Raw genomic sequence first — 63,562 nt, forward strand, 5'->3', positions numbered from 1 at the left:
AGGAGTAAAATTACTGGGATTCCATCACTCTCTACATCTCAGTGTGCATTGGTGGTAGTGGATGGTTTGTAGTTCCGGTGCTTATATCCAAAGCATCTTCCTCCAACTCTCATTCATTTTTAAGAGTGTTGATTAGGATGAATGATGCCTACATTTCAGTCACTTTCTTAAGACAGACATGGCTAAGCTATTGTCCTCTAGATGTTGCTGAACTTCAATTCCCATTTGACGCAGGCCATGGTGGCCAACGGTCAGAGATGTTGGGAGTTGCAGTTCGGCAGCATCTGAAGGATGCTAGCCAGCTCTGCACAGTTTAGATTTGTGGATAGATTTTGAAACCTATTCATGTATATATTTATGGATATTGCAATAATAATAGCAGCAACCACTGCCAAACTTGGGGAGGAGAATGAGCCATGTGCTGACAGCGGAAAACCCAGCAAAGAAACCCACAGCTTGGCGCAAGCAACAGGATTCGTCGCACAAATCCTGGGGTTCTCTCCATAAAAAAAGGTCGACAACTCTGGGCAACATAGGGGCAGGGGTGCCGGATGGATCTTTGCACCCTGGCACCGCATATGCTTAAGACGGCCCTGGCAGAGTGCAAGGAGTATTGGTTTTAAATGAAAATCACCCAATGCTTGCCCCTTTCTAAAATTTCTTCATTGGGGTGTGTTTTTTCTTTTTATAAATCTACCAAAGAATGAAATGAAATGAAATCAGGATGGAGGGGTTTTCTCAGGACAGTGGAGAGGGTGTGTGCTCTGTCCCATTGGTGTGGTGGTGGTGTCACTTGCTTCTCCTGATAGAAAATACTCTGGGGGGGGGGGAGAAATGGGAGGGTCAAGGAGGGTTAGTTGGGGGAGTGAGATATGTCCCCATTTTCATCTGAGGAATGTTGGAGGGTATGCACCTTTATTCGAATGTGTGAAAGACCACACAGCTCCCTCACCTGAAGATCTTGTTCACAAGGCAATACACATCTCCCTTTCAGACCTCTCTCCAAATCACTATGACTTAGATTACCTGCCCATCAAAGATCCATTTTCTAAGACATGTAAATTCCTCCAATCAATTTTGTCGCCCCACCCTGTGAGAGCAGATCAGTGTAACAGGCATTACTAGAATAATATTAGCAGAAGAGACGTACAGATCCATAAATGAAAGTGGATATCACTGCAGATGTGAAGCAGGGTGAATGTGTATGTGTGGATTCAAAATAGATTAGGGTAAAATTCAGAGATGCACATATTCTGAAGCAGAGATGCTCTGACACAGCATGAAAATCTGATTGCAGATATATGACTCAGACCTACCAGCACATCCTGTCCTTCATATTTGCTGTAAATGAGATCAATGAAAATCTCTGGATCTTATCCAACCTCACCCTGGGCTTCCACATCTATAACAGCCATTTCACTGCAAGAGAGACCTATCTGGCCTCAATGGAACTTCTCTCCACAAGGGGCAGATTCATCCCAAACTACAAGTGTGATGTGCATGATAATGCAGTAGCTTTCATTGTGGGTCCTAATTCAAATGTGTGTCTCTTCGTGGCAATGACTCTATATATCTACAAGATTTCGCAGGTAATGTGTATCCATGGAACATAGGATTGAAACAAACCAGTTATACTACCCTTTCTTTCTCCTCTGATAAAATTTTGCTCTTCATATTTTATATTTATGAATGAAAAGGATGGCATCAGACTTTCCATGTCTAGGAAATGTCATTATAGAGGGTGAAGAGTAAACAGGATTTTGGAAATAACTCTTAACATTTCATATCTCTGGATTTTATTTTATTTTTCATATAGTTTGGATATGGCTCTGCTCCAATAATAAATGACCAAACCCAAGAAGCATTCTTCCAGAGGATGTTTCCTGCCGAAGAGCATCAGGCTGCAGGAATCCTCCAGCTGCTGCTGTTTTTCAGGTGGACATGGATTGGGGTGGTTTTTATCAATGGCGACAATGGAGAGAGGTTTGTACAGACTGTGCTTCCTGAATTTTCCAAGGGAGGTATTTGCTTCGACTTTATCCAAAATTTGCCAACACTGTATTTTACCACTGGCACGAACGATATGGTGACTGAGTGGGTCAATACATACAAGGTTATTGTTCGAGGCACTGCCAACGTCGTGGTATTACATGGCGAAATAAATACTGTGATATTTCTGAGAATGTTTCCCCGGCTTTCAGAACTGGAGGACATAACAATGAATGCAAAAGTTTGGATCATGACGGCACAGATGGAATTTACATCCGTTTCCTTTCAAAGAGATTGGGAAATAGACATTATACACGGTGCTCTATCCATCGCAGTTCACTCAAAGGAGATTGTGGGGTTCCAGAAATTTATTCAGGGGAGAAATCCTACCTCAGAGAAAGAAGATGCTTTTCTTAGGGTCTTTTGGGAAACAGCTTTTGACTGTTCTCTCCCTAAAACTGATACAGAAAGAGACGATAGAGACATCTGCAGTGGGGAAGAACAGCTGGAAGCACTTCCTGCATCTGTCTTTGAAATGAGCCTGACTGGCCACAGCTACAGTGTGTACAACGCAGTCTTTGCTGTAGCACATGCACTGCAGGCCATGAATCCGTCTAGATACAAAGGCAGAGTGACAGTGGATGGAGGAGTAAAACTTCAGAATCAAGAGTTATGGAAGGTAATGTCCTGAATAAACTAAGAACAAAGGAAGGACCCTGCTGGCTCAGTCCAAGGCCTTCCTATAGCAGACAACCAGACAGCTGGGGGAAGCCTTCAAACAGGACCTTCTGGCAATAGTCTTCTCCCCCTGTTCTTCCCCATGATGCATTTCTTTCTGGAGAATGTCTTTATCTGCCTTGAATGTTAGCAATAGCTTTTCTGTTTCCCCCATGAATTTGCACATGCTTTGCAACCCATGCACTCATTCATATTCAAACACGGAACTATGGTGCTAGGAAGTGGTCAGCAGTTTCTAAATCAAGAGCCATGGCAGGTAAATGCCCAGATCCTGCAGCCCCAGAGAGAGGCCACAAAGGGCTGGGGCTCAAATAACTTCCTTCATTAAAAACAAACAAACAAAAAATTTAATTGCTTTCACTTTAAAAACCATTTTAGACCCCACCCCTAAGAAGAATCATGCTGGGCCTTCTAGGGGTTACCCTATATTTGTCTTATTTGGAACGAGGTCCTTGGAGGCATGTTGGCATTTTCTAATGTTTGCATTTATTTGATTGATTGTTGTTTAGTCGTTTAGTCGTGTCCGACTCTTCGTGACCCCATGGACCAGAGCACGCCAGGCACTCCTGTCTTCCACCGCCTCCCGCAGTTTGGTCAGGCTCATGTTTGTAGCTTCGAGAACACTATCCAACCATCTCATCCTCTGTCGTCCCCTTCTCCTTGTGCCCTCCATCTTTCCCAACATCAGGGTCTTTTCCAGAGAGTCTTCTCTTCTCATGAGGTGGCCAAAGTATTGGAGCCTCAACTTCACGATCTGTCCTTCCAGTGAGCACTCAGGTCTGATTTCCTTAAGAATGGATGCGTTTGATCTTCTTGCAGTCCATGGGACTCTCAAGAGTCTCCTCCAGCACCATAATTCAAAAGCATCAATTCTTTGGCGATCAGCCTTCTTTATGGTCCAGCTCTCACTTCCATACATCACTACTGGGAAAACCATGGCTTTAACTATACGGACCTTTGTTGGTAAGGTGATGTCTCTACTTTTTAAGATGTTGTCTAGATTTGCCATCGCCTTTCTCCCAAGGAGCATGCGTCTTTTAATTTCGCGACTGCTGTCACCATCTGCAGTGATCATGGAGCCCAAGAAAATAAAATCTCTCACTGCCTCCATTTCTTCCCCTTCTATTTGCCAGGAGGTGATGGGACCAGTGGCCATGATCTTCGTTTTTTTGATGTTGAGCTTCAGACCATATTTTGCGCTCTCCTCTTTCACCCTCATTAAAAGGTTCTTTAATTCCCCCTCACTTTCTGCCATCAAGGTTGTGTCATCTGCATATCTGAGGTTGTTGATATTTCTTCCGGCAATCTTAATTCCGGCTTGGGATTCATCCAGCCCAGCCTTTCGCATGATGTATTCTGCATATAAGTTAAATAAGCAGGGGGACAATATACAGCCTTGTCGTACTCCTTTCCCAATTTTGAACCAATCAGTTGTTCCATATCCAGTTCTAACTGTAGCTTCTTGTCCCACATAGAGATTTCTCAGGAGACAGATGAGGTGATCAGGCACTCCCATTTCTTTAAGAACTTGCCATAGTTTGCTGTGGTCGACACAGTCAAAGGCTTTTGCATAGTCAATGAAGCAGAAGTAGATGTCTTTCTGGAACTCTCTAGCTTTCTCCATAATCCAGCGCATGTTTGCAATTTGGTCTCTGGTTCCTCTGCCTCTTCTAAATCCAGCTTGCACTTCTGGGAGTTCTCGGTCCACATACTGCTTAAGCCTGCCTTGTAGAATTTTAAGCATAACCTTGCTAGCGTGTGAAATGAGTGCAATTGTGCGGTAGTTGGAGCATTCTTTGGCACTTCCCTTCTTTGGGATTGGGATGTAGACTGATCTTCTCCAATCTTCTGGCCACTGCTGAGTTTTCCAAATTTGCTGGCATATTGAGTGTAGCACCTTAACAGCATCATCTTTTAAAATTTTAAATAATTCAGCTGGAATATCATCACTTCCACTGGCCTTGTTATTAGCAATGCTTTCTAAGGCCCATTTGACTTCACTTTCCAGGATATCTGGCTCAAGGTCAGCAACCACACTACCTGGGGTATATGAGACATCAATTTCTTTCTGGTATAGTTCCTCTGTGTATTCTTGCCACCTCTTCTTGATGTCTTCTGCTTCTGTTAGGTCCTTTCCACTTTTGTCTTTTATTATGGAAATCTTTGTACAAAATGTTCCTTTCATATCTCCAATTTTCTTGAACAGATCTCTGGTTTTTCCCATTCTATTGTTTTCCTCTATTTCTTTGCATTGCTCGTTTAAGAAGGCCTTCTTGTCTCTCCTTGCTATTTTTTGGAAATCTGCATTCAATTTCCTGTATCTTTCACTATCTCCCTCGCATTTTGCTTGCCTTCTCTCCCCCGCTATTTGTAAGGCCTCGTTGGACAGCCACTTTGCTTTCTTGCATTTCCTTTTCATTGGGATGGTTTTAGTTGCTGCCTCTTGTATAATGTTACGAGCCTCCATCCATAGTTCTTCAGGCACTCTGTCCACCAAATCTAAATCCTTAAACCTGTTCCTCACTTCCACTGTGTATTCATAAGGAATTTGACTTAGATTGTATCTTACCGGCCCAGTGGTTTTTCCTACTTTCTTCAGTTTAAGCTTGAATTTTGCTATAAGAAGCTGATGATCTGAGCCACAGTCAGCTCCAGGTCTTGTTTTTGCTGACTGTATAGAGCTTCTCCATCTTTGGCTGCAGAGAATATAATCAATCTGATTTCGATGCTGCCCATCTGGTGATGTCCATGTGTAGAGTCGTCTCTTGTGTTGTTGGAAAAGTGTGTTTGTGATGACCAGCTTGTTCTCTTGACAGAACTCTATTAGCCTTTGCCCTGCTTCGTTTTGAACTCCAAGGCCAAACTTGCCAGTTGTTCCTTTTATCTCTTGACTCCCTACTTTAGCATTCCAATCCCCTATAATGAGAAGAACATCCTTCTTTGGTGTCACTTCTATAAGGTCTTGTAAGTCTTCATAGAATTGGTCAATTTCAGTTTCTTCAGCACCAGTAGTTGGTGCATAAACTTGGATTACTGTGATGTTAAAAGGTCTGCCTTGGATTCGTATCGAGATCATTCTATCATTTTTGAGATTGCATCCCAGTACAGCTTTTGCCACTCTTTTGTTGACTATGAGGGCCACTCCATTTCTTTTACGGGTTTCTTGTCCACAGTAGTAGATATGATAGTCATCCGAACTGAATTCGCCCATTCCCGTCCATTTTAGTTCACTGATGCCCAAGATGTCAATATTTATTCTTGCCATCTCATTTTTGACCACATCCAACTTACCCAGGTTCATGGTTCTTACATTCCAGGTTCCTATGCAATATTTTTCTTTACAGCATTGGACTTTCCTTTCGCTTCCATGCATATCCGCAACTGAGCGTCCTTTCGGCTTTGGCCCAGCCACTTCATCAGCTCTGGATCTACTTGTACTTGTCCTCCGCTCTTCCCCAGTAGCATGTTGGACACCTTCCGACCTGAGGGGCTCATCTTCCAGCGTCATAACTTTTATATGCCTGTTGTCTTTGTCCATGGAGTTTTCTTGGCAGGGATACTGGAGTGGCTTGCCAGTTCCTGCTCCAGGTGGATCACGTTTCGTCAAAACTCTCCACTATGACCTGTCCATCTTGGGTGGCCCTGCACGGCATAGCTCATAGCTTCTCTGAGTTATTCAAGCCCCTTCGCCACGGCAAGGCAGTGATCCATGAAGGAGTGCATTTATTTACAATCCCGCAAACAACCTTGTGTTGCCCTTGCCTCTTGGATCTCTTTCTCCTTGGACTCAGCTCTACAGCTGCAAATAAAACATTGTAAGTGTGTATTAAGTGCAATATGCAATGTGACACTAGATGGCCATGGTGAGCCTTAGGGAAAATTCAATGTATTTTTTTTAAAAAACGCTTTTTTAAAAAGCATTTTCAGAACAGTTTTTATATGTGTGTCAAATACCACCCTTGTGTTTATCTCACTTGTGTATGTTATTGATGGCAATAGATTGGTTGCAAAAGTTATGAGGGCATAGGAAATTTGCAACACTGTGAGAAGTATGCACATTGCAGGTATAGGATGGTATATAAATAAATAAAATAAAATAATGGGGCACCAAAAGTTGCTTGTGGAAAATGAAAACCTTTTAGTCTATTTGAAGCATCTTATATATCCATATTATTTGCCTTTTGTTGTTTCAATTTAGCTTCAGCACTACCTTAGAAGAGTCTCATTTAACAACAGTGCTGGAGAAAAGGTTTCCTTTAATCATAATGGGGATATCACTGCTGGATTTGATATTATCAATTGGGTGACATTTCCAAACCGCTCCTTTCTTCGAGCCAAAGTTGGAAGGATAGATCCCTTAGCTCCTGAAGACAAAATCCTGAGCATTTCTGTGGAAGACATTGTATGGCCAACTGCATTTAAACAGGTGTTGTAATTACCTGTACATTGTTATTAGATCATTTATGCTTCTGTATAGTGTTTAATGTTTAATTGTTTTTATGACCTCCCCCAAGCCGGTTTTTAGTTGTTCGCATTTCATCTGTAAGCAGCCCTTAGTCCATGTCAGGGGGAAAGGCAGGGTATAAATAAATATATAAGAATAATGATAAAATAATAATTGTCCATCCATCGTTTTGGTAGCACAAATCCTTTTGATAGGAGAACTGGAGAAATATAACTTGTGATGCATGGAACGTGAGCATCCAGACAATGGGTTGAGTGTCACCCAATCAGGAGAGACAGTAGGGAATTTGAAGTTAGAACTTGACAGTTAAATGGTCAAATAGGGCCTGTCTGGCAGTTAGTGGAGATAGGATTGCTTTAGGGCTTGGAAAGTACCTAGAAAGGGCTTGGATGGAGCCTGGTTAGATCCTAGATAGGTTAAAACTGTCAGATAGTAGGTCTGAATTAGGAGTTAGCTAGACATGGCAATCCAGTTTGTTTTCCCTGAGGGGAAAATGAAGATCCTAGATGGGGCTGGAAGTGTTTTACTCAAAGTGTAAGACCAATGGCCATTCTAGAAGAAATCAGTCTATTCTGAGGCATGTTTAAAGTTAGAATTGTATGAACCTTTCAGCTATCTCTGTACGGTGTGCTTATTTCATAGAAAGTATTGTGCCTTATCAGAGTAGATATCAAGCTACAGCCCTCATCAAATGTACATAAATAAAATTCTAATTTTGATCCCAAAAGTGCCTCATCCTTACTTTGACCCACTGGGCAGGGGATAAGTAGCCACAGGTTCTCCTTTCACATAAGTGCAATACTTTACTGCTGGTTATAAACAATTACTTTGCTTCTATCTTTATTGCAGGAGATCGTCATGCAACTCCCTTCTCCTCCCCAAAATTTGAATGCATAATAATAATAATAATAATAATAATAATAATAATAATAATAATTTATTTATACTCCACCCATCTGGCTGGGTTTCCCACTCTGGGCGGCTACCAGCAAAATATTGGAATACCATAATTCATCAAATATTAAAAGCTTACCTTTAAAGAGGGCTGCCTTCAGATGTCTTCTAAAAGGCAGATATTTGTTTATTTCTTTGACATCTGGTGGGAGGGCATTCCACAGGGCGGGTGCCACTACTGAGAAGGCCCTTTGCTTGGTTTCCTGTTACTTCGCTTCTCACAGTGAGGGAACCGCCAGAAGGCCCTTGGAGCTGGATCTCAGTGTTTAAACACCCACTAATTTCATTTATGCACAGGTACAGCCGCTTTCAGTGTGCAATGACGCTTGCCATCCAGGTTACAGCAAGAGCAAGAAGGAAGAAAAACCTTTCTGCTGCTATGATTGTCTTCCATGTCCAGAAGGGAGGATTTCTAAATTTAGAGGTAAATATATTTTATTCATAGCATTTCCCTCAGGTTATTAACTGCTATCAATCACTTATTCAACACAGTTTATAGACAAGAATTTCCTTCATATTTAAATGTTCCAAATTTAGTGCTGGTGGTGATACCCACAGCATTCCTTTGTTGTTTAGCATAGTGTTCAGCTTATCAGAAGAAAGGAAAAGAAACGAAAATTTAGAAGTAAACAGGATTTGAGCATACCAGGACAAGAAGAATATGTAGTTCGCAATAACTCTTGCTTTGTGATGTTCCAGGAATTAAAATACCATCAGTGAGGGGATCTGCTATGCGCTTAGTCATGCAAAAGTAACTGAGATTGTGTACACTGGTTTTGAGCTAGGTGTCACCATACACGGTTTTGTAAATATGCCTGAGCTAAAAGAATTTTCTAACAAATCTTTGAGAGGTCAATGAGTTTTTACTTCACTTTTGGATCCAGTTTTAAGAGTAATGTTCTTTTAAATCATTTTATTCATGAAAGAAGAAATGGACAAGGCCTCCACTACTTCCAACTCTTCATCCAACAATAAAAGCTAAAAATAGAATTTTATTTAGTATTCAGTGAGTCAAAATTTCTGACTTATTTTTTTCCATTCATGGAAAGAAAGACTGTTGGATAATGAAATAACTGTTGGATAGTGAAATAATTGTACTTCACTAAAGAATATACAACAAAATCTACTCTGCTCCTTTTCCCTACCCTGAAATAGCAGAGAAAAATTCACTCATTTATTGAATTCAGTAATGTACTGTACGTATTAGTACATCCATGTATAAAACAAAATCTGTTTCCTTTTTTAGATGCAGAATACTGCATTCAATGTCCAGAAGATCATTATGCAAACAAAGAACAAGATTTGTGTGTTCCAAAGAAGATCAGCTTCTTGTCATACAAAGAGCCGTTGGGGGTAATCTTAGCTAATTTCTCTCTTTCCTTTTGTTTTATCACAGCTTTGGTGCATGGGATATTCATTAAGCACAAGGACACTCCCATAGTCAAAGCCAACAACCGGAACATCACCTACACTCTCCTCATCTCCCTCTTGCTCTCCTTTGTTTCTGCTTTGTTGTTTATTGGCCAGCCGCATAAAGTTATGTGTCTCTTTCAACAAGCTGCTTTTATCATGATATTCTCAGTGGCAGTTTCTTGTATTTTGGCCAAAACGACTACAGTCATTTTAGCTTTCATGGCCACCAAGCCAAGGTCCAGTATGAGGAGATGGATGGGGAAAAGACTGGATATTTCTGTTGTTGTTTCCTGCTCCCTAGTTCAAGCTATTCTTTGTACTCTATGGCTGGCAATCTCTCCCCCTTTCCCTGATTTAGATGCACATACAATGGCTGTAGAGATTGTTCTGGAATGTAATGAAGGATCAGTCATCATGTTTTACTCTGTCCTGGGCTATATGGGTTTCCTGGCCAGTATCAGCTTCACTGTGGCCTTCTTAGCCAGAAAGTTGCCTGACAGTTTCAACGAAGCCAAGTTCATCACCTTCAGCATGGTGGTGTTTTGCAGTGTGTGGCTGGCCTTTGTCCCAACCTACCTGAGCACAAAAGGGAAATACATGGTGGCTGTGGAGATCTTCTCCATCTTGGCCTCTGGCGCTGGGTTACTGGGCTGCATCTTTGCCCCTAAATGCTATATCATTTTGATTAAGCCTGAGTTGAACAGCAGGGGGCAGCTAATGAGAGGAAAGAACAAATCACAAATTGGAAAGTCCCAATCTAGTTAAAGTTGGATTGGATGAGTGCCAACAAACTCAAGCTCATTCCAGATGAGACTGAGGGACCTTTGGTGGGCAGTTCCCTAGACTGCATGGATGAGAGGTTGCCTGCTCTTGATGTGGTTACACACCCTCTGAAGGAGTGGGTAAATAGGTGGGGGCTACTTCGTGAGCCTTTGCTCTTGCTTGAGGCACAGGTGGCCTCCGTGGCACGGAGTGCCTTTTATCAGCTTCAGCTGGTGGCCCAGCGCTGCCACTATCTGAACAGGGGAAACCTAATATTCTGTTGTCTATGCTTTGGTTAGATTACAGCAACACGTTATACGTGGAGTTGTTTCTGAAGATCCTTTGGAAATTTCAGCTGGTGCGGAATTTGGCAGCCAGATTGCTCATTTTTTATAATGTTTTATGAATTTTTTTAATTGTAAATCGTATTCTGCATTTTTGTTTCTTATTAAATGTAGCTTATAAATTTGTAAACAAATATAATAAAAAGACCATTAAGAAGCTTCGTTTATTCAGCTACATGAATAAAGCAACCTTCTTTTATTCATACATAGAGGCATACATAAGATTTGCATTGAAACTGTATAAAGTGCCAAGGTGCAGTGTGTTCCTTCTCTCCTGGGCCAGTTGTTGTTCAATGTCTCTATAAGCAACTTGGATAAAGGAATTGAGAGGATGCTCATCAAATCTGCAGATGACACCAAACTGGGAGTGGTAGCTAATGCTGCAGAAGACAGAATCGGGATTCAAAATGATCTTAACAGATGGGAGAACTGGGTGCAAGCTAGCTAACAACATGAATTTCAGTAGGGAGAAATGTAAGGTTCTGCACTTAGCCAAGGAGAACCAGATGCACAAAGTCTAGTCTCCTGATCAAGTGAAGTCACAGTACTATTCTATTCAGCCTTGGTCAGACCACACCTGTTATACTGTGTCCACTTCTGGGCACCCCAGTTTAAGAAGAATATTGACAAGCTGCAATGTGTGCAGAAGAGGGCGACCAAGAGATCATGGGTTTGGAAACCAAACCATATGAGGAGCGGTTGAGGGAGTTGAATATATTTAGCCTGGAAAAAGAGGAGACTGAGAGGAGATCATAGTAGCCAACTCCTAGGGCCAAGGGGTCTTTGGCCTCCCAATTAAATATTTGAGGGGGCCGGGCCCCCAAAAATCGATGGGCATTGCCATTCAAATGGTGTCCATGCACCCCATCATGGGATTGACTGTGCAGAGCAGGGCTTATTCTCCCTCCAATATTTTATTCAAGTTGGCACCTCTGGAGGAGATGTGATATCTAAAAGGGTGTCACATGGAAGATAGAAAAAAACTTGCTTTTTCCTGCTCTTGAAGTTAGGGCCTGAACCAATGGCTTCAAGTTACAAGGAAGAAGATTCCTTCAGACTCCTTCAGGAGATTGTGGACTCCCCTTCATGCAGAAATGAGTTTAGATTCTAGGAGAGGATATATTGTTTATAATAATAATCATTTATTAATTGTAACCAGCCCATCTTGACTGGGTTGCACTGACCACACTGGGCAGCTTCCAATAGAATATTTTAAAAAACAGTGAAACATCAAACATTAAAAACATCCTGAAACAGCATGCCTTCGCATGTTTACAGAAAATTGTATAATCGTTTATCTCTTTGACATCTGATGGGAAGGCATTCCAGAGGGCGGGTGTCACTACCGAGAAAGCTCTCAGAACTGGACCTCAGTGTCTGAGCTGAATGATGGGGGTGGAGATGCTCCTTCAGGTATACAGGGTTTTAAAGGTCAACACCAACACTTTGCATTGTGTTTGGAATTGCACTGGGAACCAATGAAGATATGTCACTGGCAGTCTGTTTTGGAGACACAATGCAGTGGCTCCTGAGAGCTGCCTCTTTTAACATGCATCTTGTCATTTCCACAGTGGACTTAAACTTTCTTCAACTGAATTTTCATGTGAGAAGACACTCCAGAATCAATTAACCATTTGTATGACTTGGTGTCATAATTGTTAACAGATAGCTTCTTTTCTTGCAAAAAAAAATTACTTTTCTTTGTATCCTTTATTTTGGTTTGGTTGCCTAAATGCAGGGGAATTCCCCAATTTTGGGGCTTTGCAAAGTGTGGCTACATGTCCTTCTTTGTTGCAATTGAAGTAAACAACTTGTCTAGGTGTAGCCTTGATTCTCATTTGGGAGCAGAACAAGTAGTTTGATTCCTTGCCTTAGGCATTTTTGCCTGGCGACATTGTTTTTGTTAAGCATGTACTCTCCCACTGAGCTAGACTCCTCCCACTAAATATCTTACTATTACACATAATCTGCTTTCACTTCAGATGATCAGAGAAAAGGATTGATGAAAGTGCAATCAACCTGTTTTCTTTTGCAATGTTGTAGAGAACCTCTAATTCTGAATAAGTGACTATCTCCCTTGTAAGTATCAAAATTGTCCATGATTACTACTTCTCCAGATCCCAAGGGAGCTTCAGTAACCACTAAGAAAACCATGACTTGAGAAAAACAGATTCTATTAAGGTCACCTGTAAATTCAGATCAGGGTTTAAAGACAGGCAGGGTTAAACAGCCCTCCAATACTTTACATAATACTGGGTTTGAATAAGTCCGTTGAGCGGCCTTTCAATTCAGGCTCTGCTACACGGGGGCATTTGAATGACAATGAGGAAACAGGTGAAATGGTTCCGAGAAGAAATATGTTCATGCATGGTGATATTATTCATGCTCCTGGTATTATTACTACTGCTTCAAGATGTGTGCGCTGTTCCCATTACTCGATGTAATATAAGTGGTGCTCTTCCAGAAAATCAGAAGTATTATCATTCAGGAGACCTCAACATTGCTGCCATTATTTCCCAGAGCTACAGATTGTCTAGCTCTGTGGACTTCAACAGGCACCCGCTTCATGAACTTATTGATGACCCCATGTAAGGAACTGGATACTTATTTATGTCATTTTCCAGAGGGGTAGCATCAATTATAAGGAGTCTTGTGGCAGCTTAATGACTGATTGATTATGGTAAAAGCTTTGCATTTTCTGAAGTGGACTCTAGTCCACAAATGTTTATGCCAGAGGTACACAACATGATGACCTCCAGGTATTGTGGGGCATTAAGGTAAAGGTAAAGGACCCCTGGACAGTTAAGTCCAGTCAAAGGTGACTATGGGGTTGCAGCGCTCATCTCACTTTCACGCTGAGGGAGCCGATGTTTGTCCACTGACAGCTTTCCAGGTCATGTGGCCAGCATGACTTCTGGTGCAATGGAACACCATGAAGGAAACCAGAGCACACGGAAATACCGTTTACCTTCCTGCCACAGCAGTACCTATTTATCTTGTTGCACTGGCGTGCTTTCGAACTGCTAGGGTGGCAGGAGCTGGGACAGAGCAACGGGAGCTCACTCCGTTGCGGGGATCCAAACCGCCGACCTTCTGATCAGCAAGCCCAAGAGGCTCAGTGGTTTAGATCACAGCACCACCCATGTCCCTGTGGGACACTAACTGTCATCAGCCCCAGCAAGCATAGCCAGTGGTCAGGAAGGAAGAGAGTGTAGTCTAACACATGGAGGACACCATATTGACCACCTCAGCTTATGTGCCATAATAAATGGTTAGTGTTTAAGATGTTCTTGGGTCACATTCAGGGGGCCTTTTCCTTGAGCATTCTGTCTGAGTTCATAGAATTATATAATTGTAGCATTGGAAGGGACCCCAACAATCATCTAGTCCAACCCCCTGCAATGCAGGAATCTCTATGAAAGGATGCATGTAAGATGGCCACCTAACCTCTGCTTAAAAATTTCCAAGGAAGGAAAAGCTACCACCTTCTGACAGAGTCTGTTCAACTGTCAGACAGCTCTTGCATCAGGGAGTTCTTCCTGATGTTTAGTCAGAATTTCTTTTTCTTTTGTTTTTCTTTTGTTTTTGTTTTGTTTTTGTTTTGTTTTGTTTTTCTTTTCTTTTTCTTTTCATTTTGTAATTTTAAGCCATTAGTTTGGATCCTACCATCCAGAGCAGGAGAAAACAAGCTCACTCCATCTTCCATGTGACAGTTCTTTAGATATTTGAAAAAGACTATCATTCTTCTCGGTCTTCTCTTTTTCCAGACTAAACATATTCAACTCCCTCAACCTTTCCTTCCTCATAAGGCTTGGTTCTCAGACCCTTGATTATCTTGGTTGTCCTCTTCTGCACACATTCCAGTTTGTCAATATCCTTCTTAAATTGTGTTCTCCAGGGTGGTCTAACCATGGCAGAATAGAACAGTACTATGACTTCCCTTGATTGGGGCACTAGACTTCTGTTGATGCAGCCTAGAATCACATTAGCTCCCCCCTTTTTTTTTCTTATGCTGCTGCATCACACTGTTGACTCATGTTAAGCTTGTGCTGTACTAGACACATAGATCCTTTTCACATGTCCTACAGACAAGCCAGGTGTCCCTATCTTATATTTGTGCAGCTGGTTGCGTCAGTCAACTAGCTACAAATGCATCTAACAGTGACTTCATCCCATGGGAGACTTTGTCGAAAGCTTTGCTGAAATCAAGATGCACTATGTCCACAGCACTCCCCTGATACACTAAGTTTGTAACTCTATCATAAAAAGAAATGAGATTTGTCCCGCATGACTTAGAATCATAGAATCATAGAGTTGGAATAGACCACAAGGGCCATCGAGTCCAACCCCCTGCCAAGCAGGAAACACCATCAGAGCACTCCTGACATATGGTTGTCAAGCCTCTGCTTAAAGACCTCCAAAGAAGGAGACTCCACCACACTCCTTGGCAGCAAATCCCACTGTCGAACAGCTCTTACTGTCAGGAAGTTCTTCCTAATGTTTAGGTGGAATCTTCTTTCTTGTAGTTTGGATCCATTGCTCCGTGTCCGCTTCTCTGGAGCAGCAGAAAACAACCTTTCTCCCTCCTCTATATGACATCCTTTTATATATTTGAACATGGCTATCATATCACCCCTTAACCTCCTCTTCTCCAGGCTAAACATGCCCAGCTCCCTTAGCCGTTCCTCATAAGGCATCGTTTCCAGACCTTTGACCATTTTGGTTGCCCTCCTCTGGACACGTTCCAGTTTGTCAGTGTCCTTCTTGAATTGTGGTGCCCAGAACTGGACACAGTACTCCAGGTGAGGTCTGACCAGAGCAGAATACAGTGGCACTATTACTTCCCTTGATCTAGATGCTATACTCCTATTGTTTTTGAGATGCTATACTCCTATTGTTTTTGAGAAACCTATGCTGGGTCTTAGTAATCACAGCATCCTTTTCTAAGTGCTCACGGACTGACCATTTAATTATCTGTAAGGAGAAAGGGGAACTGCTTTAGTGATAGTAGAATGTTCACCCTCACCCAAACATAAAATAAAAACCCTGCAGGTTGAAAGGAGGAGAAGGAGGAAGGAGGTCTAAGTGAGCCTTTCCAATTGGATAGATGGAGCCATAATCTTTTGGGAGAAATCTATTGGGCACCACACATGGTGTCTGCTGACAAAAGTAGGTGGAACTGCCCCACACCACCACTCTGATTTCCCACCTCTCCCCATTTTCCTCTCATTCTCACCTCTCAAATTACCTCATCTCTCCACTGGAAACAATTGTTGGGGGAGGGAAATCACAAAATGTGGGAAACAGAAGGTTAACCCTTCTCTCCTCAGCCGCACCCCATGCCATCTGTCTCAGGAGACAATGGAGGAGTGTGCCTTTGCAGGTGTGGTCAAATGCTTGGAAGGTTACAGTGCCTGTTGTGGCTGTACAGAAAGATACAGAAGAGACATGTTTGGTTGCAGATGCTGCAAATAGACATAAAAAAGCTTCCATTGGCACCATGAAGAGCTGGTTGTTTAAAGCCCCAATTGCTATATGGGGAGTGATGGCGGGGGGATGTTAAAGACCTCTTCTCGTGTTGCCGTCCTCCAAATGTCTCAGGGAGGCACACAAAGAAAGTCCTCTGAAGCCGGAATCAATAATATGCTAAACGTTTAAAGTTGGGTTTTTAACGTTGCATAGAAGTGTCTGTGCATACTTTCCAAATAAGTGACATTCACATGACAAATGTCCTGGTCAAAGTGCCAGTGTTCCATCAAACTTCCTGGAACTGAGGGCAATAAAATATATTTTAGTTCACTATATGAGTGAAACATCTATTGCTGCTGGCATATTCTGCAGCAAAAATATTCTGAGAGTTTATTTAAATACCTTGCAGATTTATGACACAGATATACCAGCACATCGTGGCCCTCACATTTGCTGTAACGGAGATCAACGAAAGTGGCCAGATCTTATCCAACCTCACCCTGGGTTTCCACATTATTAACAGTCAATTCTTGGCAAGTAGGATGTATCTGGCCTCTATGGAGCTTCTCTCTACATGGAGCAGATTCATCCCAAACTACAGCTGTGATCTCCAGGGTAATGCAGTAGCTGTCATTGGGGGTCCTAACTCAGACGTGTGTTTCTTCATGGCAGACATTCTCTCCATCTACAAGATTCCACAGGTACGTTTTGCGCATGGAGCATAAGACTTTAACAAACCAGCTGTGCTTCCCTTGCCTTTTAGCCAGGCTTTGGAGACAGAAAGTAGCAAACTAGAGGCAGTTCTGACCTGCCACTTATAAGAGGCTGCTGCAGAAGAAGTACTACGAGCCACATTATGGAAGGGGTGCTTCTAGGACAAAGGTGAATTTGTGAAGCTCCCTTGTTCTGGATACTGCCTGGTGTTTAACAAATCTTGTTGTCTTTAATGCGTTGAAATGTAAGGGGGGAGGAGTTGTTTGTTACCATATTTCTGTTTTGGTATGTTATGTTGTATTATGACATAGTTTCTGTAATGTTTGTTTGAAATGCATCCCTGTTTCCTTTTTTATGCCACTTTGAGCATGATGTGAGTGTGTGGAAAAGCAGAATACAAATAAAATTTTAGAACACTGTCTATGATGAATTTTAAAAAATGTTAAGACAAACATTCAGGGGAAAACCCTGAAGCCTTTCTGTTGGGCATTCTGACAATCAGTATCCGCAGCGATAAGGAAAAGGTGTTCTGGTATGCCACAACTGCCGCTAGAATGTTGATCGCTAGGAATTGGAAAGGGGATAAGATACCAACAAAGGAAGAATGGCAAAACAAGCTGTGTGAGTATATGGAATTGGCAAAAAATGACAGCGGCAATTAGACAACAACCAAACCAAAAACTTTTAAAAAGAGTGGGAAAAGTGCAAAAGAATACAGTGGTACCTCAGGTTACATACGCTTCAGGTTACATACACTTCAGGTTACAGACTCCACTAACCCAGAAATAGTGCTTCAGGTTAAGAACTTTGCTTCAGGATGAGAACAGAAATCATGCTCTGGCGGCGCAGCAGCAGTAGGAGGCCCCATTAGCTAAAGTGGTGCTTCAGGTTAAGAACAGTTTCAGGTTAAGTAGGGACCTCCGGAACGAATTAAGTACTTAACCTGAGGTACCACTGTATTTGGAAAAACATTGTTCGCAAATCAAACCCTTGATATGCTTCGAATAAATTTCACAAAGTCAAAATTCACACAGATAAGTTTTATATTATGTAATAAAAAGATAATAAAGATAAACAACACAATTGAATAGAAAAATAAGAGAGAAGAAGCTGTTATGAGGTGGTGGGAAGTCACTGGTGAAGAATTATGGATATTGTTTGGTTTAACTATGTATACAGTATATGTAAAAATAAAGATAAGGATTGGAATATGTAAATGATTAAGAAATGAAAAATCAAATAAAAGCATTAAACAAAAAACAAAAAAAATGAATGAACTTTGGAAATAGATTGTTGCTATTTTCTCTGGTTATTTCCCATGTAGCTTGGATATGGCTCTGCTTCAGTGACGAATGATCAAAAACAAGGAGCGTTCTTCCTGCAATTGTTCCCTGATTGGTACCACCAGTATTTCGGGATTCTCCAGTTGCTGCTGTTTTTCAAATGGACCTGGATTGGGATAGTTACTTTACATGCTGACAGTGGAGAAAGGGTTGTCCAGGCCATTCTTCCCAAGTTTTCCCAGAGCGGCATCTGCTTTGCATTTATTGAATTTTATCACAAACTGGCACATTTTGCAACTGACTTTGGAGAAATTCTGGAGAATACGATGGAAACATACGTGGTTATTTTGAGGAGCACTGCCACTGTTGTCCTTGTACATGGTGAAATTCAAACCATGATATTTCTGAGAATGTTTCCTGTTATTTCAGGCATTGCGGACACCAATGAAGACAGCAGCTAAAATCTGGATTATGATAGGTCGCATGGAGTTCGTTTCACTTTCCTATCAAAGAGGTTTTGACATAGACATAATCCACGGTGCTATGTCCTTGGCAATTCACTCAAAGGAGGTGTCAGGATTCCAGACATTCCTTCAGTTGAAAAATCCCAATTTGGAAAAAGGAGATGGTTTTCTCAAGATCTTTTGGCAGAAGGCATTCAACTGTGAGCTCCCCACCTCTGATGGAGATCATGCTAGTGGGGAGGTCTGCACCGGGGATGAGAAACTGGAAGCACTTCCTGGATCTGTTTTTGACATGAGCATGACTGGCCACAGTTACAGCATGTACAATGCAGTCTATGCTGTGGCACATGCTTTGCAATCCATGCGGTCCTCCAAATTAAAAAACAGAGTGACAGTGGAAAGAAGGAGATGGAAGCTTCCGAATCAACAACCATGGCAGGTAATGTCTGCAGCAAAAAATATAGGAGTGCTCATTCTCTTGCTTTGCTTCATTCTGTACATTGTAGAACATGATATAAAAAGCATTGGTCAAAGCAGCTGCAGTAATAAGTTTAAGTTCCACTGAGTGCTTATGGACCCCAACGTTTTCTTGAAAAATTAAGATGGTGTTGACTACTTCATCGGTGTCTTAACAGTGCTGTTCTACTTCCCATTTAACATGCACAGCAAATCTGCTAACCTTGTGGGACACCAACCAGGATGATGCTGCAGATACCCTAGGTCATGCTGCTCAGAGCCCTTTCAAAGCTATCTGTGTGAGGAACAACAGCCATGCAGACACTGTGTGTGTGTTTGTGTTGAGAGAGAGAGAAAAAATATGGGGGGGGGAGTGTATAAGATTTTTTGTGTGTATGACCTTCATTTCTTTTAAATTCCCTCCTTACATTATGAATTCATAGATAAATGGGGAGAAACCAACAGGTTGTAGTTGTGAAGAAAAGGTGAATTCTATTTTAGGCATCTAGATGGAAAATAAACATTCGCAATGTCGTGCACAGTTACAGTCATCCCACCTCAAAAAGCATATTGCTCAACTGGAGAAGGCTTAGAAAAGGACGGCCAAAATGGTCAAGGGACTGGAGCAACATCCCTATGAGTAAAGATTACAAGCAGGGTGTTTCTTCAGGGGGAACTCACAGGAACTCAGTTCTGGTACCTCTCAGGTGGGCGTCATTGCCATTCTAAGAGAATGATGGAGGTGTTCATGGTGAGTTCTGGCACCTCTTTTTCTAGAAAAATAGCACTGGTTACAGGATCTGGTGCTGGTCAGGTGAGGCAAGCAAAGTGGGGACATGGTATGTGTGCGTAAAATTATGTTTGGTGTTGGCAGGGGCAGCCCTCCAATAAGGCTCTCTGAAGGCACCTCCCTGTTTCCTACATACTTGCCCGTGGCAGTGAAGCCTAGTGGAATGCTCCCCCATCAGAAAGCCATGGTGCAAAGGCAAGAGAGAGATCACCCATTGGCTGTGATGATGACAACACAAATTAGGATAAATTAAAGATTGTACAACAAAATGGCAGAGGGAAGTTAAAATATATATTTTTGAAAGGCAGAACCCCCCACAACTCTGGGCAAAATGGTTCTTGGCTAAGCAGTGTCTGTGTTGGCTGCAGGAGTAGCAACACCATGACTTTTAAAGAGACTTTTGTGGGGGGGGGGATGGTATTCTCTTTATTCTTTTGATTCAGCTTCAGCACTATCTGAAAGGAGTCTCATTTAACAACAGTGCCGGGGATGAAGTTTCCTTTGACCAAAATGGATACTTGGCCACTGGATTTGATATTATCAGCTGGGTCACATTTCCAAACCTGTCCTTCTTGAGAGTCAAGGTTGCAGAGATAGACCCCATTGCTTCCAAAGAGAAAGAATTGAACGTTTCTGTGAATAGCATCAGATGGCCCAGTGCTTTTAATCAGGTACAGATGATTCATGGTTTGGGACCACATGCTGGTGGGTGGTTCTAAACATGGGTGGGGTCCGTGCTCGTTCACACACAGTCATTTGTTTGCGCATATTCATGCACACTTTTGAAGAGGACAAGAACATGGAGGTGAGCACTAGGCTAACTACTAGTTCGCCGCTTCCTCCTCCTTCATATTCTATTACAATTATATAATCCTCCTCCACATGCACTCAAGGTGATGTACAAGGAAACTGTTGTGGTTTTTTTTAAGAGTTTAAAACAGCACACAGAAATAACAGAAATAATAAAAGGTAAAGGTACCCCTGCCCATACGGGCCAGTCTTGACAGACTCTAGGGTTGGGCACCCATCTCACTCAAGAGGCCGGGAGCCAGCGCTGTCCGCAGACACTTCCGGGTCACGTGGCCAGCATGACAAAGCTGCATCTGGCAAGCCAGCGCAGCACACGGAAACGCCGTTTACCTTCCCACCAGTAAGAGGTCCCTATTTATCTACTTGCATCCCAGGGTGCTTTCGAACTGCTAGGTTGGCAGGCGCTGGGACCGAGCAATGGGAGCGCACCCCGCCACGGGGATTCGAACCGCCAACCTTTCAATCGGCAAGCCCTAGGCGCTGAGGCTTTTACCCACAGCGCCACCCGCGTCCCAACAGAAATAATAGCTACATTTAAAAACAGTACAAAGTGGACACCCCTGGCAGAACTATTCATCCAGCTTGGAAAGTTTGGAAAGCTTGTTGGAACATAAATATCTTCAATTGTTTCCAGAAAATGCAGGTAGTTGGTGCTAGTCATGTCTTGACAGAAAGGCTGTTCTACAGAACATGGGAAGCCACACTAAAAGGCATGTTCTGAGTTTCTGACTGGTGGGCTCTGCTATTTTTGGAACTTCTTTCTTTCCATTTGCCATCTCCCCCATCACAAACCGTGAGGAACACTGTTTCTGTGAGGTGCAAGATATCTGCAATGAATCTCACTATGTGTTTCCTCAGCACACCCCCTTTGGGGGAGGGAGCAAAGTTTGACAACATGCTGGGAGGAATGAAGTAGGAGACAGCCTTGGTGTGTGCCCATATATATGTCACACTGAAGACCTCCAAGGGTCATGTGAAGTCTGTAGGCCCAGGGTGACACACATGTTCTGTAATTTTATGCAGAGGTGAGTAGGAGGATGCCCTATTGAATATTGCACACTTTACTTCCAAGAAAGCATGTGTAAAAATGGGGAAACCAACAACATGGTAAAGAATAAGCAACATATAATGAAGCAAACATGAGGGATTTTTTCAAGCTGTCAGAAATTAGTCAAGTGAGGTTTAAAGTGTTCTGATGGAAAGACACTGGCCAAATCACAGAGGGAGTGGAAATATTTCCTTGAGAACTATTTTCATATACAGGCTGAGACCATTTCATTAGGCCCCCTTGTGCTTCAGTGGAGCGCATATAAGTGTGCCCTGCCCCATTACGTCCCCAGTTCTGCCCCAGTCCTGCCTTCTTCTGGGTCCAAAAGGATCTGTGCATCATCAATCACACATCAATTAGACGTGGCTAAAATGATTGCCATTTGTACTAAAGACTGTGATTACAGTGGTACCTCGGTTAAGAACTTAATTGGTTCTGGAGGTCTGTTCTTAACCTGAAACTGTTCTTAACCTGAGGTACCACTTTAGCTAATGGGGCCTCCTGCTGCTGCTGCGCCACCGCAGCACGATTTCTGTTCTCACCCTGAAGCAAAGTTCTTAACCCAAGGTACTATTTTTGGGTTAGCAGAGTCTGTAACCTGAAGTGTCTGTAACCCGAGGTACCACCGTATAGGCATTCTAGGGTTGTCATGTTTTGAAGAGCAAAAAAGGGGACACATTTGCCGACTTCTGCTTGTAACTATGGATCACTATGACGACTCTTATCATGAAAAAGAGGACATGTCCTGGGGAAAGAGGGCATATGGAAACTCTAGACAGCACCATCTTGATATGTGGACATGATTTAATGAAAGCTTTGTCAGGAGGCAAAGTATTACCAGTTTGCCATGCCAGTACCAAACAAATCGTGAAGTTGAGGCTCCAATACTTTGGCCATCTCATGAGAAGAGAAGACTCCCTGGAAAAGTCCCTGATGTTGGGAAAGATGGAGGGCGCAAGGAAAAGGGGACGACAGAGGATGAGATGGTTGGACAGTGTTCTCGAAGCTACAAACATGAGCCTAACCAAACTGCGGGAGGCGGTGGAAGACAGGAGTGCCTGGCGTGCTCTGGTCCATGGGGTCACGAAGAGTCGGACACGACTAAACGACTAAACAACAACAACAACAACACCAAACAAATACATGGCCTAAATGCTGAGACATTAACCAATTTCACTTCTATACAGGTACAACCCATTTCATGGTGTAATGATGTCTGTCAACCAGGTTATAGCAAGAGAAAGAAGGAAGGGAAGCCATTTTGCTGCTATGATTGCCTTCTATGTCCAGAAGGGAAGATTTCAAACCAGACAGGTAAGAGAAGTCATGCCCATATTATTTTTCCCTCTAGGACATAGTTTTACATTCATGTTTACAGACCCCCATTTCCTTCATATTTAAAAGGAATAGTTCACATGAGTGGATAGAGTATAATATGGCAAGTGAATATGGCAAGTGTGCTCTCATGCACAGCACCCAATTTCACCAGGACAAAATGAAATCAAATGAAAATAATTGCAAAAAATCCAAACATCAGAATGGAGGTTATGCTAATTCTTTTTGTAATGTTTAATAAAAGTTTGGTGAAAAACTAGATTTTTTTTTAAAAAAAATTAACCAAAATCCAGACATCTACTGAGCTTCAGGTTACCTTTCCTGTCTTCATACCCCTAAATTCTGGATTCTTCTTAAATCATTGCTTTGTGTAGATATTTAAAAAAAGAAAAAGTAACATTGCTTGAAAATTATGTGAACTGATTTTGAGCTAGCAGTTCTCTTTCAGTTTTAAAGAGATATTTCTGTAGTGCACTGAATGCAAACTTCACTGCAATGAAAAAAATGTTTCTTTCTTTAGACATGGAGTACTGTTTGATGTGTTCAGATGGTCAATATCCAAACAAAGGCCAAGATTTATGCATTCAAAAGAATATCAGCTTCTTGTCCTTTGAAGAACCTTTGGGGATCGCTTTAGCTGCTTTTACTCTTTCCCTTTCTTCCATCACAGCTTTGGTGCTGGCAATCTTCATTCAGCACAAAGACACTCCCATAGTCAAAGCCAACAACCGGAGCCTCACCTACACTCTCCTCATCTCCCTCCTGTTCTCCTTCCTCTGTGCTCTGCTATTCATTGGCCGACCTGAGAAAGTGATATGTCTGCTTCGACAAACCACTTTTGGCATAGTCTTCTCCGTTGCAATTTCATGTCTTTTGGCCAAAACCATTATTGTGGTTCTAGCTTTCATGGCCACCAAGCCAGGGTCCACTATGAGGAAATGGATAGGGAAAAGACTGGCTGCTTCTGTTGTTCTTTCCTGCTCCCTCATTCAAGCCACTCTTTGCACTGTGTGGCTAACAACCTCTCCTCCATTCCTAGATGTAGATATGCACACAATGGCTGAAGAGATTGTTTTGGAATGTAATGAAGGATCTGCCATCTTGTTTTACTCTGTCCTAGGCTACATGGGTTTCTTGGCCACTGTCAGTTTCACAATAGCTTTCTTAGCCAGGAAGTTACCTGACAGTTTTAATGAAGCCAAGTTTATCACCTTCAGCATGTTGGTCTTTTGCAGTGTTTGGGTGACCTTTGTCCCAACTTACCTTAGCACAAAAGGGAAATACATGGTGGCTGTGGAGATCTTCTCCATCTTGGCCTCTGGCGCTGGGTTACTGGGCTGCATTTTTGCCCCTAAATGCTATATCATTTTGGTTAAACCTGAGTTGAACAACAGGGAGCTACTGGTAAGAAGAAATAATTCAGGCATTAGAAACTAATAACCCCTAATTGTGATATTAGTTATTCCTGGGCTTGAAATGCCTCCTGAACTTTGTAGCCCTATTCTGTTGATGTTAAAGGTTTTGAAGGAGAACCACTTCTTCTTTTCATCATGTACACAGTAAAGATAAAGATAGATTGTGTTAGCTGTGCTTTATTGAATCTACATGCAATGTTTAAATCTTGGTAATGCACCCCATTTTTTTCCAATCCAATTCAAATCATTGTTTCACATTATCATTTATAGCTGCCAATTAGTCCTTTAAATTTTTTTGATTTGTATTAGATTTTACAAAAATGAGTTTATAACAATACCAAATACATATCCATATAAAGAGATTTCTCTGAGTCTCTGAGTCCCCATCTCTTCCATGGGTCCTAATGTGAACATTTTCAACTACATATTATTACATAATTGATATTTTATATCCATCCATATTGTCCATATTACCAGCTTCAAATTAGTCCTGATCTGCTGATAGGCACTGACTTCAAGCTTGCTGGTATTGGCTGAACTGCTGAGTTTTTGTTGGGGAGTTTTTGTTGGGGAGTTCCACATTGCGGTCGACCCCTGCTGGAAGCAAAACTAACACTGAGAAATGGAGCAAGTGTCCCCATATATTTTAATGTAGAGAGAGAGATCCTCTTGTCTCATCATGCCTTGGGTGCATGATTACCACTTTCAAGGTGCCTAGCACCACTCGCTATGATGAGTAGGAAGCACAGCCTGATTTCATTCAGCCAGTCTCCTGTGGTTTATTTTACGAAAGGATCAAGAGGGACAAACTTCCTCCAAGCACCTTATCCTTGTTCTCACACTACAGAAGCTGAAATCAATTTCTCTAGCAGTGTAGATTTTCCAGGGAATATTTACTCATACTTCCCCTGTTTACCACTGGAGCTACTGGTGGGCACATTTGTACTAACAGGCACCACACTTGGAGGTTCCTTTTGTCACTCTCAGCCCTGGGTGAGAAGTTGGGTGCTTCTAAGGATGTGTAGGTGCTACTGGACACATGGACATGCATTACAGATGGGGTTTTTTTAAAAAAGCAAGACATGGTTTAGCATGACATCTTCATGAAGACCCTGTTTTGCCTTTCCCCGTAAAAGTACTATGGTGTGGAGTTTGCCAAGATAGTTGGCTAGCCACCAGGAAGGATACCAACTTACAACTTTATTCCACAAAGCTGAAGAAAAGCACGCCACCTTTTTCAGTTGGCAATACAAGATGGGGGAAATGTTGACTACTCTATGGAACTGGAAGCTTCTGTCTGCTTTTTGAACCTCCTTCTTTTGTCAACAGCCTGATGTAGAAATTCTGCCCAGTTTCATGCCATGTATAGAGGTAGAAACTATGCAAAACTTTTCTTCTTTTATGCCAGTGTCTTCCTTACTTTAAGGCCTCCTTGACTTGATGGCTTCTTCTTGATGGCCATTAAATAAGAGGCTGCCCTATACCAAGCCAGAACATTGGTTCATCAGACTCTGTACCGTCTACACTAACTGGTAATGGCTCTCCATTGTTTCAGATGGGGATCCTTCATAGCCCAGCTTTGAGATAAAGGTGTTGGGACCAATGACATTGTGCACCCCTCCCTCTAAGTCTCTTGTTATTACAAATAATTTGCTATAAAAAAACTTTTTATGCAATATTATAAAACTTTTTTTCTTATTCCACCAAGTCTGATCATTTATCTATCTGTCATCTGCACAAGGTTTCCCAAACCTGGTATTCTCCAGATGTTTTGGACTTAAACAGCCATCATTCCTAATCATCAGCCATTCTGGCTGAGGCTGATGGGAGTTGGATTCCAAAACACCATTGGGGAAGGCTCTCTACACGATACTGGCAGTAGCAATCCATGGTTCCAGCCAAGAACCCAGCTGTAACTGGAAATACCAGCGACTGAACCTGCGACCTTGTGTATGCAAAACATGAACTACTATCTTTCCCTTCTTTGCCCAACAGACCACTAATTGGATTTCAAGGCTGAACAGAGAATTGATATGACATGTGAATGCCAGACGTAAAAATCAATCCCTCTCAGCCCTTGGATAACATCCAAGCCAACATGCAGGATGGCAACATTCATCCTTTCTTCTTCCAAGACACTCTTTGTAGCAATTTGGCCACTGCCCCATGGACATCCTTGTTCCTCAAGGTATAAATGATAGGGTTGAGAAGTGGGGTGACCACAATGTAGAAAAAAGCAATTTTCTTGTCACTGTCTGGAGTTGTCCCCGACCTGGGTCTCATATACATAGAAATAACAGTGCCGTAGAACAAGGTGACCACTGCCAGGTGGGAAGCACATGTAGAGAAAGCTTTGCTCCGACCTGCAGCTGACTTCATTTGTAACACAGAAGACAGAATGAGTCCGTAAGAGGTCAGGATAACAGAAAGGGGCACTAGAAGGATAATCACAGCTGCTCCAAAAACGACAGCCTCCGTAACACGGGTGTCAGCACATGCAAGTTTCAACACTACTGGCATCTCGCAAAAGAAGTGGTTAATGAGGTTGGGGCCACAGAAGGGGAAGCGAAGAGTGCAGGCCACATTCATCAGGGAGAGCAGGAAGCCGCCTGCCCAGGAGCCTGAGGAAAGCTGCAACTGGTGCCACTTATCCATGGCAACAGCGTAGACCAAGGGCTGGCAGATGGCCACATAGCGGTCATAAGCCATGGCACCAAGCAGAAGAGCTTCGGTGCTCCCCAGGGACAGCCCAAGGTACATCTGGGTCACACAACGGGCAAAGGAGATAGCTCCATTCCCAGACAAGAGATGAGCCAACATCTGGGGCACAGTGCAGGTGACATAACATATCTCCAGGCCAGAGAGTTGAGTCAGGAAGAAGTACATAGGTGTATGGAGGCGGGGGTCGGCCAGCACCAGCATGATGATAACCAGGTTCCCCAAAAAGGTAAATGAGTAGAATATGAGGATGACCACAAAGAGGAGAATCTGTGTCTTGCGGTGGTTGGAGAGCCCCACCAAGATGAACTCTGTGACGGAGGTGATGTTCTCAAATTCCATTCTAGCCTCCTCCCTGTAGAGAAAGGACAAATGTAAGAGACCGGGCACAATGGGACAACCATAAACTATCATCTCTCCCACAAAGCAGAAGGAAGGTTCTAATATGTTTTTAAACAATATGTTTTATCATTGATGATCTGTAATGTGTTTTTAATGTTGTACACTGCCTTGGGATCCTTGGGATAAAGGGTGGTATATAATTTGAAACTGAAATAACAACATAGCAGGTGAATGCTCTTAGTTGTGAGGACCACCCCCTATTTGACTCTCAAATATTCTTAGGTATTATTCTTTTGCATGATGATTTAGATAGTTTAAGCTCTGTGCACCAAGGTACCATGTAATACAATTTGGACCATGATGCTGATTATGTGAAGAGAAAGATTTAGACTGCAATCCCAACCCCACTTACCTTGGAGTAATTCCCACTTTATTCTATAGAGCTTGCATCTGAGTAGGCATGGCTAGCATTGCTCCTTTTATTACATTTCAGGTAAACAAAAATACATAATGACAAACAAGACACCTATAAGAAAACTTGACTGTACACTTAGTTCCAGCACTGCTTCTAAATGCACATGAAGAATGGGGAAAATATTGAAGATAAAGAAACAGCAATATGGAAAGGTCAACAAAGATAATGTATAGATTTTAAGTTACAGACCAAAAATGTTTAGATACAATACCAGTCCATAATGGACAGTGGAGATCTGGAGGAAGGACTGCTAACCTGTTTTCGCAGGAACCCCCCCCCCCCCTGAAAAATGGAAACTAAGCAACTGGGAATTGTTTTAGATTTAACCCCTCTCAGCTGCCTGTTATGTTCAATGGCACAGAGTGCATTTATCAGCTTCAGCTGGTGGCCCAGCTGTGTCCCTATCTGGGATAGGCGATAGCCTAACTTCTACCATCTATGCTCTGGTAACCTCTAGTTTAGATTACTGCAACAGGTTATATGTGGGGCTGCCTCTGAATATGGGTTAGAAACCTCAGATGGTGCAGAATTCAGCAGCCAGTGCTCACATGGGCAAGACTTATTCAGCATATAATGCTAATGCAAACATGTGTCCTTTTGGGGGTGGTGTATTTCCCCTCTTTTTTTCCACTGTGAGGTATGAGCAGCCACTTAACAGTTTCTGTTTGGGGGGCCCTCCAGATTTGGGTAATCCAATTCCTGTTTTCATCTGTCCCTGGTTTCTTCCGTTCTAAAGCTGAAATCGTATACACAGGGAATAAATCTGACTGAACTCTGTGGTGCTTATCTTAGAGTCGATCTTGCTCTTCATAGCCTACTCATTCATATATATGTATATGATGTGTGTGTGTGTGTGTGTGTGCGCGCGCACACACACACACACACACACTGATTCAGTGACTTGGAAGAAAAAGGGTGATGGGTGTTATCACCACTCTCATAATGTGCTGCCTGAGCACACTTTCCCTAGTGGTGGGGCTTCGAGTACTAAAGTACTGGGACAAACATTTGCACATATACAGTACATCTCTGTGGGTTTTATTTAATTGCATGGCTACATTGTCCCCTTTATAGTTCTCAGATTCTGAAGACCCTTTACTCCCATACCTGGGTCTATCTGGAGGGCCACAGGTTCCCCAACCCCGATTGAAAGGGTAGAAAGATTTCATTTGTTTCATATAAGCCTACTGCCCCAAGAACATCGAATGGTAGATCACAGAATTGGCAGGGACCGCAAGATGTGGGGTGGGGGTGGGAATCGGTGAAATGTCCAGGATTTTGAGGTTGCTTGCCTATGAAAACCTCAACAACTTCGAGTTTCATTTTCCAAAAAAAGGTGAATTGTGTCCTGAATTTTACTTCTAGAAATATGGCAACCCTACCACAACAGTCATCTAGTCCAACCCCTGACCTATCATGAAATGCTGGGGGGAAAACCTGTGCCAAAGCATTTGGCAAACTGTACCTCCAACTCAACAATTCTACCAAGGGTTCAGCTTACCTTCCTTTGTCCTCAGCCAGTCTGCACCTGCCTGCCTGCCTACTTACAACCAGCCTAGCAGATTGCACCACCTGTCAGCTTCTTCCTTGAATGCAGAAGAGAGAAGGGTGGAACAAAACTGGAATTAGTTGGCTTTGCCTGTCATTGGCCCTGGCTCCATATACCATTGCCCTCCCTACCTTTTGCCCTAAGAGTCTTAATGGGCACCAATCACCAGTTTCTCACGTGGAAAAAGAGAAGTGAGAACAAAACAGGATTATGAGAGGATTCCAAAGTTAATTTCCTTGAGATTTGCACTGAGGCATGTTGTCTCTCTCACAAGAAGTGAAAATAAGTGAAAACTGAGAAACTGAATAGAAGGATATCTTTTTAGAACCCTCCTGAAGGCGAAAACAAAAGGGAAGATGAAAAGTTGCATGTCCAAACAAATCACACACCCCCTTTCATTCAGCACTAATTGAAAGTAACAAGCTTTCAAGGTGGAAAATATTAACATTAGTGACATACCCAAGAATCATAGAATTGCAGAGTTAGAAGGGACCACGAGAGTCCAACCCCCTGAAATGCAGGAATCACAACTAGATCATACAAGACAGACCAGAATCATAGAATTCTGAAGCAGATAGTACTACCAAGCAGGTAAATTTCATCTTAAACAGTGAAATGAGTTCCTTCCCCCCCCTCCAATTGCAGAATATAATCTTACTTCATGCTGTTCCCAGATGTTCCTGATGTGGTGAGTTTATGTCAAGTCATACAACAGTTGGCTGAGTTAGGGTCAAGCTTCTAACGCAACATATAGAAGGTTCACAAAGACGGATATTGCAATGTCAAGGGGCTATTGCTGGAGGTCTTCTCTGTGCTGCTTTGAAATGGATGCCTGTGGCACAATCGTGGTGGCCATACTTCTCATAGCTAATCCCTCCAATAGGAGGAGGCAGGGGAAATCTAGATTTTACTAGCTTGAAAGTGGCAAGAACTGTCTGAAGCTACTCTGATCTTTAAGTACACTGGGAGTCACACCAAAGAAACATATGTAGCACATACATCAGGGATGCTACTGACCCTTAGCTTGTTGTCTGTTAGAGTCTCCGCTGGGAAGAGGTTGGAAGGAAATCGTGATGCCCAGATTTTTAAAGTAGAGTCCCTGAACTCTAGAGTTCATAGAAAAGCTGCTTTGTATCAGGTTAGATCACTGGTCCATCAAATAACTGTGGTGTTGCAAATTTGATTGAAGCGTCTTCTACTGCCCTACCTGTGAGGTGTTTGCTCAAGTCTAGCACTGGCTATCTCAACTGGCAGCCAATCTCCAGACAAATGACCTATTGCCACTTAAAGGAGATGCTAGGGATCTTAGACCTGCAAGGCATGTGCCTTTCCACTAAACTCCTGCTTTCCAATCCATTTGGACAGGTGCTCCCCCAGCCATTTTTTTTAATGCTTTAAATGGGAGAATGAACATCATCTGGCTTGTTCAACTCCCTGTTCTAAGTGTTAGGTGGTGGCTGTTGTTGCTGTTTCCCCTTGAACACATCAAGAGACTGAGGATTCAGTACGATAATGAAGACTGTGAGTCTACTCCACAGAGACTCCTCAGATTCCTTTGGAGGTTTCTTCAGGATTTGTAATAGTCCCTTCTCTCTTGGGCTGCAAGCAGTTAAAATACAAAAATGGAAGAAGGCTCTTTGAAACAGGTAACAAAGATGGTGGAAATAAAAAAAGGCAATAATTTACATTTTTTTAGCCTACAAGTGAGATTGTGTACATTCCAAAGCAGGAAAGCGTTTGAGTAGGGATCATTGTTTTTAAGCAAATTATGTTGCATGCATACTGAAAAGTATTCACAGTGCATTTCCTATGTTTTTCTTTTTCTTTTCTTTTTTTAAAAATTTATTAGCCGACCAATCAAATCAAATCACATCACATCACATCACATCACATAAATTCCGAATTACAAAGCCGAATTTTAAATTTTTGTTGAGGGGATCCATATTTCAAGTTCCGAAGGGGGATTCCGATCATCTTCTTGCTACTGCGTTAATATCCAAATCAGTCCAAATAATGTTCATAATTCTATCCAGTCTTATCTTGCTGTTTCCACATCTCATCTTGTTCGTATATTTTTTTCTTTTTTTCTTTATGATCTCTTCAGATAATCTCCTTAAGCAGATAAACACCAATTATAATCCTGTGTGAATTTTCCGTTCGTCCAATCATCATATCAAGATGGTTTCCATATATCATCGCTTTCATAAATAACATCGCTCTTTCCATCATTAATCTCGCAGATTTGTCGCTCTTAAGTCCCTCTGAGGAGTCTCACCCACAATATAAAAACAGCTCTGTTCCTCCTCCCAGACTTAAGTCCTCTGACAGAACTTGCCAACATGGCGACGGTATTTTTAACTGCATCATTCCAAAGCTCTTATACTTTCACGATCTTCTTGAAACATGCTTTGGTTAGAAAATTATCTCCACACAGACATAAATCCACAGCTTAAGTCATTAAAACGGCATTCCTGACTTGTGGGGGGGGGGGTTCTTGGTTAATCACATAGAGGAAAGAAAGGAAAGTTTTTTTTTCCCTCCCCCATCCAGTCCCTTTGCCATACCAAGCCTTGGTGATCTTCTCATGATTTATTCTTGTTCCTCCAACCCGTCTTGTTTATCAGAGATCTCTTCAGTTAGCAGTCTTTACTCCTCCTCCTTCCTTGAAATATGTGCATTCGCTTCCTCCTAATTGTTTCTTTTGAAGTTATTGCAGCTAGAGGCGCGGATCAGAGACAGCATCCAGGAGCGCTGAGATCCACAGGAGGGCTTTCTGCCTAGTGCCCCCATCCCCACAAATTCGGGGGCGGTGTAGGGCACAGCAGGCAAGGGCAGCCCTCCCCCACAACCTTGGGGGGGGTAGGGAGGCTATTTACTCCCATCACAGCCTCCTAATTACCTCGTGTGGGTCAGAGAGATGCTATTGTCAGCCATCTTCCGATGCGCCCCTAGTGGCCCCCCTCTCCTATGTTTTTCATATACATAAATATTTAATAATTTCTTAGCAAATGGGGAGGAGCATGAAGAGGAATAAATACATTATTTGCATCCATATGGACTCTCTTCTAATCAGGCAGAATCTTCAGTCTCATTTTCATACATTTCATCTCTTTTGAACTACCAACTACCCAGTGAGGTAGATTAAGCTAAGAGTTAGGGCCTTACCAGATATCATTTTATGTCACATCCATGATGATTTGCGTTCATGAGGTTTTTGGAGTGATCACATATTTCCCACTTTCAATACCATTTGTGCCTGCCAAACTTTTATAAGAGCCACACTTTCCATTCTGATCAGTGCACAACCCTTAACTTCCAGTCAGCAACTATAACATTTTATGCCTGGCTTGATTTTCCCCACTGATGTGGATATGAAGTATGAAACCAAATACTAGTTGTGTGAAAGGGTAGTGACCCTTTAAGCCTGGCAAAAAAACACAGAGAACCATACCTGTCAATGTGAAGAAGTTTATTAAGTTCCAAAAGGGAATTGGGAGAATGATGCTTTAAGAACATAAAGAAAACAATTTACTTCATGTCTACGTATCCTATTGCAGTGCCTTAAAACAGGCTTCTGGCCTCCTCGTGAGAAACAAAAGAAGCATTGCATGTCAGATGAAGGTTAAGGGACAAGTGGCAGTGTTGGCAGCAGTCCATCTTTTAAGGGTTCTCGCGGGTGGCGCTGTGGGTTAAACCACAGAGCCTAGGACTTGCCGATCAGAAGGTCTGTGGTTCAAATCTCCATGACAGGGTGAGCTCCCATTGCTCAGTTCCTGCTCCTGCCAACCTAGCAGTTCGAAAGCACATCAAAGTGCAAGTAGATAAATATGTACCGCTCCGGCGGAAAGGTAAACGGTGTTTCCGTGCGCTGCTCTGGTTTGCCAGAAGCGGCTTAGTCATGCTGGCCACATGACCCGGAAGCTGTACACTGGCTCCCTTGGCCAATAAAGCAAGATAAGTGCCGCAACCCCAGAGTCGGCCACGACTGGACCTAATGGTCAGAGGTCCCTTTACCTTTACCTTTAACCCAGGTAGGCTCTGATTGACAGGCAGCACTTAAAGAACTGCCACATCCATCAGGGAGAAGTTTTGCAGAAAGCTTTACCAAACCTGGTCTCTCCAGTTCCTTTACCATTGGATATGTTGATAGAAGTTGGACTCCAAAACATCGGAAGCATGGTATGTTGGGGAAGGCTGCTCTAAGCCATACTGGCAGTAGCTCTCAAGGGTTCCAGCTATGACTGGAAATACCCAGGGCTGAACTTGTGTGTGGAAAACATGAGCTACTGCCACTGAGCTAATATCCTTCCCTTCTTTGCCCAACGCTTCCCAAAGGGCAGAGGTTGGAGTATGCTATCATTCCAGAAAAGGTCCCCAACTTGAGATATAAGCCATCATACCTGAGGCCACTATCTGGACTTCAAGGCTGAACAGAGGTTTGATATGTTGCTTTAATGCCAAACGTAAGAATCAGACCAATGCAACCCTTAAATAACATTGAAGCAGAACATCAACAGCCATACTCTTTTCTTCCAAGACCCTCTTTTCAGCCTTTTGGCCACTATCCCATGGACATCCTTGTTTCTCAGGGTGTAAATGATTGGCTTGAGAAGTGATGGCAATTTTCTTGTCATGATTTGGAGTTGCCCCTGACCAGGATCTCATATACATAAAGATTGACCATTGGACTGACCCAGTATAAGCCAAATCCCATTCCCCATCTCATTCTGCTGGATACACAGATCCAGCCTTAGATTGTGTCATCAGTTCTGCCCCAGCTGTAATTAAGGTCTATTTGAGTCTTTCCATTCCAATCTACTCCTCTGGGCTGAGAGCTGGATCTGGCAAACAGAGGCAGTGGCACACATTTCAATTCCAAATTTTCTGAGAATCAAATGCAATGGCAATAAGGTGGTCTTATTGGTTTACCCAACAGCTTCCCCATTTTACAAATAGTCCCATGTGCCCCAAAAGGCAACTGGCAGCTCCTAGTCAACATGACCACTTAAGCAAGGTGGTGACACTCATTTGTGTTTCAAACCCCATCTTTGCAGAACCTTAGCTGCTGCCCTATGGACATCCTTGTTCCTAAGGGTGTAAATGATAGGATTGAGCAGGGGGCTGACCAAAATATAAAACACTGCAATTTTCTTGTCAAAATCAGAGGCTGTGCCCAACCCAGGTCTCATGTACATAGTGATGACAGTGCCGTAAAACACGGTGACAACCATCAAATGAGAGGTGCATGTAGAGAAGGCCTTTTGCCTGCCAGAGCTTGACTGCATTTTCAGTACAGTAGACAAAATGAACCCATATGAGGTCAAAATAACAGAAAGAGGGCCCAGGAGGATGATAGCAGCCGTCATGAAAACCACAAACTCAGTGATGTGAGTGTTGGCACATGCAAGTTTCAGCACCACAGGAAGCTCACAGATGAAGTGGTTGACACGATTGGGGCCACAGAAAAGGTGGCTGAAAGTGCAGCCCACATTGATGGTTGCAAGAAGGATGCCTACCAGCCAGGAAACCGAAGCCAGTTGCAGTTGGCGCCACCTGCCCATGAGGATGGCATAAAGCAAGGGGTGGCAAATGGCCAAGTAACGGTCATAGGCCATGGCACCAAGCAAAACACATTCAGTGCCACCCAGGGTCAATACCAGGTGCATCTGGAGTGCACAACATGTTAAAGAAATGGCACCATTTCTGGTCAGGAGGTTGAACAGCATCTGGGGCAAAGTGCTGGTGACATAACATATCTCCACCCCTGCAAGGTGAGTCAGGAAGAAGTACATGGGTGTGTGGAGGTGAGAGTCAGTCCGAACAAGCATGATGATCACCAGGTTCCCCGCAATGGTAAGCAAATAGATGTTGAGGACGACCACAAAGAGCAAAATCTGGGTCTTGCGGTGGCTGGTGAGTCCCACCAAGATGAATTCAGTAATAGAAGTGAGGTTCTCAGCCTCCATTCTGGCTTCTCCCCCTACATTGATGGATGGATGGATGGATGGATGGATGGATGGATGGATGGATGGATAGAATAAGCAAAGAGAAGTTAGGATGAATGCAGACATTATCTTTTAAAAAAACAGTGATGGTGTAGTTTTTTCTCCCATGAGATACACATACTTGGTTTCACCAGGAACCAACAGTATTCATCCCCACTATCAACCTGAGCCTGTACCAGTTTACAGAACAGGTGCAATTTCTGAAAACAGATACTATTGTGAGACTATGTAATGGACTTATACCGTGGTACCTTGGTTCTCAGACTTGATCTGTTCCAGAAGTCCATTCCAAAACCAAGGCGCGCTTTCCCAAAGAAAGTAATGCAAAATGGATCAATCCATTCCAGACTTTAAAACAACCCCTAAAACAGCAATTTAACATGAAATTTACTATCTAACGATCCATAAAATGAAAGCAATAATCAATGTACTCTACTACAAAATAAATAAGAGAGTATCGTACATAGATGATAAAAAAAAAAAAATTAAGTTCTTCCCTGCAGTGATTATAGTCATTGTTTGGATGGGTAGTTTTTTTAATCCATTTCCACAGTCACACAATCAACCAACCAGTAGCTGAACTGGGTTCCACACAGTCACAAAAACAAATTAACTGAAAAAGTATCAAAGACAAAACCGCAAAATAAATAGCAAAAACAAAAGTGCCAAACTTAATCCGTTCTGGAAGTCTGTTTGACTTCCGAAATGTTCAAAAACCAAAGCGCAGCTTCTGATTGGTGCAGGTGTCCTGGAAACAATAGCTGACAGCCGCATCGGAAGTTTGGCTCCTGAAAAACGTTCGAAAACCAGAACACTTAATTCCAGCTTTTTGGCGTTTGAGAACCAAGGCATTTGAGAACCAAGGTACTACTGTAATGACCATTTTATATTGGAAACTTTCTTATTGAAAGTCTGTAATATTTTTATGATTCCAGCTTCCACCCCGAACACACCACAAAATCCATTATCTACAGGTTGTCTACCACCTACAGTTGGGGTAGCCAACATGGTACCCTCCGTATGTTGCTGGGCTCCAGTTTCCATCAGCCTTAGTGAGCATGGCCAATGGTCAGGAATGCTGGGTGTTCTAGTCCAACAAATGGAGGGCATTACATTGGCTACCCCAGAGCTACAGGGTGTGTGGCTCATCCTGGACAATATTACTTCCCTCTCTGTCTTAGGTCTGGTGTGGGAAACCTTTGGCCCTCCAGATGTTGTTGAATTATATGAGCCCCAGAAAACATGGCGAATGGTCAGGGATGATGAGAGTCATGGTTCAGCAACATCTGGAGGGCTAAAGGTTTCCTCACACCTGACCTAAAGAACACAAGTTCATCCCAACCACCAAAACTGGGAGTGGGGAACATTTATATCCTGCCTTTCCGAAAAGATCAAGGTGGTTTAATGAAGAAACAAAAACAACATGTCTATACATAAAGAATACAGTAAGATACAATCACAATGTAATAAATCACAAAAACGTTATTACATAACAGAAGATACAAGGAATCGAAGTCAGAAATGTAAGAAGAGCAGTAAAAATTCATTAGTCTCACCTTACTAACAGCTGACAACTATCCAACCCAGAGAAGTGTCTACACCATGCGAGAAAAGCACCAAGGAAAAGGAAAAGTGGAGCTCTCTGAGTAGGGAATTCCAAAGTCTGCTTCTGATCACATCTAGGCTTCTGATGAAAGGGGTGTTCACACTGCGGTTTAAAGAGCAAAAATCATGTTGTTGTTGTTCTTCTTGTGCCTCCGTGGGTGAAGTCAAACTGCTGGAGAATCACAGCACCTGCTGTGGCTGGTAACTCGCAATTGCTGCTTCCTGCATGGTTTTTCTGTGTTAGCAGCACCAAAGAGACCCCCTGGGGCACAAGCCAAGGCAGTGTGTATGGAGGTCCTGGGCTGCCCAGACTAGAAGACCCCCCATTTTCTTGGCCTTGTTGATGTGGTCCAAAGGAAGCAGAGCAATACATTCAGCACCAGCTAGGCTGCAGGAGTCGCCAGAAGGAGGCATACAAGGCCGTCATCCAGCCGTCATATGGACTCTACTCCAAATTTCTGCAGGGTTTACTCCTGAGCCTTTTCTTCTCTCAAAGATGTCCTGCAAGGCATTGAATATAGATTGTTCCTCGGGGTTTACTCCTGAAGTCTTTCTCATGAATGAGAAAGGCAGTGGCAGTTTAGATCAGAGTTTTCATTCCCCTAGATGAGCTGCCTTCCCGGGCTGACAAGTCCCATCTGCGCCTCCTTTGCCTCTGCTGCACGTGCAGTAAGTGTTTTCTTGACCATTGGACCCACAATTGGTCTTGTATGTTCAATCCACCAGAGCCTGTCTTCAAGTGCAGGGGAAGCCCCTAATGCACTGAGGGTATGAGACCCATCGGCTATCCTCATCTGTTATAGCCAGCCAGTTGAATCCATTCCTGGGTTGTAGCCACTGTCACATGACAGTGACAGCTTCTAGGAGCCACAGGTGGGAACTGAGTGCAGGGTGGGGACCAAAGGTAGACAAACTACCCCAGAAGGAACACGACGTGTCCCCCCACCTCCCCTAACAACCCTCCACTAACACCCCATGCACCCTAAAAGCATGTGACAGTCCACATTTCCAATGAGTTCCATAGTCTATAAGATTGAGATGGAAAGAAATGGCTTTCTGCTGAATTGGATGAATAGGCAATCTAGCCTAGCAATCTTTCCATCTCGGGCTAGCAACAGCTGTCCATGACCTCAGGTAGATGTCTTTTTATTACCGGAGATCCTTTAATGCCAGATGCATTGGACATGCAAAACATGTGCTCTTACACTTAAGCTACCTGTATAGGGCTCCGCCAACTAATTTTTGAAGATCTCCGTGGTTAGACAAAACCACCTGCTCCATCTGCCTATATTTATGGTATCAGAAGACGAACACCATTCTTGCTTTTTCCTCCTTGCAATTTATCAAAGGTCTGAGGTCCCAGTGAGAAAATAAAGATGTTTATTTTACTCTGTAGATACTCTGCAGATCCTGCAATCCCCTTGGTGGTTTCCTGTGGATCATTAACAGCTTGTTGTTTCTTGGGACTTCTGGGTCCCAAAGCAATTAACATAGCAAAATGCGGAGGGGGGGAAACATTCTTCAAACTCTTCAACACAGAAAGTTGTGATGAAGAATGTAACACACAATTCATTCATCTGTGGATCTGTACGCCACTTTCCTGCAAAATAGTGCCTAAAGCAGATCAATAAGTATAACCATTCATATTAGGAATGTATAGGGAAAATCATAATATCAATAAGTATGAAAACAAAATGAATTCATACAGTATTATATGAAACAGTACAATGCAAACAAAACAATAGAAATATGCTAACCTAATTTAGCAATTCAAAAGCAAATATGAAAGAGAATAATGCCTAATATAAATAAAATAGTAAAATATGAGTCTAGGAGGGAGGGGTCCACCATTCCAAAAATACATTCTACAGAGAGTCACCACAAATTACTTACCTGTGTGGGGTGGTAGCCACACCCCTCACTTTGAGGAGCCATCCTCCCAGCTTTCCCCTGGATCTCCTCTCACAATCACTTTCCCCGTCCATACCTGTTCATGAGCCATGTTTGTGCACTATTCACGTGTACAGCAACTTGGGAGTCACTCAGAAGCAGAGCCGCACAATTAGCCCTGCAACTAACATTACTTGTTGAACTACAACTTCCATCACCCCTAGCTAGCAAGGCCAGAGCTCAGGGATGATGGGAGTTGTAGTCCAACAACATCTGGGGACCCACAGGTTGAGAACCGCTGCCCTAGAGCTTCCTCCTAAGTTCACTTTTCACCATCCCAACTCCATTTCTGGAGCCAGTTCTCTCTTACATTATGTAGCCCCATTTCACACCCTTGTTTTCACTCCCATGCCTCCTCCCATCTCCTTTGGTGCAATCCCACTTATACCAAACCCTCTGGTGATCTCTCCCATGGTTGATGATCTTCAGTAGGCTAGGAACAGAGGAGAAAGCTATTTCCTTGTTCTGCTGGATCTCTCAGTGGCTTTTGATACCACTGAGCATGGTATCCTTCTGGATTGTCTAGAGGAGTTGGGAGCTGCAGGCACTGTTATGCAGTGGTTCTGCTCCATCCTCCTAGACCACATCTAGAAAGTGATGTTGGGGGATAAGTATTCGGATCCTTGGGTGTTCACTTGTGGAGCGCCTCAGGGCTCTGTCCTCTCCCCCATGCTTTTCAACATCTATATGAAGCCGTTTGGATAGATCATCAGGGGGGTTGGGCTGGGTGCTCACCTGTATGCAGATGATACCCAGTTCTACCTCTCCTTTAAAACAGAACCAATGAATGTCCTGTGTGAGTGTCTGTAGGCGGTTGGAGGATGGATGGTGGTTAATGGGCTTTGAAGACACTCGAACTCAGCTGGGGCTGCATGCAGACGAACGAGAGCCAGTGAAAGGGCTCTTGCTTTGGAGTAAGATCTGCCTCTTCCTGCCTTCTCTCTTATACAGAAACACAGATTCTGGAACGGCAGCTGCTTGCATCTCTTCTCTGATATACTCACAATAGTCTTCTCTCTATGCACACAAGTGCTTGTTATGGTTATCTGACTAAATGTTCATTGGGCACTTTAGAGATATAGATTCCCCCCCCCTCATGTGCACATTTACATTGTCTTGGGGAAGTGGAGAAATGTGGGGAACATGAGGTGGCTTACTCTCCAGCTCCAGGGCCTGGCCAATCAGTCATCCAGCCCTGCAAAAATCCAGCGTCTCCTGAGGCAGCAGATGGAGAGAACTCAATCAATTATGGGGGAAAGAATACAGACATGGTGTTGAGTTTCCACACCTTTTAGTTGTAAAGTCCTTTGGACACACATAAAAATACACCAAAGAAAAGCATAACTTGGACCTGTTGTGTGTTCAGACCTTAAATAAACTCAAATTTTGGTTTGGTTTTTGACAGAATTTTTGCCACAACTTTATTGATTGCAGCATGTGAGTGGTTGCATAGGCTCTGGTTCGACTAGCTCCCTGCACTGTTGCAGGTAGCACTGACCCAGGGCACCAGCATAGATCAACCTAGGGTGAACACCTGGATAAGCGGAAAGCCGGGAACAGGCTATCTCCACCACCCAGATGTCCCCCTGGACTCAGGCACGGGCACAACCCGCTCTCAGGGGTTAACCAAACTATTGAGTCCCTGGATTTCTTTAACAGAATAACCTTCACATAGGAATGGCGAGAGTGTTCTCCCATCCCTATCACCTGAACCAGAGCCTATCTGCCACATGAGCACCACGCTCGCCACCAACCACTCACACCTGCAACCAAACCCTGCTGACATGGAGGTCAGCCACAAATCATTCCCAATTACAGACAGATGAACCCCATCAAACCTGTAAAGGGACGCATCACAGAAGGTAATGCCCAGGTGACGGATCACCGTCCCGCCCAAGGCCAGAACCTTCTTGACCACAATGCTCTGGAAGCGCCTCCTGGCCCTCTCGGTGGCAGCTGGGCATTGGCTACCACACCACACATGTCGCTTCAACAACTGCCACCAAAAAGTTTTGAGTCCAGGAAGAGCTGCCTTCAACTCTTCCAAGTCCTCCTGCATGCGGGTCCACAGGCTCAAGTGGGAGCTTCCGGCAAATCGTTCTCGCCCAGCTGCACCACCATCGTGAATTTATTTAGGGGGGAGGTCTCTGGGTCTGAGCACGCAAAAGCTGGGTTTTCCCAGCTTTTCAAGAAAACCAATAGCTCCTTGGAGGGCCTCATCCATCGCCCATGCATGTGGGTCACCAATGCTGTACTCTAGTCTTCTGCTGTACTTATGAACTTCTTACCTACTGTCCCCCCAGCCACATCCTGAAATCTCCCTCCTTTGCTGATTCCCCTACTTCACTCCACTGAACCACAAGACTGAAGTCAGCTTGTTAACTCTTTTGCTAGTCTGTGTCAAAGAATCAGTTTTAATGGGTGGCAGAGGTAGATGCCTCTTTACTTAATGAGTGCAACTCACACAACATTCACCTGTAACTAGAAAAATCTCCAGTGTTTCATACAGGAGACAACTGGCTAAATAAAGTATGTGACCAATTGACCAATATGATTCAAGTGAGAGAAGGCAGACAGGATTATGATCAGTTTGTTGAAAAAAATATTATTATTGTTGTATATTGGGGTAGTAAGGTGCAGGAAAATATAGATCCATATGCATTGCTGGGAGGCTTTGAGATTGCATGCAACACTCAATTTATTGAACTTCATTAGAAAACAAATGATAACAGTATTTTTCTTTTCCCTCTTTTTTCCTCCCATCCCCCCACCTTATTTTATTGTGATCTTTCCTAATATATTATGTTGTGTTATTGTTGTATAATATCAAAAACATTAAATATTCTTGTATTATGCAATATAAAACCTTGTATTCTTTGGAGGAAAGTCAGGGTAGAAATATAATAAAAAAGTTATATAAACTTGTTTTAGAACTCTCTTGCCTGTTCGTGAACCAGAAGCAGCTCTTCGTCATAGACAAAAAAGTAACTTTTTGCAGACAATGCAAAAAATCATGAAGTTTGAGCAACATTTGCACATTATTCACACGAGTAGGCAACTCTCAACTCTTTTTCAAAATGGCCAGTCTTCTCAGCGCCTTGGCTGTTGCACCATGAATATCCTTGTTCCGCAGAGTATAAATGATAGGATTAAGCAAAGGGGTGACCACAATGTAAAAGACAGCAATTTTCTTGTCACGATCAGAAGTTGAACCCGACTGTGGAATCATGTACATAGAGATGACGGTGCTATAGAACAAGGTGACCACGATCAGGTGGGAGCCGCATGTGGAGAGGGCCTTGCGCAGTCCAGTGGTGGATCTCATTTGCAATACTGAGGAGAGAACAAGCCCATAGGATATAAGGATAATTGTCAGAGGAATTAATAGCAATGCTACTGATGCCAAGAATATGAAAGCCTCCGTGAGGTGTGTGTCGGCACATGAAAGTTTCAGCACCACCGGCAGCTCACAAAAGAAGTGGTTGATGTGGTTGGCATGGCAGAAGGGGAGGCCAAGGGTGCTCCCCACGTTTATTGAAGCAAGGAGGAAGCCACCTGCCCAACAGACCGAGGCAAGCAGGACTTGACGCCCCCAGCCCATGATACTGACATATAATAGAGGATGGCAGATAGCTAAGCAGCGGTCATAGGCCATGGCACTGAGAAGAAGACATTCAGTGCCACCCAGGGCCAATGTGATGTACATCTGTGTCATACAGCATATGAAGGAGATGGCACCATTGCCAGACAGGAGGTGAGCCAGCATCTGGGGCAACGTGGTGGTGACATAACAGATCTCCAGGCCTGAAAGGTTTGTCAGGAAGAAGTACATGGGTGTGTGGAGGGAAGAGTCGGCCCACACAAGCATAATGATCACCAGGTTCCCCATAATGGTGAGGGAGTAGATGATGAAGATGACCACAAAGAGTAGAATCTGTGTCCTTCGGTCATTGGTGAATCCCATCAATATAAAATATTTGATAGAGGTCAAGTTCTCATCACCTATTCTGACCTCTTCCCTGCAGAGAAAGGGAAACAGTGAAAGAGCAGCGGCACGCTCAGGAAACGGGGCATGTCTCAAACAAGCTGTGTTCCACTCATCGCAATATCGGATTGATCCCAGAACAAGCTAATCCAAGAGTGCAAGTGCACAATTGTCTCATTCCAAACTGATGAAAAGCTTCCCACAGGGCATGAATAGAGAGATATTCACTCCATTTGTGTGTCACTTTCAAATAAGAAAGGCTACCAGGTAACACACACTGCTTATCATTGAGTCATACAGGCCATAGTTGGCAAATATACTTCAAACCATGGTGTCACATCAGAGTTTTTGTGGTTTATATTTTGATTTTGTCCTGTGAATTGGCCCTGAGACCTCCAGGTATAGGGCAGTATATAAATTCATTAAAAAAATAAATCATAGGCGCCAACTCCTAGGGGCCGAGGCCCCTTTGGCTCCCCCAATAAAATATTTGAGGGGACTGGGACCCCCTAAGTCAGTCATAGGCAAACTCGGTCCTCCAGATGTTTTGGGACTACAACTCCCATCGTCCCTGACCACTGGTCCTTTTAGCTAGGGATGATGGGAGTTGTAGTCCCAAAACATCTGGAGGGCTGAGTTTGCCTATGCCTACCCTAAGTTGATTCAAATAGTGTGTATACACAACGTCATGTGATGAATTATGAAGGGTAGAGCTTACCTCCCCTCCCCAATATTTTATTCCAGTTGGCACCCCTGGAGATCATAGTTTACTGGGATAAAATAGATGTTTTAAGGGAGACCACCATTGTATGTATGTAGCCCATCTTCACAATATCCATTAAAATAAGAACATAGGCTGCATTCACACACACGCGCACACACACACACACACACAAATCCCATTTCCAAATTGAAGAACACGATCTTACCACTGCTCTTCTCTTTGTTGTTTTTCAGCAACCCCCAAATAGTTATCCATGTCACTGGTATGTGTAACTGTAAATGATAGCTGAGGGGGTTCCAGTCAGCTGTCTTAGCGTGAGACGTTGAACAATCAAAGGAATTGTCAGTAATCTCAAGGAGGAACTTGCTGCATCTCTCTTTAAGGGGCTTCTGCTGAGGGAAGGCAGCTCTGTGCTGCTTGGAAAGACTGCCTGTTGCAGGGCACTCGGTAGTCTAATGCCTTGTGGTTTACTTGCAGTTTGCTTCTGCTAACCTTTCTGAAATCAAATTGGTTGTGAGGGAAATTGATCAACACATGGCCCAGCCAATCAGTGCTGTGCCTCCCTGCTCTGAGCAAGTGGGGCAGGTTAGTCTAGGACTGACACAAGGTCCAAACAATCAGTGCTATGAACATCTAGATTCATCTCAAACAGGAAAATGCATGTTTTCCCTGCCTCCCATCCTAAAGAAAAAGTTATATGTATGTTTGCAGGTCATCAGGTGGTTGTCCTTCTCTCTCCTGTGAACTGGGATCCTTTAACTGGAGATGGACCACAGATAGACCACAGAAAAAATCTTGCTCTCCTTCTGATATGCTTCTACCTGGCCAGATACTTGATGAACCTCCAACCTAGTTTTAATGCCTACTAAGATGGGGCTCAACACAACCTGGCTTGCTCAGCTGCCTATTCCCAACAATAGAAATTGGACAGCACACCAGTATTTGTATTCTCCCTATGACATTTTGCATTCTTTCCCCCTTGCTTGCTATTCATTATGATAATGAGGACAGTGCATCTACTCCACAGGGACTCCCTTAGTGCCTTTTCTCTTCAGCCATTAATAGGTGTTTATTTCCTGAACCTCATGGGGCTTCATGTTCTTAACATACCACAGATATGGAAGAATAATTCTATGCTGACTTTGAATCAGAATTGTATGCATTGTAATAAAAACAAATAAGCACATCTCACATTCTCTTATCTGAATGTATGCAAACTGAGCATATTTGAATTCGTCTCTGTGGGTTTCATGTTTTCCTTAGCATTCAGGGCGCATGGTATGCTCTTGGGAAGTTGCCTTATACTGAGTCAGATTATTGGCCCAACTAGCTCAGGGTCGCCTATGCTGAGTAGCAACTGCTCTCCAGAATTTCAGAAAGGGGACATTTTCAGAGATTTTTAGTTTGCAGGTTGCAATCCGGATTTGGCTCTGGGGTGAACTGGAATGGGTGCACACCAGACCAGACTTATGAATTATGCTGTGCCCACTTGCAATTCCCAAGCAACTGGTATCCAGAGGAACAGTGACTCTGACAATGGAGATGTAATACAGACATTATTGATATCCTTATCCTCTATGAATCTGTCCAATCCTCCTTTAAAACCATTCTGGGAGCATGTTCCATTATGAGCTGCTGCTACCAGCTATAACTCCCTGTCGGCCTTGCAAGCATTTGTGCCAGACAAGGATGCCATGAGTACCTGACCTGCCTTCACATTCACCCACTTCTAATTTAGGAGGGTCCAGAATTCCTCCTAAAAGGGACGCGGGTGGCACTGTGGGTTAAAGCCTCAGAGCCTAGGACTTGCCGATCGAAAGGTCGGAGGTTCGAATCCCCGCGGCGGGGTGCGCTCCCGTTGCTCGGTCCCAGCGCCTGCCAACCTAGCAGTTCGAAAGCACCTTTGGGTGCAAGTAGATAAATAGGGACCGCTTACTAGCGGGAAGGTAAACGGCGTTCCGTGTGCTGCGCTGGCTCGCCAGATGCAGCTTGTCACGCTGGCCACGTGACCCGGAAGTGTCTGCGGACAGCGCTGGCCCCCGGCCTATAGAGTGAGATGGGCGCACAACCCTAGAGTCTGTCAAGACTGGCCCGTATGGGCAGGGGTACCTTTACCTTTACCTTAGAATTCCTCCTAAAGCATCTGTGAAGGTAGATTCTGCCACTGTGTAAGCATTCTCCTTCAACCCAATCCCCCTAAAGGTAAAGGTAAAGGCACCCCTGACAGTTAAGTCCAGTCACGAATGACTCTGGGGTTGCGGCGCTCATCTCGCTTTACAGGCTGAGGGAGCTGGTGTTTGTCCGCAGGCAGTTTTTTCTGGGTCATCTGGCCAGCATGACTAAGTGAAACCAGAGCAGTGCATGGAAATGCTGTTTACCTTCCCACTGGAGCGGTACCTATTTATCTACTTGCACTTTGACGTGCTTTCGAACTGCTAGGTTGGCAGGAGCTGGGACCGAGCAACGGGAGCTCACCCCGTCACGAGGATTCGAACCGCCAACCTTCTGATCGGCAAGACTCAGTGGTTTAGACCACAGCTCCACCCGCATCCCTCAATCTCCCTAGATGACTTCAGAAATTTGACGTTCTCCTTGTCAGTGCCACTCTCCAAAAACAAATATTTTATTAATATTCTGAGCCATTTCTGTTCTCCATAAATTCCCTTTCTATGCAAGCACTTATAGTTGAAATTCTCCCTTTGGGAGGGTCAAACTATTTTCTTGAGCTCCATCCACAATGTCCCATCTGGCATGGCATCTGTGACTGATATTGCCCTTTTCCAGGTAAAACTTTAAGAGGACCTTTTATGTATCAAACCTTTGGTTCAATCTTAGATTATCCCAGAACCCATCTACCATATGGGGGGGGGGGTGTCTATGGTCACCCTCCATATCAGCACACATAATATTGAGGGTTTAGCGAAGAGTCTCAGTATCTTATTTTTAGCCAATGTATTTCTTTACTTCAGCCAATATAGTTCAGGGTTACAGAAGAGGAAAAAAATAAGGTTAATCAATCACATATAGAATATATCACCTGACAAGGGAATACAAAAATAAGGCAATATAATCAAGTGTATTCAATTGTAGAGTTGAAGCAAATATATTTAATTATCTGGGAATACAAGAGTGAGGTTATTTTTTTAAGAGAAGACTGAGTTGGTACCAAAAGGGAGCAATGTCTATACCTCATCTCTCCTTTGAAGAGACAAAACTTAAGATACACACCTAAATTCAATTGCTAACTTCACCACTGTGAAGGGAAGATGTAGCTTGGCCCTAAAATACTTGAATTTCTGCAGGTGCTGCTGGTAAGATCGCCTAGTGCCCTAAACCCATTAGGGCAGAAGTGATGGTATACTGGGATGTCAAATTCCAAAGTTCCACAGAACGCACAGAATCCACTGGGTTCCAGCTCCCAGAATAGCTCCATCAGAAACCAAGAGAGGGCATCAGCAATGCAATTCTGCAGGCCTGGGATGTGGTGGGTCACAAACAAGATATTAAAGCATGCCTTAATAACTCTCCAAACCTGTGCTTTGTAGGCATGGGACATGCAGAAGTGTGGGTAAGCCCTGAGTGGGTATATCATTGCAAATGAAATCTGAAAACAGCCCTCTATCTTGGCTACTGTACCTTGGCTTTGGTGTTCCAATAAAGAGAAAATTATTTTCGTTGTAGGGGGGGGAGAAAAATATTGAAGTCAGAAGGAGGATCTGGTGGGAATTCCCAGCATCCCTGTCTCCCTTCCATGAGGCTTTGGTGCTCAGATCTCCCCAGCAGCAGTGTTGGCTCCAGAAAAGAGAGAAGTTATCAAGATTTGGCTGTGAACAATGACCCGTGAAAGGACTAGCAAGTCGAGGAGCTGGCACTGAGGACAGAAGCTGTTCAGTTCTCCTTGATTTTTCTTGGCCTAAGAGTTCCATGCTAGCTAGAGTTTTCTTGGGTTGGTCCTTTAGGGCATGGGAAGACAATATGGTGCTCTGCAGAGGACGCTGAGTTGTTCTGAATGGGGAATGAAAGAACCATCTATGCCACCTTGACTTCTTTGGAGGAAAAATTGGGCATAAAATAAATAAATCAATGGCATAAACTTGCTCTACAACTTTCTTAGAAGCTCCTGCTCCAGAAACAGCTCCTGGTCATTGACAAAGAGACAGCTCCATGTCCCAGGAGATATGCCTCTCCTGTGCCAAAACCTGATGCTCAAGCAACATTTCCATATTATTCATACTAGAAGGCAATGATCAACTCTTTTGCTTAATGTCCAGTCTTTGCAACACCTTGGCTATTGCATCATGGATATCCTTGTTCCGAAGAGTATAAATGATAGGGTTGAGTAAAGGGGTGACTACAAGGTAGAAAATGGCAATTTTCTTGTCACGATCAGAAGTTGAACCCGACCGGGGAATCAAGTACATAGAGATGACAGTGCCATAGAACAAGGTGACCACAATCAGATGGGAGCCACACGTGGAGAAGGCCTTGCGCCATCCAGCAGTTGACCTCATTTTCAATACTGAGGAGATAACAAACCCATAGGAGGTCATGATAATTGAAAGAGGAAGTAGGACCCCAAGTGAAGCTGCCAAAAAGATGGCGGCCTCTGTAATGTAGGTGTCAGTGCATGAAAGTTTAATCACCATTGCCATCTCACAGATGAAGTGGTCAATACGGTTCAGGCCACAGAAGTAGAGAGAAGTGGCGCTGCCAACCATTAGAGAACCAAGGAGGAAGCCACCAACCCAAGTGACTGAGGCAAGCAGAAATTGTCGCCACCAGCCCATGACACTAGTATATATTAGAGGATGACAGATAGCTAGGTAGCGATCATAGGCCATTACACCTAGAAGAAGGCATTCACAGGATCCAAGGGACAGTGTGATGTACATCTGTGCCATACAACGGGTGAAGGAGATGGCTCCATTGCCAGACACGAGGCTTGCCATCGTTTGAGGCAAGGTGGTGGTGACATAGCAGATCTCTAGGCCTGCTAAGTTGCTCAAGAAGAAGTACATTGGTATGTGAAGTGAAGACTCAACCCACACAAGCATGATGATCAACAGGTTCCCCACAATGGTCAGGGAGTATATGATGAGGACTACCACAAAGAGAAGAATCTGTGTCCTTCGATCACTGGAGAATCCCACCAATATAAACTCTTTCACAAAAGTGACGTTTTCTTCCCCCATCCTCATCTCCTTCCTGCAGAGAAAGGGCGACAGGGGAGACCAGAGAAATTATCTGAAAACCATAAGTATAGCCTTGTTTGGGGCCCTACAAGACTGGGGTCAAACCATGAACAACCATGAGCCTCAATTTCATTTTTTTAAAAATCCCAGCAAGTGTCTTTAGTTTCCCATTAATTGAAATTTCCTTCACTACTGCATGTCTTTGAGTCATTGTGATTGTGAGAACAGCTTGTTTATTCTTTATTTAACAATCTATTGAAGTATAGATAATTGTTTTATTTTTTTTGGTAAACCACTTTGGGTTTTCTTACAATAAATGCTATATGAATTTATATGAATGTATATATTTCTTGATGTTCATGGTTTTATTTACTTATTTATGTTAGAGCGGGTGGTGCTGTGGGTAAAACCTCAGCGCCTAGGACTTGCCGATCGCATGGTCGGCAGTTCAAATCCCCGCGGCGGGGTGAGCTCCCGTCGTTCGGTCCCAGCTCCTGCCCACCTAGCAGTTCGAAAGCACCCCCGGGTGCAAGTAGATAAATGGGGACCGCTTACTAGCGGGAAGGTAAACGGCATTTCCGTGTGCTGCGCTGGTGCTGGCTCACCAGAGCAGCTTCGTCATGCTGGCCACGTGACCCGGAAGTGTCTGCGGACAGCGCTGGCTCCCGGCCTCTAGAGTGAGATGAGCGCACAACCCTAGAGTCTGTCAAGACTGGCCCGTACGGGCAGGGGTACCTTTACCTTTTTTATGTTAGAGCAGGCATCCCCAATGTTTTGGGATTACAGTTCCCATCATCCCTGACCACTGGTCCGGTTAGCTAGGGATGATGGGAGTTGTAGTCCCAAAACATCTGGAGGGCTGATTTTGGGGGGTTCCTGTGTTACAGGAATCATAGTGCTGGGACACCATCTTGTTTAGTGACATAAACACCCCGCTGATATGTTGAGTTTAGTTCTGTGCATTCATTATTTTTTGTGGTATATGGTTGCAAGAACTGCCCTGGGATTCATTTATTTATTTTATATTTTTAAGAAAAGAACTGTGCAAATGAGATGATAAAGAAACACATGAGAGTTTTATTTTCTTTGAGGGTCTATTTGGGCTATGTGGAAGGGTATGAGTGGAAAGAAAATGGTTCCTCATTCATAGTAGTGGTGATTTGGTCTAATAAGGTAGAAGGCAGGGGAACCAGGAATAGGAGACCAACTGATTCGAGTTTTGTCCCCAACCTCCTCTTAGATAAGTTTTACAAGGGCAACATTAAGACTAACCAAGGGGGAGGAAGAATAAAACAATAGAAATACTCAGCTAACTGACCAGTCTTCATGGCTGCTGTTCTCCCAAACACAGCATAAATGAATTTCAGAGTGAGGCCTTTGAGAAATTTAAAAAAGAAATAAAAAAGATAGAGGAACCCCTTTAAAGAAGAAACTACAGACCCAAAACTACATATAATTCTCTGCATACAGCAGAGTAACTTTTCAAGAATGGATAGTGCCCACAAACGTTAGGGGTTTCCTCCATACCCAACCACCAATTGACTTACAAATTACTCAATATTATCTGACCTTTGTATGCTGCACAGGGTTCACCAGCAGCTGTTAAGAAATTTCTCTTGCAGCAGTGTTTTCTTAAGGCATATGAAAGCTGAATAGCTTTCTCTTGAGGGCTGCAAAAAAACGGCAAGGACGTTCACTGTAATACTGGTGACTTCATAGGAAAGCTGCTTGCAGCATCTGGTATTTGCATGCAGAAAAAAAACAAAAACGAGAGCCAGTGAAAGGATTCTTGCTTTGGAGTAAGATCTGCTTCTCTCTGCCTTCTCTCTTTTACAGGTGATATCCAGTTCTACCTCTCCTTTAAAACAGAACCAATGAAGGTCCTATGTGAGTGTCTGTAGGCGGTTTGAGGATGAATGGTGGTTAATGGGCTTTGAAGACACTCAAACTCAGGACGCAAGGGAGAAACATGCCAAGAGGAAGGCACGCTTGGCAAATCCACACCGTGATCAACTCCCACCCGGAAACCAATGTCCCCACTGTGGAAGGACGTATGGATCCAGAATTGGCCTCCACAGTCACTTACGGACTCATGGTTAAAACCGTGTTTATGGAAGACAATCTTACTCAGCTGGGGCTGCATGCAGACGAACAAAGAAACGAGAGCCAGTGAAAGGGCTCTTGCTTTGGAGTAAGATCTGCCTCTCCCTGCCTTCTCCCTTTTACAGAAACACAGATTCTGGAACGGCAGCTGCTTGCGTCTCTTCTCTGATATACTTCCAATAGTCTTCTCTCTATGCACACAAGTGCTTGTTATGGTTATCTGATTAAATGTTCATTGGGCACTTTAGAGATAAAGATTCCCCCCACCTCTCATTTGCACATTTACATTGTCTTGGGGAAGTGGAGAAACGTGGGGAATATGAGGTGGCTTACTAGCCAGCTCAAAGGCCTGGCCAATCAGTCATTCAACCCTGCAAAAATCCAGCTTCTCCTGAGGCAAGCGATTAAGACAGCTTAATCAATTATGGTGGAAAGAATATAAATATGCTCAGTGCTTTTCTTGGGTGCTGCCCCAACAAGTTTTGAAAGTCTTCCAAAATGAGGGTTAATCACAGCCTAGCTTATTCCACTACCTAACTCTTCTCAGCTTTAAAACAGAGACAGCAGTGGTGAATGATTTCTCCCTGCCATTTTACAAAGGCATGGTGATTCATTAAGTTAATAAAGACTGTGAGTTCCCACACTGGATCTGCTCCAATTCCTTTTGTATCTCTGGTCCCTCAGCTCATTAACAATTCTTTACCTTTACCTTCAGCCACTTGGGCCTGAGACTTTTGACATAGCTATTAACAATACACAAGGGAAAGATTTTCCAAGAAATGAATGGAATGGAGTATTCTAGTAACCTAGCTATGACATGTGCTCTACTAGAATACTCCATTCCACCTAATCTTTTCTCTCCTGCCACCAACAAATACTCAGTAGTCTGTGAAAACTGAGCATGCTCTCTCAGTTTTCTCTCTCTTAGGTTCTTTTAGGGTTTATGTCCGTCCGTCCCCTTAGTTTCCCTTCCACACACAAAAAGATGTAGATTCCTGGAAGAGCTGGATTTTCCACAAGCTGGTCAATAGCTCCCTCATGTTCACTGGAGACAACATTTTGCGTAAATAATTATTGGCATTCATACCCAAAACATTGGTAATGTAGAAAATGATACTGCACCCACCATCAAAGGTGAACAAAGTAGGTATAGAACTGCAAATGTGGTTTGAAAACAACCCTATACCAGGACTCCATATTATGTGTTGATTTTTAAAGACTTATTTGCAGCTTTCTTGCAAAATATCAGAGTTGTGTACAGCACTATAAGGCAAGGAGGATGTTGGATCACACTTTAAGGATGCATTCCAGCCTGGAAAGGGAAGTATAGGAGGGTGCAGAGTAGGGCCAGTGAAGGAGGAGGCCTTGGGAAATTAGCCTATGAGCTGGTGAAATAGGCCTGCAGGTGCCTGAGTGGGGTCTGGGGAGCTCACTGCATCCCGCTGTGTCACTCAAGCCCGTGTCTGCCAACTTGAAAGGCAGAGCAGGTGTGACCTGGGAGTGTGTCCCTCCCATGGACGAGCTTCTGTCTCTGGCATGATTTGCGGTTGGTTGCTCCATAATTTGGACAATTGGCATTAATCAAGAGGCGCTCCTGAACCAACATATGCTAATGGGCTGCAATCAGTCAGCTGCCGATAGGACTGGGCTTGGCTCCTTGAAGGTATCTGAATGTTTTTCCTTGAAGCTTGAGAATCCGTACAATAGACAGGAAAGGAAGGGGAAGGGGAAGGTGCTTTGTGCTTTCTTGTGGTTTTCAAATGGTCTCCCTTTTTTCCTGTCCTCTCCTGTTATTCTGTTTCTTACTTCGGAGAAGAGAGGGAAGGCTTTTGATTTATGCTCAACAATGAATTTAACAAGGTTTTACTATGCCCTCCCCCTTTGACTGAGGCTGAATGGACTTTATTTAAAATTATTCCTGGGCTGGACTAGGAGTGCTGTTGGAGAAATACTGTTTAAAAAGTATGAACTGCTGCTGATCTGGTACAGAACAGATCTGGCAAAGAGGCTGAATTTGAGAAAAGATCTTGTTTTTAACTGTGTGCTGAGGAAGAACTCCAGAGCGGAATTTTCATAGTGGAGTTTGGATATTCACTCTGTCAGTTATTTACAGCTGCAGCTCATACGCCGGTCTGTAAGCAGCGGGGGGAATCGAATGTGACCTTGTACCATCCAGAAAAAGACTGCAAAGAACTGAACAATGGAAGATAGCAATTACCTCTCCCAGCACACCAGGTCCGGTATAATGATGTATATGAAGGACTACACACGTGAAAAGTATTATTTATAACATGTAACGGAGGTGCCAACCTAGCAGTTCGAAAGCACGTCAAAGTGCAAGCAGATAAATAGGTACCGCTCCAGCGGGAAGGTAAATGGCGTTTCCGTGCGCTGCTCTGGTTCGCCAGAAGCGGCTTAGTCATGCTGGCCACATGAACCGGAAGCTGTACGCTGGCTCCCTTGGCCAATAAAGCGAGATGAGCGCCGCAACCCCAGAATCGGTCACGACTGGACCTAATGGTCAGGGGTCCCTTTACCTTTACCTTTAACGGAGGTGCTGTCTGTAAGGTGAAAAAAGCAGCTAGCTGGAAGAATGGTTTAACAGCAAGTGAAGGATGTCAACTGGACTCTAAATAAGAAATGATGTGGTTATGAGAGGAGAGGATGGTCATATGTTTGGAACCGGATTTTTTTAAAAAATATTTAAATAATTTAATTTGGTTTGATTTTTAATAATTTGGAAAATTAATTTAAAAATAAATTGGGGGGGGGGAACAATGCAAACCAACAACAACAACAACACGCGAAATGTTGGGGGTTTTTGTATATAATTTTATTAAGCTTTCTGTTTTACAATTTAAAATACTCATTTTACATCCTTATGTCAGTGACTTCCCTTCTCTTTCCATGGCTCATTTTACATATCATAAATCCCTGCATATTTTACAAAAACGATATCATTCCCTCCCCCTCTTCTGTTTTCCTTTCTCCTCCTGTGATGGAACTCCTATTTGGGGACTTCCCAGGCTTCTTCTGGACCATGTAGGACCAGTCTGGATAGTTAGCCTTGGTGAAGATTTGACGTTTTCATCCCCAAAAAGGTGTTTGATTTGTGTTTCCATTGAAATGAGGCTGTATTTTAATGTTTTGATGTTGTATTTTAATCTTTTTTTAAAGTTTTATTTCAATCTATTTGTTTTTATATCGGGTATTAGTCGCCCTGAGTCCGGTCTTGGCTGGGGAAGGAGGGGTATAAATAAAATTTTATTATTATTATTAGTATTATTCAGTATTCCATTATTACATCCATCAAAACATGTGTACACTGTTGAACTTATCTTAATGCTGGCAGCGTTTTCAGCTACAACACACATAATGTTAGGGCAACATTTGCATATTATTCATACTAGTAGGCAACTCTCAACTTTTGCAAAATGGCCAGTCTTCTCAGCGCCTTGGCTGCTGCACCATGGATATCCTTGTTCCGCAGAGTATAAATGATAGGATTAAGCAAAGGGGTGACCACAATGTAAAAGACAGCAATTTTCTTGTCACGATCAGAGGTTGAACCCGACCGTGGAATCATGTACATAGAGATGACAGTGCTATAGAACAAGGTGACCACGATCAGGTGGGACCCACATGTGGAGAAGGCCTTGCGCAGTCCAGTGGTGGATCTCATTTGCAATACTGAGGAGAGAACAAGCCCATAGGATATAAAGATAATTGTCAGAGGAATTATAAGCAATAGTACGGATGCCACGAATATGAAAGCCTCCGTGAGGTGCGTGTCAGCACATGAAAGCTTCAGCACTATCGGGAGCTCACAAAAGAAGTGGTTGATGCGGTTGGGGCCGCAGAAGGGGAGGCGAACGGTGCTACCTGCATTTATAGAACCTAGGAGGAAGCCACCTGCCCAACAGAGTGAAGTAAGCAGGACCTGGCGCCCCCAGCCCATGATGCTAGCATATAATAGAGGGTGGCAGATAGCCAAGTAGCGGTCATAGGCCATGGCACTGAGAAGAAGGCATTCGGTACCACCTAGGGACAACGAAATATACATCTGGAGAGTGCAGTGGGTGAAAGAAATGACTCCATTTCCAGACAGGAGGTGAGCCAGCATCTGGGGCAAAGTGCTGGTGACAAAGCAGATCTCCAAACTTGACAGGTGTGTCAGGAAGAAATACATGGGTGTGTGGAGGGAAGAGTCAAGTCGGACAAGGATGATGATCACCAGGTTCCCCATAATGCTGAGGGAGTAGATGATGAAGACCACCACAAAGAGTAGAATCTGTGTCCTTCGGTCATTTGACAGTCCCACCAATACAAAATATTTGATCGAAGTAAAGTTCTCGTCCCCCATCCTAACCTTTTCCCTACAGAGAAAGGGCAACAGTGAGTCTAAGGCAAGCCATGTGTTACACATCACAATGTCAGTTAATCCCCAAACCAACCAATCCAACGCTGCGTGTGCATACTTATCTCATTTCAAATAAATGCAGAACTTTCTGCAAGGCATGAATTGGGTGACACATGCTCCATCTGCTTGTCACCTTCCAAGGCAATAAAATTGTGTCAACCAATTAACATGCAATGCTTAAACCAGGTTCATGCAAAGCTTGAGCAGAGGGTTGGTCCACTGTCCCTCAGACCTTGTGAGGGGCTGGACTATATTTTTTTGGGGGGGGGAGGGAGAATGAATTCCTATGTCCCACAAATTCCTACGTCCCACAAATAATGCATTTTAAATAAAAGGACACATTCTACTCATGTAAAAACATGCTGATTCCCGGACCATCTGCAGGCCGGATTTAGAAGGCGGTTGGGCCTTAGTTTGCCTACCCATGATAAATATAGTCTAAATCATGAGTTCACATTAGAGTTAACAGCCCAACATTGGTGCTGTTTTAGTTTTTTGTTGACCAATGAAACCCATGAGCCTAACTTGGCCATGTTCATTAATATCAATATAGGTACTCAGAACAAAAGTTAATTGAATTTCAACCATAATGTGCAATCAGGGTTAAGATAAGTAAAGCATGATTACACAGGTTTTATATCTGTAAATTTTCACCTCATCCAGTCAACCCTCTTTACTTGGGTGTCATCAGTTCAATAGACAACTTTGTCAATTCCTGACTGTGACCATTTTCTTTTTATCAAATTATGGATCAAATATGACTGAGGCCAAACAGTGATTTTGAGAGGTGTGGATCATTACTTACTTCCTTAAAGCTAGTAGTGCTGCTTTCTTTGTCCAGATTTCTAACCAAATTTTATTGTGTGGTGTGTGTTTTTCTGTTCTCACATTTTATTATTTATCATACATTGCCACACATTCATTTTGATTTTAGTTATTGATATGGGGATAAATTTTAGCAGAGAGATAGATGATAGATAGAGATGATAGATAGATATGCGCAACATTCACACACAGGCAAAATCCCAATTCCAAGTTGAAGAATATGATCTTACCTTTGCACTTCACTTTGTTGCTCCTCAGCAACCTCAAAGGAGTTTTTCATTCTTGTGCAACTGTGAATTATAGCTGAGTGGGTTCCAATCAGCTTTCTCATGTGAGACGTTGAACAACCAAATGAACTTTCAGTGATCTCAAGGAAAAACCTGCTCTCCCTCTCCCTAAGGGGCTTCCACTGAGGAAGAGCTGCTTTGAAAAACAGGGTACTCAGTAGACTAATGCCTTGCGGTTTACTTCCTCCCAGAATTATGAACAAGGAGGTAGATTTTCCTAGATAAGGCAAGGTACAGGCTGAAAAAGAACAGGAGCCACTGTGTGCATTCTTGCCTTCTGCCAAAATCTGCTGCTCCCTGCTTTTGCTCCTATGCTGACAATTGACTCCCAAGTTAAAGCTGTTTCCCCTCTCCACCTGGCTTTCCTGCTGGGCCACAGAATTTTCCCACTCTCCTGCTCTCTGTCTCTCTCACACATGCAATCTTCTGGCCTTAGTTAGCACTTGTTTGTTAAAGATTTCTCCCACTTTTAAAGAATCAAATTGGTTGGTCAACACAAGGCCCAACCAATCAGTGCTGTGCCTCCCTGTTCTGGGCAAGTGGGGCAGGTTGATCTATGACTGATACAAAGTCCAATCAGTACTGTGAACATCTAGATTCATCTCAAACAGGAAAATTCATCTTCTCCCTGCCTCCCATCCTGAAGAGAAAGCTGTGTGTATGTTGGCAGGACATCAGGTGGTTGTCCTTCCCTGTCCTATGAACTGGGATCCTTTAACTGGAGATAGCAGGGACCACAGACAAAGGTCTAGCTTGCTTTACCCGATTGTGGATGATTCTCCAACCAAGTTTCAATGCCTTCTAAGGTGAGGTTCACCACAACCTGGTTTGCCCAACTGCCTGCCTAATCCCAACATTAAAAGCTAGACAGCATAGCATCCTTTTTATTGTCTCTAGGATTTTTTGCATTGTTTTTCTGTTGCTTGAGATTCATTAAGATGAAGCAACTACACCGCAGGGACTCCCTTGGTGCCTTTCTCCGAGCCATGAATAGTTGTTTATTTCCTGAACCTCATGGGGATTCAAGCTCTTAGCATAGAAATATGGAAAGATAATGCTGGATTCAACATAGAGTTCTATGCATTCTAATCTAAAAAACAAAACAAAATACATTCCTCATTCTATTATTTGAATGCATGCAAACTGGGTATATCTGAATGCACATCCATAGGTTTCATCTTTTACTTAGCTTTTATGATGCAAGGTATTCTCATAGGAACACGGGGACCTGTCTTATAGTGAGTTAGACCAGTGGTCCATCTAGGTCAATTCTGTCTACACTGAGAAGCAGAAGCTCTCCAGAATTTCAGAAGAAGAAGAAGAAGAAGAAGAAGAGTAGTAGTAGTAGTAGTTTGGATTTGATATCCCGCTTTATCACTACCCGAAGGAGTCTCAAAGCGGCTAACATTCTCATTTCCCTTCCTCCCCCACAACAAACACTCTGTGAGGTGAGTGGGGCTGAGAGACTTCAGAGAAGTGTGACTGGCCCAAGGTCACCCAGCAGCTGCATGTGGAGGAGCGGAGACACGAACCCGGTTCACCAGATTACGAGTCTACCGCTCTTAACCACTACACCACACTGGCTGGACTTCTGATGCAGAGCAGAAGCTATAGCCTTTCATAGCCAACAGTTTATTGATGACAGTGAAGAATGGGAGAAGATTAATTTTGGTGTTTATTTAAGAATTTTGGTATTTCTTCATTGTCTGATCCTGTGTGTCCCGTCCCCCCCCCATCACTCCCCATTGCCTGATCCCACTGCCTGCTACCTGTTGGAGTCCGAAGATCTTCACCATGGAGCTTGCTCCATGCGCAAAGACTCCCTGCACAATTTAGAATGCTGATAGTGTAAGTGTTCTGAATTCTACAGTTCTTAATCTTGTGGGTTAAGCTGATTTATTCTGATCTAACTGCTACAATCTGCATTAATAAGGTAGTATCAGAGAAGTAAGGTCATGGACTATCCTTCATTGGGGGTTTTCAGACATAGGTTGGAAGGCCATTCTTTAGCAATAATGCCTGCATTGCAGGGGTTTGGACTGAGCCTTTTGGGACCCTCCCAACTCTGCAATTCTACAATTCTCAGTTGGAGCTATGTTTGTGAGGCACAAAGCAAGGATTCCCATGGTTTCCCCATGGTACTTTCTGGCTTCTCACCAAATCCACCTGCAGAAGCAATTAGAAAAGAACAGAAAACTCTAGGGGTGGAAGTGTATGTGAAAATGATGTATTCATACTAAAGGATCCTGGTAAGCCATTTGAAATTGCTTTAAATTTACTTAAATTATTTTGCCAAATTTGAAGGTTATAAAATAAAATTACAACAATCAGAATGGATTTGATACCACATACCAAAATAATAATAATCAAAATGACATAATAGGGTGGGGTGGAATTTCCATAGAGAATTCCCATAACATATCAGATATACGAATTGCTCTCATCACTGGAGAATAAAAATTCAAATTCCATGGACAGAAGTCCCTAAAAGGTATATGGACCACTCAAAATTTGGAGGAGCTAATTCAATTTAATCATTTAAAATCAATGTGAGATGTTAAGAAAGGTCTAACCACTGCTTAGGGGGTGGGGGTGGGAGAAATATCTGCCACCTCTTTGTGTAACTATGTGGTGAAGACTAACACTTGAGCCATCCCATTCATGTCACAGGCAACATTTAGTTTCGCTACTCAAAGCTCCATCTTCCCAGCACCTTGGCTGCTGCCCCATGAACGTCCTTATTCCGCAGAGTATAAATGATGGGGTTGAGCAATGGAGTGACCACAACATAAAAGACTGCAATTTGCTTGTCCCGGTCAGGAGCTGACCCTGACTGGGGGATCATGTACATAGACATGACAGTGCCATAGAACAAGGTGACCACCACCAGGTGAGAGGCGCAGGTGGAGAAGGCCTTGTGCCGTCGGGCAGTTGACTGCATTCGCAACACTGAGGAGAGAATGAGTCCATAAGACGTTAGGATAACAGAAACGGGAATTAGCAGGGCCAGCACAGATGCAACAAAAAGAATGGCTTGTGTAATGTGTGTGTCGGCACATGCAAGTTTCAGCACCACGGGCAGCTCACAGAAGAAGTGGTTGATGCGGTTTGGACCGCAAAAGGGGAGCCTGAAGGTGCAGGCCACGTTTATCGAACCCAGGAGGAAGCCACCCATCCAGCAGACTAAGGCGAGCTGCAATTGACGCCACCTGCCCATGGCAGTAGTGTACAGCAGGGGGTGGCAGATGGCCAGGTAGCGGTCATAGGCCATGGCAGCTAGGAGAAGGCATTCCGTGCCGCCCATGCCCAGTGCAATGTACATCTGGATAGCACAATGGGCAAAGGAGATGGTCCCATTGCCAGAAAGGAGGTGAGCTAACATTTGAGGCAAGGTGCTGGTGACGTAACAGATCTCCAGGCCCGAAAGGTTTGTCAGGAAGAAGTACATGGGCGTGTGGAGGGAAGAGTCAGCCCACACAAGCATAATGATCACTAGGTTCCCCATAATGGTGAGGGAGTAGATGATGAGGATGACCACAAAGAGTAGAATCTGTGTCTTGCAGTGACTGGTTAGTCCAACCAAGATGAACTCTGTGATAGTGGTGAGGTTCGCCAACCCCATCCCAGTCTCCTGCCTGAAGAGAAAGAGCAACATTGAGAAACCAATGATGTTCTCTGGGAATGGGACAACCTTAAAAACAGGTGATGTTTCACTTCCTGCAACACTAGGACAAATCCCAAACCAATCAACTTTGCACAATCATCTCAGCAGCAAGATACTGATGGACTACAACTCCCAACACCCCTGACCATTTGCTAGGCTGGCTGGAACTACAACTTCTGGAAGGTTTTATCTCAAAGCACATAAGCCCTGCTTATTTCAATTGTTCCATTTATAACCTGCCTTTCTTCCATTATTCAGCCCAAGGTGATGGAACATGGTTCCCATGTGATCACTCATGCAGGCACAGGCCTGACCCAGACCTTCTTGGCTTCAGCAAGGTAGTGGTCTAGTCTGCCTGCAGACCCTACAAGCCATGGCTAGAGAGAGTCAACAGCTCCATCTGCTTCTCACCTTACAAGCCAAGAAGCAGAAAATGGCAAGGAAACTGCCTTTGCCACGTTTACTTCAATAATATGCAATTCTTAAACCAGGATTGGGGAACCTCCAGCAGCAAGAGACCCCATGACAAACAGGGCTATTTCTGGTTGCTTTTGTTAAGTATAGTTGTTTAACTGATGCTGAAATGGGAATGCCTATGTGTGTGTAAACAAAGGTTTAACATGGAGAATGGTGAGATGTGTATTGCTAACATTGTGGTTTTTCCACAGTAGTTTTCTAAGTGGTCTCTGAATTTCTTAATTGGTTGATAATTAACTGTTGGTTGTTCTCTTAAACTGAATGCAACCTTTGATCATGTGATGAGGCTATTGAGTTGCCAAATCACCATCTTGGAAGGGTGGTGGCCGGATTCTTTGCTCTCCAAGGGCACACAGTCTTGGGGGCTGGAATGCAGGCCATGAAGCCTGTGTGTGAGAAACAGAGCTGTGTTTGTCAGCTTTGATTATAAGTTTGCTTAATTTCTAAGATGCTGAGCCTGTGCTGGACAGCACAAGATATTGTATGGATACTGTGGAGGTATCATTTATGCTTTTGTTCTGTTTTTGAAGAATGTTCTGCAAGTAAACTTTGAATAATATTTTAATGGGTCTCGACAATGTTTCATTCCAAAAGAACCCAATTTTTTATGCATCCAGTTGTTTCAAACTGCACAGCATTAATATCTGCAATAGTTCTGCCCAGGTTTCTAAGCTGTGGTAGGAAGCCATTTAAACCAGTTTTGGCATTGTCTCTCCAGAAGCGTCTCAGGAGCAAATGTTTTGAGCAAAAAGGAAATGAACTTTAACAGGACTCCCTGTTCATAGCAACTGTTGAATGGACAGGTGTGTGCACAGCATGAGATATAAGGATTTAACCCACCAGAGAAGGTGACAATGGCTGGGTTGAAAAGAGGTGCTGAGGGACATGACAGAAGACCTGAAATCTATAGAATAAAATATTGCCTTTATAAAAAACAACCCAAAACCCCAATGAGGCAACTTGTCAACTTGGACAGGATACCAAGCAGGTTTAGCTACACAATATATATTTAAGATCTACACTGAAACTAAATATTGCAGTTATGCCAATAGGAGTTTCTTTTCTCTTCTCCACACTCTCCCACATCACAAGCAGCACTGTGTACAGCCAGGTTTTACTGTAGGCCAGGTGCGGGGAGCCTTTGGTCCTCCAGACCTTGCTGAACTACAACTCCTTGGCCATTGACCATGCATATTGAGGCTGATGGACTTTGAAATTCAACATTTAGAGGGTCAAATCCCTGCTGTAGACCAACAGAACTGGTCTTCCCTAAGCTTCCCTGGGGAGGATTAGATACAGTACATCAGGCAAGAAACTAGTAACAAATTAAAAGGAAAGAGGCAGAATTGCTGATATTCTCCACATGTGACCAAATATGTTAAAATCTGTAACTTTTCAAAATAGCAAATGTCCACAATGTCAGTGACTGGAAGGTGAGGATGAACACAATTCAGAGAACTATGAATTTTGAAGGAAATTGGTTTGGGAAGTGCAAATTGGGTGGATTAGAGCTCCTGTCTAACACCCTTATTACAGAATATCATCTTACCTTCGTGCCTCTCCAAAATGTTCCTGCTTGATTGTTTCCTGCATGGCACTGCCTTATAGGAAGGTGTGCATCAGGAGTTGGATTAGTTAAGGCAGTTCTCTAATGCAAAATGTGGGGAAATCATACAGAAGGTTCCTAGAGACTGTCAGTGACTTCAGGAGAAAACCTGTATTTCAAATGAGGGCAGCTGATGGAATGTTGCTCTACGCAGTTTAGGAAAGCTCCACAACCAAAGCAGGGTCTTCATAGTCAAATGTCTAATGGCTTCTTCCTTGAAGTTGAAATCTGGAACCATGTAACTTTTCCAAGCTGTGAAATGTCCAGGTCTGAATATCATCCAGAACTAATTATAGACTTTGCATGGGCACAGACACAATGAGCCATTGTAGTATTGGTTGGAAATGGACATCTTAGCTGGTTATTTTTGCCCATTATAGTCTCAATTAGGAAGAGTCTGGAAGGAAATAATCGTGCCTGGCATCTTCCAGTGAAGTCCCTGGATGTTAGTATAGCATAGGGATGGGAGCTAGTTTACTCAGTGCTATTTTTCTAGAAAATGAGGTGCTGGAACTCACTATAAACACCTCCCTTGTTCTCTTATTGGTGTAGTGGTTAAGAGCGGTAGTCTCGTAATCTGCGGAACCGGGTTCGCGTCTCCGCTCCTCCACATGCAGCTGCTGGGTGACCTTGGGCCAGTCACACTTCTTTGAAGTCTCTCAGCCCCACTCACCTCACAGAGTGTTTGTTGTGGGGGAGGAAGGGAAAGGAGAATGTTAGCCGCTTTGAGACTCCTTAAAGGGAGTGAAAGGCGGGATATCAAATCCAAACTCCTCTTCTTCTTCTTCTTCTTCTTCTTCTTCTTCTTCTTCTTCTTCTTCTGGCAATGGCACCCACCTGAGAGGTGCCAGAACTGAGTTCTGGTGAATTCTGGCTGGGGGGAAAAGCCCTGAGCTTACTCTTAGTTAAAAAGCCCTTTGTGTCTAGCGCTATAGATCTTGCTTTCTGGAGCCTCACATAGATGCCCTTCCAAGTTTGTTCATGCAGGTCCTTTAACTATAGATATTGGAGATATTTTGCATGCAATGCTAGTACACTGTCACTATGTGCTGGTTCTTCAACCACCTTGACATAAGCGCTACCAAGCAAATCTATAAAGCTTTCAAAGCAACCATTCTTTCTATTCTTATCAAAAGAAGATAAACAACAGATTGGGTTTTGCTTTCTCCCCCTATAACTTGCCAAA

The 63,562-nt window shown here is 43.4% G+C and overlaps 7 protein-coding genes and 1 pseudogene across 7 annotated transcripts; 2 read left to right on the forward strand and 6 right to left on the reverse strand.

Moving 5' to 3' along the window:
- The first annotated feature begins 1,301 nt into the window (after positions 1 to 1,301).
- On the forward strand, positions 1,302 to 10,768 carry LOC114582507 (vomeronasal type-2 receptor 26-like). Its single transcript, XM_077918072.1, has 4 exons — positions 1,302 to 1,589; positions 1,817 to 2,668; positions 8,444 to 8,570; positions 9,393 to 10,768. Exons 1-4 carry the CDS (start codon positions 1,302 to 1,304, stop codon positions 10,322 to 10,324), a joined length of 2,199 nt encoding a protein of 732 aa, XP_077774198.1. The 3' UTR covers positions 10,325 to 10,768.
- A 5,773-nt stretch (positions 10,769 to 16,541) lies between these two features.
- LOC114583369 (vomeronasal type-2 receptor 26-like) lies at positions 16,542 to 19,952 on the forward strand (annotated as a pseudogene).
- A 6,612-nt stretch (positions 19,953 to 26,564) lies between these two features.
- LOC114583368 (olfactory receptor 2D3-like) lies at positions 26,565 to 27,509 on the reverse strand. The gene has a single exon (XM_028704692.2). It carries the CDS (start codon positions 27,507 to 27,509, stop codon positions 26,565 to 26,567), a length of 945 nt encoding a protein of 314 aa, XP_028560525.1.
- A 7,048-nt stretch (positions 27,510 to 34,557) lies between these two features.
- On the reverse strand, positions 34,558 to 35,499 carry LOC114583367 (olfactory receptor 5A2-like). The gene has a single exon (XM_028704691.2). It carries the CDS (start codon positions 35,497 to 35,499, stop codon positions 34,558 to 34,560), a length of 942 nt encoding a protein of 313 aa, XP_028560524.1.
- Positions 35,500 to 42,154: 6,655 nt separating this feature from the next.
- On the reverse strand, positions 42,155 to 43,057 carry LOC114583366 (olfactory receptor 2J3-like). Its single transcript, XM_028704690.2, has one exon. It carries the CDS (start codon positions 43,055 to 43,057, stop codon positions 42,155 to 42,157), a length of 903 nt encoding a protein of 300 aa, XP_028560523.2.
- A 4,992-nt stretch (positions 43,058 to 48,049) lies between these two features.
- Positions 48,050 to 49,000, reverse strand: LOC114583365 (olfactory receptor 2J3-like). Its single transcript, XM_028704689.2, has one exon. It carries the CDS (start codon positions 48,998 to 49,000, stop codon positions 48,050 to 48,052), a length of 951 nt encoding a protein of 316 aa, XP_028560522.2.
- A 5,332-nt stretch (positions 49,001 to 54,332) lies between these two features.
- Positions 54,333 to 55,460, reverse strand: LOC114583364 (olfactory receptor 2D3-like). The gene has a single exon (XM_028704688.2). It carries the CDS (start codon positions 55,458 to 55,460, stop codon positions 54,504 to 54,506), a length of 957 nt encoding a protein of 318 aa, XP_028560521.2. The 3' UTR covers positions 54,333 to 54,503.
- Positions 55,461 to 59,315: 3,855 nt separating this feature from the next.
- LOC114583363 (olfactory receptor 2G3-like) lies at positions 59,316 to 60,251 on the reverse strand. Its single transcript, XM_077918073.1, has one exon. It carries the CDS (start codon positions 60,249 to 60,251, stop codon positions 59,316 to 59,318), a length of 936 nt encoding a protein of 311 aa, XP_077774199.1.
- Between the last annotated feature and the right edge of the window lie 3,311 nt (positions 60,252 to 63,562).

The sequence above is a fragment of the Podarcis muralis genome, chromosome 13 (genome assembly GCF_964188315.1).
Source record: "Podarcis muralis chromosome 13, rPodMur119.hap1.1, whole genome shotgun sequence".
Taxonomy (NCBI): domain Eukaryota; kingdom Metazoa; phylum Chordata; class Lepidosauria; order Squamata; family Lacertidae; genus Podarcis; species Podarcis muralis.

Coding starts and splice junctions, on each gene's coding strand:
- LOC114582507 (XM_077918072.1), top strand. CDS start 1,302: ATGACTCAGACCTACCAGCACATCCTGTCCTTCATATTTGCTGTAAAT. Junction 2,669..8,443: donor AGAATCAAGAGTTATGGAAG/GTAATGTCCTGA, acceptor ATTTATGCACAG/GTACAGCCGCTTTCAGTGTG. Junction 8,571..9,392: donor GAGGATTTCTAAATTTAGAG/GTAAATATATTT, acceptor TTCCTTTTTTAG/ATGCAGAATACTGCATTCAA.
- LOC114583368 (XM_028704692.2), bottom strand. CDS start 27,509: ATGGAATTTGAGAACATCACCTCCGTCACAGAGTTCATCTTGGTGGGG.
- LOC114583367 (XM_028704691.2), bottom strand. CDS start 35,499: ATGGAGGCTGAGAACCTCACTTCTATTACTGAATTCATCTTGGTGGGA.
- LOC114583366 (XM_028704690.2), bottom strand. CDS start 43,057: ATGGGATTCACCAATGACCGAAGGACACAGATTCTACTCTTTGTGGTC.
- LOC114583365 (XM_028704689.2), bottom strand. CDS start 49,000: ATGAGGATGGGGGAAGAAAACGTCACTTTTGTGAAAGAGTTTATATTG.
- LOC114583364 (XM_028704688.2), bottom strand. CDS start 55,460: ATGGGGGACGAGAACTTTACTTCGATCAAATATTTTGTATTGGTGGGA.
- LOC114583363 (XM_077918073.1), bottom strand. CDS start 60,251: ATGGGGTTGGCGAACCTCACCACTATCACAGAGTTCATCTTGGTTGGA.